Raw genomic sequence first — 72,089 nt, 5'->3', positions numbered from 1 at the left:
GCGGGGGCCAGGAGCGGGAGGCAGCAGAGCCGGAAACAGCATCGCTGGAGAGAGGTAAATATAGAAAATATTTTTATTAAAAAGACCCATGTTTTCCCTGATACTTGTCACACTGATGTCACACGGATCACATCAGTGTGCGATCCATGTGACACCCGTGCTACCGGTGAAAAACAGACATGTCTGCGTGTGTGTATGTGCGGGGCCATAAGGGGTCACACAGTCCTTGTGAAAACATGGACGTGTGAGTAACAGCAAATAACAACATGGGTACGTGTGGCATCCATGTTAAAAACGGATGTCACACATACCTGAAACACGGACGTCTGAAACCGGCCTAAAGTTGACAATTTTCTAAAGTGAACAATCACAAGTTGATTAAAGTTCATCATCTCATTAAACAATGATGTAATTAGGTCCTCCATATTTTCATTGCATCTTTGTATTGTTTAACTTACTGCTTGTTTATGAAGGGATAGTACGTATATACACTGTATACAGTACTGGGTAACACTGAGTTAATTATATAAGTCCAGCCCTCTAAAACCACCCCAATTTCTCATGGAGCCCCATGGGAAATTTAATTGCCCACCCCTGGACTAGAGGCTGCTCACCAACTAAAACAGAGTCCGAGCATCAGCAGCAACGAGGGGGCCCATAAGGAGGATTGAGCCTGGAGCCATATTCATTGGTCCTCGCTGACAGAAAACGGGCCAGAAAGTGGAGAAAAGGCAGTTGCGACTTCCCTGGATGAATCCCACGGTACTTTAAGTCAGGGGTTGTCCAAAACAAGAAGTGCTGGTAAGGCGAGTTAGCGGTTACCCTTAAACCAGCCTGAAGTATACCTGGTTCCATCTGGTCTATCTCAGCATCGCCCGGGTTACCTCACAAAACCAGCTGAACGTGAGTAAACAAGTTGAAAGACTTTCTGGACTGCGACTGAGTTATTCTGCGACCTGTTGTTCCACACACCAAAGCCCCTGGGACCAGCCTCACTCACGGGAGGCCATACCACCAGACTGCAGACACCATCAGCCCCAGACACTCATTAAACCTGCAGTGGTGGTCACCCATAACCCTGACCACAAACCGTGAGTGGCGTCACGACTCCCATGTAAATAAACCTGACATACCTGTTACCAGTGGTAATCAAGTGGAGCCCCTGTTGCGTCCCAGAAGGTGGAGTGAAGTCCCTGAGGCGACCGCTGCAGGTGGGCGACACATATGTACATTATATATACATATTATTCCACGCTTCTGCATGGGCTAATAAGGAGTCCACTCTTTTCACATTTAATCTGTGTGTTGATTATATTCTTTTTATAAATCCGTTGAACCTATGGGTGTGTGTCCATACGGGCTTACACCTGCTGCTTAGGATTTGGGCTACTCAGTTGTGAGATTTTTTTTATATATATATATATATATATATATGTATGTAACAGTTGTAGTACCCGGGCGTTGCCTGGGATAGTAACTGTCTCCCAGTCTCTGTGTGTCTCTGTCTGTCTTGCTGTCTGTCTCTTTCCTTGTCTGTCTGTTTCTATCTCTCTGTGTTTGCATCAGTCTATCTGTCTCAATATCTGTATCTGTCTGTTTCTCTCTGTCTCTGTCTTTTTGCCCGTCTGTCTCTTTGCCCGTCTGTCTCTTTGCCTGTCTGTGTCTTTGCCCGTCTGTCTCTTTTCCGTCTGTCTCTTTGCCCAGCTGTCTTTTTGTCCGGCTGTGTTTTTGCCGGCTGTCTCTTTGCCCGGCTGTCTATTTGCCCGGCTGTCTGTTTCTAGGTCTGTCTCTTTCCCAGTCTGTCTCTTTCCCGGTCTGTCTCTTTCCCGGTCTGTCTCTTTCCCGGTCTGTCTCTAAAATGTTATGTGCCTAAAAATGGTACCAATAGAAATGTCAATTTGTCACGTAAAAAACAAGACCTCACATGGATGTCTCTCGAAATGCAACGTGGCATCCCCTATCTATTCCAGACAATTGTGTGCTCTAAAATTCAATTTGAGCTCCTTCCCTCCCGAGCCCTGCTGTGCACCCAAAACAATTGATTTCCACCACATATGGGGTATCGTGTTAATCAGAAGAAATTGAAAAATACATTTTATGTTGCATTTTTTCCTGATACTCTTGTGAAAAAAAGTTATCTGGTTGAAATAACAGTTTTGCATTTTTCATTTTCACACCTCCAGTGTTATAATATTCTGTGAAGTCCATGGGGGTTCAAGGTGCTCACTAAACTTCTAGATATATTCCTCGACGTGTCTATTTTCCAAAATGGGGTCACTTGTAGAAGGAGCTCCACTGTTTAGGCACCTCACAGGTTCTCCAAATGCAATATGGTGTCCGCTAATGATTGCAGCTAATTTTGCAGTCAAACGGCACCCCTTCACTTCCGAGAGCTGCCATGCGCCCAAACTGTAGATTTCCACTACATTTGACATATCAGAGTACTCAGGAGAAGTTGCAGAAGAAAGTTTATTGTGCATTTTTTCTTGATACCCTTGTGAAAAAGTAAGCTATATGTGTAACGCCTGCCTGGATCAACAGACTCAGACAGACTGTAATGGACAGACTAGGGGCAAGCCCCTCACCAAGCAGGACCCCCAGAACCTTGAAACCCTTTAACCCCTATACAGGGATTTGGAATTACACAGGGTACTGGAGATTTCTACCTGTGGAAGGCTGCAGTCCGACAGAGTAGTCGTCAGACAGGGTCAAACCAGGAATAGTAGAACAGGGACAGAATCAGCAGGCAAAGATGTAAACAGAAAACGTAGCAGTGGTCAGATCCGGGTCGGGCAGCGAGGTACAAAAACAGCAGGCAGAAGGGTAGTCAGGAAACACGCAGAAATCACAGGAATCAAAATACAAACAGCACATAAGCCAGGAGTACGGCACTATCTCTGGCAGTGGTCATGTGACAGGAGGGGGAATAAGAAGGGTGTGGTGTCTTCCCATTGGCTGTAGCTAAATGCTGGCAATTTCAGCTGGAAGACACATGCCACCCACAGTCAGCCAGCAGTACTGCAGATCCCAAGATAACCCAGCCCAGTGGATGATCGGAGCCTGCGCCCACCGGTGCCGCTGGCATTGACTCCTCTCCCATCACCAGCACCATCCATGGCAGGAACACGGCGTCGCCTGGCGATCGGAGCAGAAGTCGCTGGAGCAGACTCCGGCGGTGACGTAACAGTACCCTCCCCTCCACGAGGGGCCTCCGGACCCTCAAAACCCGGCTTCCCAGGAAATTGGAGGTGAAACCGCCGGACCACACCCTTAGCATGAATATCGCTCCCAGGGACCCATGACCTCTCCTCAGGGCCGTATCCCCTCCAATGCACCAAATAGTGTACTACCCCTCTGACAATACGGGAATCAAGTATTCTCTGCACCTCATACTCCAAGTTACCTTCAACCAAAACAGGAGGAGGGGGGGCACTGACTGGGTGAACAGGGACACGATATAACTTGAGGAGGGACTTATGGAACACATTCGATATCTTAAAGGACGGGGGGAGTTGCAGGCGGAAAGCTGTGGGATTAATTACCTCGATTATCTCGTAAGGTCCAATAAATCTCGGACCCAGCTTAGCAGAAGGGACCTTGAGTTTAATATTCCGTGTGGATAACCATACCTTGTTCCCAACTCCAAGACTAGGGCCCTTGGAACGTCTCTTGTTAGCAGAGGAGGCTTGACCAACGTTTGCCTTCTTCAGGTTCTCTTTCACCGCAGACGAGATAGCCTTCAATTTGTCCACAGTTGATTCAGCCTCAGGAGTATCCACCACAGCGGAAGAAAAAGAACCAAAACGTGGATGCAACCCTAAATTGCAGAAAAGGGGGTAGTCTTGATGGATTCCTGATACTGATTATTGATGGCGAACTCAGCTAGCGGCAGATATTCCACCCAGTCAGACTGATGGTCAGACACATAACACCGGAGATATTGTTCAAGGGTTTGATTGGAACGTTCGGTCTGACCATTGGTCTCTGGGTGGTAGGCAGATGAAAAAGATAGCTCTATATTGATCTTTTTACAAAACGCCCTCCAGAATTTCGAGACGAACTGTGTTCCTCGGTCAGAAACAATATTTTTCGGAACCCCGTGTAATCGCACAATATGCCTAATAAACAACTTGCTAAGAGTTTCAGAATTGGGTAATCCGGACAGAGGAACAAAATGACACTGTTTGCTGAATCTATCCACTACTACCCAGATACAGGTCTTCCCTTCTGAGGGTGGAAGGTCAGTGATGAAGTCCATGGAGAGATGCGTCCAAGGGCTTACTGGAGTAGGTAGGGACTGGAGAAATCCGTCAGGGCGGGTACGGGGTGCCTTGGCTCGAGCACAAGTTTCACAAGCCAGTACATATTCCTTACAATCTTTCGCTACGGTTGGCCACCAAAAATTCCTGGTTACTAATCGGAGAGTATTGCCAATACCAGGGTGACCTGCCAGCACAGAATTGGGGGATTCCTGGAGTACCCATAGGTGAAGTGAGGGGGCAACAAACAGTTTATGGACAGGAGTGGTTTCAGGAGCTTGGTCTTGGGTATTATGGACCTCTTCTATCAAATCTATAGAAACAGATGACATAATAATGCCTTTAGCTAAAATATGCACTGGTTCAGAGTTTTCAGACTGAGAGGGACAGAAGCTATGGGAAAGTGCATCAGCTTTTGTGTTCTTGGTGCCGGGCCGGAATGTTACCACAAAATCAAATCTAGAGAAGAACAATGCCCACCTAGCCTGCCTAGGATTGAGTCTCTTAGCAGATTCCAGATTAGTGAGGTTCTTATGGTCTGTGATGACTGTGACCTTATGTTTGGCGCCTTCGAGGAAGTGGCGGCATTCCTCAAAGGCCCATTTAATTGCCAACAGCTTACGATTACCAATGTCATAATTTCTCTCTGTGGGAGAAAACTTGCTGGAAAAGAAGGCACAAGGACGAAGCTGAGGGAGAGACGGAGTACCTTGTCATAGCACCGCTCCCTCTCCAACCTCGGATGCATCGACTGCCACAATAAACAGACGCATAAGGTCAGGCTGAACCAGAATTGGGTCTGAGGAGAAACATTCTTTTAATTTTGAGAAGGCATGGATTGCCTCTGGCTTCCAATTAACCACATCAGCCCCCTTTTTAGTCAAATCGGTGAGGGGTTTGGCAATTTTGGAAAAATCTCTAATGAATTTGCGGTAATAATTAGCAAACCCAAGGAAACGCTGCAAGGCTTTCAAAGACTTGGGTTGCACCCAATCCTTAATCGGTTGAAGCTTAGAGGGATCCATGCGGAAGCCTTCTGCAGACAATATATAACCCAGGAAATTAACCTCTGCCTAAAAAAAAACATATTTTTAATATTTAGCAAATAGGGAGTTCTCCCTGAGTCGCTGGAGTACAGTGCGGACATGTTGGACATGTGACATAAAATCAGGAGAATAAATCAGGATGTCATCCAGATAAACCACCACATATTGACCACAAATATCTCTGAAAATGTCATTAACAAAATTCTGAAACACAGCCGGTGCATTACTTAATCCAAAAGGCATTAACAGGTACTCATAATGTCCCTCTCGAGTATTAAATGCTGTTTTCCACTCATCCCCTTCTCTGATGCGGATTAAGTTATATGCTCCCCTCAGATCCAGCTTGGTGAACCACCGGGCTCCTATGAGCTGGTTAAACAGATCAGGAATGAGTGGCAGGGGGTACTGATTCTTTACAGTAATAGCATTAAGCTCACGCTGGTCAATACAAGGTCTGAGGCCACCATCTTTCTTATCAACGAAAAAGAATCCAGCGCCGACTGGTGACCTGGATGGTCTGATAAACCCTCTCTGCAGACTGTCTGCTATATAATCTTTCATGGCCTGATGCTCCGGACTAGAAAGATTATACATTTTACCCTTGGGGAGTCGGGAATTGGGGACCAAATCTATGGGACAGTCATAATCTCTGTGCGGAGGTAATTTTTCAGATTCAGATATAGAAAAGACATCAGCAAAATCCCTGAATGCAGGAGGTATGAAGATAGGTTCAGCTCTAGTCAGGTTAACAGATAACGACAAACACGTCTCCTGACACTCAGGGCTCCAGCGCACTATCTCACCCTCGTCTATGACCGGATTATGTTTGCGCAGCCATGGCATGCCCAATACGACTGCTGACATCAGATTCTCAAGAACAAAAAATGACACTGTTTCTACATGCAGAGCCCCCACAAGCATGGAGATCTCTGGAGTTACAAAAGTAACCACACCCTGTGTGAGAGGTGTACTATCAATAGCAGAGATTTTAATAGGAGCATTCAATCTTAGCAAAGGCAAACCCAGCTCTTCTGCTACAATAGTGTCTATGAAATTAGCCACAGAGCCACAATCAACAAAGGCCTGCAGCCGTAAAGATTTTCCCTGGTGAGACAATGACACAGGTACCATTAACCTCATAGGGTCTGCAGGAAGTACCTGGTCGCCTGAGTGAGTATCCTGGAGCTCACTCAGATGTGGCTGCTCCTTTGGAAAATTGCCTCAGAGATCCAGGCTCTCCATTATCGGCTCCACCACATGATTTGTTCCCTTGCAGTCGACAAGACTCTGGAAACGATGAAGTAGGTGCTGCAGGGGCTTGGACCTGAGCAGACCTGAGATCCTGTACTTGCTGGGTAAGTCCATGTATAAGGCCAGAAAGGGTGTGCACCTGATTTAGCACAGCATGGAGAGAATCCATTTTTTTCCTCTCCTTGTTAGAAGGCCAGAGATAATGTAACGCCTGCCTGGATCAACAGACTCAGACAGGCTGTAATGGACTGACTAGGGGGAAGCCCTTCAACAATCAGGACCCCCAGAACCCTGAAACCCTTTAACCCCTATACAGGGATTTGGAATTACACAGGGTACTGGAGATTTCTACCTGTGGAAGGCTGCAGTCCGAGAGAGTAGTCGTCAGGCAGGGTCACACCAGGAATAGCAGAACAGGGACAGATTCGGCAGGCAAAGACGTAAACAGAAAACGTAGCAGTGGTCAGATCCGGGTCAAGCAGCGAGGTACAAAAACAGCAGGCAGAAGGGTAGTCAGGAAACACGCAGAAATCACTGGAATCAAAATACTAACAGCACATGAGCCAGGAGTACAGAACTATGTCTGGCAGTGGTCATGTAACAGGAGGGGGAATAAGAATGGTGTGGTGTCTTCCCATTGGCTGTAGCTGATTGCTGGCAACTTCAGCTGGAAGACACATACCACCCACAGTCAGCCAGCAGTACTGCAGATCCCAAGATAACCCAGCCCAGTAGATGATCGGAGCCTGCACCCACCGGTGCCGCTGGCATCGACTCCTCTCCCATCACCAGCACCATCCACGGCAGGAACACGGCGTTGCCTGGCGATTGGAGCAGAAGTCACTGGAGCAGACTCCAGCGGTGACGTAACAATATGGTTGAAGTAATAATTTTGTGTTAAAATTTTTTTTTTATTATTTTCATGCTTCAGCGATCTAAACTTCTGTAAATCCCCTGTGGGTTCAAGGGGCTCACTAAACATCTAGATAAATTCCTTGAGAGGTTTAATTTCCAAAATGGGGTCACTTATAGGGGAGCTCCACTGTTTAAGCACCTCAGGGGTTTTCCAAATGCAATATGGCTTCTGCTAATGATTGCAGCTAATTTTGCAGTCAAATGGCGCCCCTTCGCTTCCAAGTCCTGTAGTGCGCCCAAACTGTAGATTTCCACCACATATGACATATCTTCGTACTCAGGAGAAATTGCAGAATAAATTTTATTGTGCATTTTTTCTTGATACCCTTGTGAAAAAGTAAGCTACATGGTTGAAGTAACAATTTTGTGGTAAATTGTTTTTTTTTATTTTCATGCTTCAATGTTCTAAACATCTGTGAATCCCCTGTGGGTTCAAGGGGCTCACCAAACATCTAGATAAACTTCTTGAGGGGTTTAGTATCCAAACTGGGGTCACTTGTAGGGGAGTTCCACTGTTTAGGCACATTATGGGGTCCCAAAACGTGACATGGCATCCGCTAATGATTCCAGCCAATTTAACTTTCAAAAATAAAAATGTCGCTCCTTCCTTTCCATGCCCTGCCATGCACCCAAGCAGTAGACTTCCACCACACCACATATGGGGTATCTGCATGCTGAGGAGAAATTGCACAATACATTTTATGGTGCATTTTATCTGGTTACCCTTGTGAAAATGCAAAATGTGAGGCTAAAATAACATTTTTGTGGGAAAAAGTAAAATTTTCATTGTTTCCTTCTACATTACTTTGGTTCCTGTGAAGCACCTAAAGGGTTAATAAACTTCTTGGATGTGATTTAGAGCAGTAAAAAAGGGTGAAGTTTTTAGAATGGTGTCACTTGTTTGAAAAATTACACTGATGTAAAGTACCATGTGGGAAATGTTATTTTGTAACTGTTTTTGTAGTATAACTTTCTAGTTTAATGTCATAAAAATTAAAAGTTTCAAATTGCAAAATTTTAAAAATTTTCGCCAAATTTCCAATATTATTACAAATAAACGCAAAAGATATCATCTTAATTTTATGCCTATTCTGAAGTACAATATGTCTCGAAAAAACAATCTCAGAATCACCGGGATCCGTTGAAGCGTTCCAGAGTTATAACTAGAGATGAGCGAACCGGTCCCGGTTCGGCTCGAGGTCGGTTCGCCGAACGGAGGTCCCGTTCGAGTTCGGCTCGTTGAACGTTCGACGAACCGAACTCGAACTGCATAGGAAACAATGGCAGGCAATCAAAAACACAGAAAAACACCTAGAAAACACCCTCAAAGGTGTCCAAAAGGTGACAAACAACTCAAACACATGGGAAAGTGACAAGGACATATACTCATGCGAAAACAAAACAGCTGGACAAGGAAAAAGAGGAGGACACACAGATATAGGCATGGCACGCCCTTCTAAAATCATGTAAAACACCGCAAGGTGACTCCAAGCGTAGTCTCCCTTTTTTCCAAAAATTGCGCCCCACACACACCCACCCCTTCAGTGGCAGCACTTGTGCCCTAGTTGTACACTTCACAGCTAGATTTGCATCAAGCACATTCAAAAATACGCTATTCTTAACCGTACCCAGGATGACACCGGGGTAGGTAGCAAAGTCTTTCCTGATCCCAGCTCTGTTCATCTTGGCTTCTTTTAAAAACACAGCAAGCAAGGGTTACTCCAAGCGTAGTCTCCCTTTTTTCCAAAAATTGTGCCCCACACACACCCACCCCTTCAGTGGCAGCACTTGTGCCCTAGTTGTACACTTCACAGCTAAATTTGCATCAAGCACATTCAAAAATACGCTATTCTTAACCGTACCCAGGATGACACCGGGGTAGGTAGCAACGTCTTTCCTGATCCCAGCTCTGTTCATCTTGGCTTCTTTTAAAAACACAGCAAGCAAGGGTTACTCCAAGCGTAGTCTCCCTTTTTTCCAAAAATTGTGCCCCACACACACCCACCCCTTCAGTGGCAGCACTTGTGCCCTAGTTGTACACTTCACAGCTAGATTTGCATCAAGCACATTCAAAAATACGCTATTCTTAACCGTACCCAGGATGACACCGGGGTAGGTAGCAAAGTCTTTCCTGATCCCAGCTCTGTTCATCTTGGCTTCTTTTAAAAACACAGCAAGCAAGTGTTACTCCAAGCGTAGTCTCCCTTTTTTCCAAAAATTGTGCCCCACACACACCCACCCCTTTCAGTGGCAGCACTTGTGCCCTAGTTGTACACTTCACAGCTAGATTTGCATCAAGCACATTCAAAAATACGCTATTCTTAACCGTACCCAGGATGACACCGGGGTAGGTAGCAAAGTCTTTCCTGATCCCAGCTCTGTTCATCTTGGCTTCTTTTAAAAACACAGCAAGCAAGGGTTACTCCAAGCGTAGTCTCCCTTTTTTCCAAAAATTGTGCCCCACACACACCCACCCCTTCAGTGGCAGCACTTGTGCCCTAGTTGTACACTTCACAGCTAGATTTGCATCAAGCACATTCAAAAATACGCTATTCTTAACCGTACCCAGGATGACACCGGGGTAGGTAGCAAAGTATTTCCTGATCCCAGCTCTGTTCATCTTGGCTTCTTTTAAAAACACAGCAAGCAAGTGTTACTCCAAGCGTAGTCTCCCTTTTTTCCAAAAATTGTGCCCCACACACACCCACCCCTTTCAGTGGCAGCACTTGTGCCCTAGTTGTACACTTCACAGCTAGATTTGCATCAAGCACATTCCAAATCCACAAGCATTTACTCTCCCCAGGATGACACAGGGGTAGTAAATTCCTTCTGGATCCATGACTTGTTCATTTTGATGAACGTCAGTCTGTCCACATTGTCACTGGACAGACGCGTGCGCTTATCTGTCAGCACACACCCAGCAGCACTGAAGACACGTTCAGAGACAACGCTGGCAGCTGGACACGACAAAATCTCCAAGGCGTAACTGGAGAGCTCTGGCCATTTTTCTAGATTTGAAGCCCAAAAGGAGCAAGGCTCCATTTGCAAAGTCATGGCATTGATGTTCATTTGGAGATACTCCTGTATCATCCTCTCCAGCCGTTGACTATGTAAAAACGGGGATGAAAGGAGACGGGTTTTTCAGCCGCGCTATGAACCACACCGTTGAAGATTCCTTAAGATATTTTTATTGAGCCATTCCAACGCGTTTCAAAGGCATGACCGCCTTCTTCCTCAGGGAATAGAAATATACCAATACAGAAAAAAACAGGGTTTAAATAGAAATTTCACAGAGAGGCCATATTGCGGAAAATGACCTCATTGCCCCATGACTCATAGACACGAGGAGTGAATCTACGTCATGATCAGAAAAAAAGGGGGGGAGGAGAAGGGGAGGAGGGATGAAAGAAAAAAAGAGAATTTTTTTTTTTTTATTTAATGCATACAAGTCTTGCATGCTTTAATGAATTGAATAAAAGAAGATTCATGTCAAGCAAGGTGATACAATAAAATAATTATATGGTGTATGGGAAAATATATATATATGGTGGAAACTATAATAGAAAAGATGAAATGAAGAAATAAAATTTGTTTTATCAAAAATTGTGTGTTCATTTATGTGTGCTTTATAATTGTATTTCTTTGGAAAATAAAAATGAAAAATAAATGAGGGGGAGGGTTTTTTTTTGGGGGAGAGAAAAAGGAGGACTTGAACCTACAGGAGAGGCATCAGAACGAACAGAGAGAGGCTGCCTCATTCACCATTACTCTGCCCTAGGAGTATACTGAAAAACAGAGGTTCAAATGGGATGTCATCAGAAAATCCTCATCTACCTGGTTTCACAGTAATATATATATATATATATATATGTATGTGAACGTTCTAAAATTCTATCCCCATTTTATTTGGGGATAATGTGAGGAACGTGAATAAAGTGGTTGGATATCTACAAGGGCAGTGCACCCGAAGTGTAGGCAAAAACAACAGGGAGCGCTTACACAGAGAGCGGATTCTTTGTAGTGAAAGGTGAAATGGGTTCAGACCGTGGGAAAAAAATATAAAGCGCATGCGCGGTGTGAGAGGAGTCAGCGATTTCTCATAATGAAAGGTGATGTGAGCTCAAAAGGGATGTGAAACACGAGAAAAAGCATACTTAAGTGAAACAGTAATGTGAAAACCCCAATATTTCACAGGAGTGAAGTGTAGAGAGGGCATCCCTGCTTTGTTATAGAGAGGAATTTCTTATACTGGAGTCAAACATGCTACGATCTGTGGCTCATGAAAGCTATTAAAAATATAGAAACTATTTATCTATTATATATAATCATTGTATTATTGGAAAAAACGAAAATATCTGATATATGAGAAAAATTATATATATGGTAAGGATATAATAAAAATAAAGAAATGAAATAAAAAAATGTTTTATCAGAAATTGCGTATTCATTTATGTGTGTTTCATGAGTGCATTCCTTTAAATAATGAAAAGAAGGGGGGGGATATTTATTTGGGGGAAAGGAAAAGGATGAGGGCTGGAACCTACAGAAGAGGCATCGGGATAAACAGAGAAAGGGTGCCTCATTCACCTTTACTCTACCCTGGGATTATACTGAAAAAACAGTGGTTCAAATGGGATGTCCTCAGAAAAAACTTCATCTATCTGGTTTAATAGTAACATATATATATATATATATATATATATATATATATATATATATATATATATATATATATATATATATATATATATATATATATATATATATGCATGTGAATGTTCTGAAATTTTACCCCCACTTCATTTGGGGATCATGTGAGGAACGTGAACAGACTGATTAAATCTCTGAAAGGGCAGTGCACACGCAGTGTAGGTTAAAACAACAGGGAGCGCTTGCGTAGAGAGCGGATTCTTTATGGTGAAAGGTGAAATGGGTTCAGACCGTGGGAAAGAGATATGAAGCGCATGCGTGGTGTGAGCTGAGTCAGTGGTTTCTCAAGATGGGAGGTGATGTGACCTCAAAAACATTGTGAGGACATGAAAAAAACGCATGTTTAAGTGGGGCAGTGATGTGAAAACCCCGATATTTCACAGGGGTGAAGTGTAGAGAGGGCACCCCTGCTTTGCTATGGAGGGGAATTTCTTGTGCTGGAGTCAAACATGCTACGATTTGTGACTTATGAAAGCTATATAAAATATTAAAAATTATCTTTTAAATATGATCATTGCATTATTGGAAAAAACTAAATGTCGGGAAAAAAACAAGTGTATTAAAATAAGATGCATTCTATACTGAAAGGGATCCCAAAGGTAAAAACACATAGGCTCGTGTGAGGCCTTGCAATGAATAGTGTGATCGTGATCAAAGAGGAGAAATGTATAAACAGACATATTGATGTGAGAGTGCTGCTTGTGAAGGATATAGACGGGCAGGGAGACCGTCGATCTGGTCGACAATTGGATGATGGAATAGAATATAATATATATATATGAATGAGTAAAAGTATTTAGATATAATGGAATATAATAAATATAATGAAAGCGTTGGAAAGGTACTAAAAACTGAAAAAAAGGGGCCAAATAAAATCCAGATGATATCTGTTGTAAAAACAATGAGCCCCATAAAGTGAAAAATTGGGTATATAAAACAAGGCATATAAAAACATCCACAAGGGTTTAACATAGAAGCACGTACATATAAAATTATACATGCATATACATATACACACATATATATACATATAAAAATATAAAATATTTTAAAACTGAGAATTAATTCCATATTCAGAAAGGAATATCCCCTTTAATGAAAGGAATTTCTTCTTGAGTACCAAGAGTATATCTAATGCAGAAAAGGAACTCTCAGCAATCTAGTAGTCCCTGGAAATACAATAAAAGCTGGCATTTGGAGATAGGTTAGAGGAGGAGGAGTTTATAAAAAGGAATTAATAGAAAAGATCAGTAACTTCATTCAGCCCAAAGGGCTTCAGAGTATTCAGCCTGTGGATCCAAAAGGTCTCCTTCTTACTTAAAACCTCCATCCTGTTGCTGATATTCGGAGGGATCTGCTCGATGGGGGTGATCTTAAAATCAAAAGACTTATTGTGCTGAACCATGCAATGTTTCGAGAGACCATGTAGCATAAAACCTATCCTTATGTTATGGCGGTGTGAATTTAATCTATTATGGAGGGCCTGGCTGGTCCTCCCTACATATTGTTTACCGCACAAGCAATCTAAAAAAATTTCAGAGCCCCCCAGGGAGCCAAAGGTAGTTTTCTTGTGCTGAATACTTCTGCAGCACAAACAATTTTGCAGGGACCCTCAAAAGACGTTTTCTGGAAAAGGAATACCCCAAGACTTTGATCCAGAAGGCCTTTCAGGGGACTCATAGACTCAAACAAAATGATCTCATTATACCCAAGAGAGACCAGCCTACTCCAGAGTCTTCCCACAATAAGAAGTCATCAGAGTTCACTTTGAATTTCATAACCACATACAGTAGGGATAATGGGGTCATAAGGGATACGCTTCTTAAACATTGGGACATCCTGCAGAATGATCCCATCCTCAAGCCTGTTCTGCCCACCAAACCAGGTGTTACCTTCAGGCGGGCACCCACAATTAAAAATATTGTAGCACCAAGTCGCCTGAGGACAAAGCCGGTGGTTTCCAAAGTCACCCTCCCAGATGGATCATACAAATGTGGCACAAAAAATTGTTTGTGCTGCAGAAGTATTCAGCACAAGAAAACTACCTTTGGCTCCCTGGGGGGCTCTGAAATTTTTTATATCAGAAACCATCTAACTTGTCAATCCGATTATGTGATCTATTTAGTAGATTGCATGTGCGGTAAACAATATGTAGGGAGGACCAGCCAGGCCCTCCATAATAGATTAAATTCACACCGCCATAACATAAGGATAGGTTTTATGCTACATGGTCTCTCGAAACATTGCACGGTTCAGCACAATAAGTCTTTTGATTTTAAGATCACCCCCATCGAGCAGATCCCTCCGAATATCAGCAACAGGATGGAGGTTTTAAGTAAGAAGGAGACCTTTTGGATCCACAGGCTGAATACTCTGAAGCCCTTTGGGCTGAATGAAGTTACTGATCTTTTCTATTAATTCCTTTTTATAAACTCCTCCTCCTCTAACCTATCTCCAAATGCCAGCTTTTATTGTATTTCCAGGGACTACTAAATTGCTGAGAGTTCCTTTTCTGCATTAGATATACTCTTGGTACTCAAGAAGAAATTCCTTTCATTAAAGGGGATATTCCTTTCTGAATATGGAATTAATTCTCAGTTTTAAAATATTTTATATTTTTATATGTATATATGTGTGTGTATATGTATATGCATGTATAATTTTATATGTACGTGCTTCTATGTTAAACCCTTGTGGATGTTTTTATATGCCTTGTTTTATATACCCAATTTTTCACTTTATGGGGCTCATTGTTTTTACAACAGATATCATCTGGATTTTATTTGGCCCCTTTTTTTCAGTTTTTAGTACCTTTCCAACGCTTTCATTATATTTATTATATTCAATTATATCTAAATACTTTTACTCATTCATATATATATATATTATATTTTATTCCATCATCCAATTGTCGACCAGATCGACGGTCTCCCTGCCCGTTTATATCCTTCACAAGCAGCACTCTCACATCAATATGTCTGTTTATACATTTCTCCTCTTTGATCACGATCACACTATTCATTGCAAGGCCTCACACGAGCCTATGTGTTTTTACCTTTGGGATCCCTTTCAGTATAGAATGCATCTTATTTTAATACACTTGTTTTTTTCCCGACATTTAGTTTTTTCCAATAATGCAATGATCATATTTAAAAGATAATTTTTAATATCTTATATAGCTTTCATAAGTCACAAATCGTAGCATGTTTGACTCCAGCACAAGAAATTCCCCTCCATAGCAAAGCAGGGGTGCCCTCTCTACACTTCACCCCTGTGAAATATCGGGGTTTTCACATCACTGCCCCACTTAAACATGCGTTTTTTTCGTGTCCTCACAATTTTTTTGAGGTCACATCACCTCCCATCTTGAGAAACCACTGACTCATCTCACACCACGCATGCGCTTCATATCTCTTTCCCACGGTCTGAACCCATTTCACCTTTCACCATAAAGAATCCGCTCTCTACGCAAGCGCTCCCTGTTGTTTTAACCTACACTGCGTGTGCACTGCCCTTTCAGAGATTTAATCAGTCTGTTCACGTTCCTCACATGATCCCCAAATGAAATGGGGGTAAAATTTCAGAACATTCACATGCACATATATATATATATATATATATATATATATATGTTACTATTAAACCAGATAGATGAAGTTTTTTCTGAGGACATCCCATTTGAACCACTGTTTTTCAGTATAATCCCAGGGTAGAGTAAAGGTGAATGAGGCACCCTTTCTCTGTTTATCCCGATGCCTCTTCTGTAGGTTCAAGCCCTCCTCCTTTTCCTTTCCCCCAAATAAATATCCCCCCCCTTCTTTTCATTATTTAAAGGAATGCACTCATGAAACACACATAAATGAATACGCAATTTCTGATAAAACATTTTTTTATTTCATTTCTTTATTTTTATTATATCCTTACCATATATATAATTTTTCTCATATATCAGATATTTTCGTTTTTTCCAATAATACAATGATTATATATAATAGATAAATAGTTTCTATATTTTTAATAGCTTTCATGAGCCACAGATCGTAGCATGTTTGACTCCAGTATAAGAAATTCCTCTCTATAACAAAGCAGGGATGCCCTCTCTACACTTCACTCCTGTGAAATATCGGGGTTTTCACATTACTGTTTCACTTAAGTATGCTTTTTCTCGTGTTTCACATCCCTTTTGAGCTCACATCACCTTCCATTATGAGAAATCGCTGACTCCTCTCACACCGCGCATGCGCTTTATATTTTTTTCCCACGGTCTGAACCCATTTCACCTTTCACTACAAAGAATCCGCTCTCTGTGTAAGCGCTCCCTGTTGTTTTTGCCTATACTGCGGGTGCACTGCCCTTGTAGAGATCCAACCAGTTTATTCACGTTCCTCACATTATCCCCAAATAAAATGGGGATAAAATTTTAGAACGTTCACATACATATATATATATATATATATATATTACTGTGAAACCAGGTAGATGAGGATTTTCTGATGACATCCCATTTGAACCTCTGTTTTTCAGTATACTCCTAGGGCAGAGTAATGGTGAATGAGGCAGCCTCTCTCTGTTCGTTCCGATGCCTCTCCTGTAGGTTCAAGTCCTCCTTTTTCTCTCCCCCAAAAAAAACCCCTCCCCCTCATTTAGTTTTCATTTTTTTTTTCAAAGAAATACAATTATAAAGCACACATAAATGAACACACAATTTTTGATAAAACAAATTTTATTTCTTCATTTCATCTTTTCTATTATAGTTTCCACCATATATATATATTTTCCCATACACCATATAATTATTTTATTGTATCACCTTGCTTGACATGAATCTTCTTTTATTCAATTCATTAAAGCATGCAAGACTTGTATGCATTAAATAAAAAAAAAAAATGTTTTCTCTTTTTTTCTTTCATCCCTCCTCCCCTTCTCCTCCCCTTCTCCTCCCCCCCTTTTTTTCTGATCATGACGTAGATTCACTCCTCGTGTCTATGAGTCATGGGGCAATGAGGTCATTTTCAGCAATATGGCCTCTCTGTGAAATTTCTATTTAAACCCTGTTTTTTTCTGTATTGGTATATTTCTATTCCCTGAGGAAGAAGGCGGTCATGCCTTTGAAACGCGTTGGAATGGCTCAATAAAAATATCTTAAGGAATCTTCAATGGTGTGGTTCATAGCGCGGCTGAAAAACCCGTCTCCTTTCATCCCCGTTTTTACAGTAACCACTTCTGACGGGGTCGCTGCTGAACCAGCTCAGCACTCCCATACGCTGTTATAGGGGTTGTGACTATCACAACCAGACCAGGTGAGTGCATCTCTTCACTTTTTTATACCCAAATATCGGGTAAGACCCTATTGCGCCCTTGTTTTCCCTACCACAGATTCTGCCGTTGACTATGTGTCAGACTTGTTGTCTCTGGTGGACTTGCAAAAGAGGGTCTAAAAAAATTATGAAAAGATTCCATAAAATTGCTGTTACCAGCACCAGATACGGTCCTACTGGTACGTGTAGACTGTTGAAGATGACGAGACCGTCCCATGTTTGTCAAGTTACAACTGGGAGATTCACTCCCTGCACCTGCACGGTTGTTTGGTGGAAAAGCGGATCTAAGATCGAGTAACAGCTTCTGCTGATACTCCTGCATACGTGCGTCCCTTTCTATGGCTGGAATTATGTCACAAAATTTGGACTTGTACCGGGGATCTAATAGTGTGGCAAGCCAGTAGTCATCATCACTTCTAATTTTGACAATACGTGGGTCATGTTGGAGGTAGTGCAACAAGAAGGCACTCATGTGTCTTGCGCAGCCATGCGGACCAAGTCCACGCTGTGTTTGTGGCATAGAGGTGCTAACCGTTCTTTCTTCCTCTGACATCTCCCCCCAACCTCTTTCAACTGAAATTTGACCAAGGTCTCCCTCATCTGCTGAGTCTTCCATGTCCATGGACAGTTCGTCCTCCATTTCTTCATGTCCTCCTGCACCTTCCTCAATATCTCGCCTGCTACCATGCGCCCTTGTTCATTCCTGTCCCCCATGCTCCCATGCCTGGCGCCTTGGTGATGATGAACGTCTGGACCTTGGTGATGTTGTTGTGTCTTGCGCATATGAATCCTCCTGTAGTTCATCCCCTTCCTGTTGTCCCACCCCCTGACTCCGAATAGTGTTTAGCGTGTGCTCCAGCATGTAAATGACTGGAATCGTCATGCTGATAATGGCATTGTCAGCGCTAAACATATTCGTCGCCATGTCGAAACTGTGCAGAAGGGTGCATAGGTCCTTGATCTGAGACCACTCCATCAGGGTGATCTGCCCCACCTCTGCATCTCGTTGGCCCAGGCTATACGTCATGACGTATTGCACCAGGGCACGGCGGTGCTGCCACAGTCGCTGTAACATGTGGAGAGTTGAATTCCAGCGTGTCGCCACATCGCATTTCAGGCGATGAACCGGCAGGCCGAAAGACTTCTGGAGCGATGCAAGTCGCTCAGCTGCGGCGCTTGAACGGCGGAAGTGAGCAGACAGTTTTCGTGCCCTGTTCAGAAGGCCATCTAGGCCGGGATAGTTTGTTAAAAATTGCTGCACGACAAGGTTCAACACGTGAGCCATACAAGGTACGTGTGTCACCTTGCCCAGGCGAAGGGCCGCACCCAGGTTTGCAGCATTGTCGCACACGGCCTTACCAGGCTGCAGGTTGAGTGGAGACAACCATTTATTAAACTCGGACCGCGGAGCTGACCACAACTCCTCAGCTGTGTGACTCTTATTCCCAAGACATGTCAAGCTAAAGACCGCCTGATGCCGTTGCGCTCTGCTGCCAGCATAGTAATGAGGGGTGCGTGATTCCTTCTGCGCAGTGAGAACGCTGGTGGCCTGACCAGGCAGGCTTGGGGCGGAGGTGGAGGACCCAGATGAGGTGGAGGATGCAGAAGCAGTGGCGGAACTTGGACAGACAGAGGATTGACACACAAGTCGTGGGGACGGCAAGACTTGTGCAGCAGACCGTTCACCATCTATCACCATAGTTACCCAGTGCCCAGTGAGCGACATGTAACGTCCCTGTCCATGCTTACTGGTCCAAGAATCGGTGGTGAAATGCACCCGTTCACACACAGAGTTTCTCAAGGAAGCGGTGATGTTGTGTGCGACATGCTGATGTAGCGCGGGCACACCTTTCATAGAGAAGTAGTGGCGACTAGGCATCTGGTACTGGGGCACAGCGACAGACATAAGGTCTCTAAAATCCTGTGTGTCCACTAGGCGGAAAGGCAGCATTTCTGTAGCCAACAGCTTACAGAGGGATAGAGTCAACCTCTTAGCTTTGTCATGGGTCGCAGGAAATGGCCTTTTATTTGTCCACATCTGAGGGACAGAGATCTGGCTGCTGTGTGTAGACGGTGTTGAGTAGGGTGTCCCTGGAAAAATGCAGGTTTGTGAGGAAAGTGCAGGCGGAGACATGATGTTGCCTTCATCCAAAGTTGGTGCTACCGATGTCTGAGAGAGCTGTACACACTCACTTGTTTCCCCTTCCAAAACAACTGACGACCTACCAAGCAAACTGCCTGTTGCGGTTACAGTGGTGGAAGTTGTGGGTGGAAAAACAGGTGTGACAGCTGTCCCCACAGTCCTAGAAAATGACGAGTGCGCAGATGCACTGGAAGGGGCAGGCGGTGGATGGTTCGCTCCGCTAGGCCGCATTGCAGCACGGTGAGCTTCCCACCGGGCCATATGATATTTATTCATGTGACGATTCATGGAAGAAGTTGTCAAACTGCTGAGGTTTTGACCTCTACTAAGAGAACCATGACAAATTTTACAGATCACATAATTTGGGCGATCTTTTTCTATGTCAAAAAAGGACCAGGCTAGGCAAGGCTTAGAGGCCATGCGACCTGTTGATCCACCCCGAATAATGCTCAGAGGCAGATTGGTGGCTGAGGATGCAGTTGTAGACGTGCTACCAGTACTCCGACTCTGTCCAGGAAGGCGCAAGGTAACTTCGTCATCAGTTGCATCCTCCTCCACCACCTCTGTTGACCTCCTCGAGTGCCTGACTGTGGGTTGACAGTAGGTGGGATCTAGAACTTCATCATCAATTGTTGTGTTTGCACTCCCCTCCCCCTCAGACCGAGCCTCTTCTTGCCCTGACCGAATATTTAAGTTGTCATCCCAATCGGGTATCTGAGTCTCATCTTCATCAGTATGTTCCTCATTGTCTATAACCACAGGTGTTACAGTTTGTGACAAAGGGTCAACATTATGCTCCGAAACTTGGTCCTCACGGCCTGAATCAGAGTCACAAAGGTTCTGGGTATCACTGCAGACCATTTCCTGCTCTGTACTCACTGTAGCTTGGGAGCAGACCTCTGATTCCCAGGCTATAGTGTGACTGAACAGCTCTGCAGACTCAGCCATCTCAGTTCCACCATACTGTGCAGGGCTGATGGAGACTTCAGAGCTGGGATAAATCAAGTTTGATTGGGATGACAACTCAGAGGACTGGTGTTTTTTGGATGCGGTACTTGAAGTGGCTGAGAGGGCACTTGTTGGACCACTTGAGATCCATTCAAGCATTTTCCTTTTTTGCCCATCATCTACCTTTGTTCCTGTTGTTTGTGTCCGTAAAAAAGGGAGCACATCGGATTGTCCACGGTAAGTAGTAGACATCTTACTTTTGCTGGTAGATGGTCTATCTTCAGCAGATGATAATGGAGCTTTGCCACCTTCCTCACGGACAAAACCTTTTTTGCCTTTTCCACCACGCCTCTTCCCCTTTCCACCAGCATCTGTCATTTTGCCACTCATGTTGATTGCGACAAGATTGTGGACTGAAAATGTGGTAGTAAAAATTGAGAGGTGGTGTAGATTGCAGTGATGGTCTAGCTTTATTAACAGCAGAATAATAAAGAATAAATATCCCTGACAATGCAACTACGGCCCTTAAACTGGCAGCAAAAATTGCTAGTATAATGGCTTAGTTATCATGAGTTGGAGTGTGCAATGCAGGCAGAGGTGCTGCAAATGTCTTTGCACTAGTGGGACTATAGCAAAGTCCAATAGCCACGTTTAGGATGCCACTAGGTACACTGAGTGTTTGCTAGTATAATGGCTTAGTTATAATGAGTTGGAGGGTGCAATGCAGGCAGAGGTGCTGCAAATGTCTTTGCACTAGTGGGACTATAGCAAAGTCCAATAGCCACGTTTAGGATGCCACTAGGTACACTGAGTGTTTGCTAGTATAATGGCTTAGTTATAATGAATTGGAGTGTGCAATGCAGGCAGAGGTGCTCCAAATGTCATTGCACTAGTGGGACTATAGCAAAGTCCAATAGCCATGTTTAGGATGCCACTAGGTACACTGAGTGTTTGCTAGTATAATGGCTTAGTTATAATGAATTGGAGTGTGCAATGCAGGCAGAGGTGCTCCAAATGTCTTTGCACTAGTGAGACTATAGCAAAGTCCAATAGCCACGTTTAGGATGCCACTAGGTACACTGAGTGTTTGCTAGTATAATGGCTTAGTTATAATGAATTGGAGTGTGCAATGCAGGCAGAGGTGCTCCAAATGTCTTTGCACTAGTGGGACTATAGCAAAGTCCAATAGCCACGTTTAGGATGCCACTAGGTACACTGAGTGTTTGCTAGTATAATGGCTTAGTTATAATGAATTGGAGTGTGCAATGCAGGCAGAGGTGCTCCAAATGTCTTTGCACTAGTGGGACTATAGCAAAGTCCAATAGCCACGTTTAGGATGCCACTAGGTACACTGAGTGTTTGCTAGTATAATGGCTTAGTTATAATGAATTGGAGTGTGCAATGCAGGCAGAGGTGCTCCAAATGTCTTTGCACTAGTGGGACTATAGCAAAGTCCAATAGCCACGTTTAGGATGCCACTAGGTACACTGAGTGTTTGCTAGTATAATGGCTTAGTTATAATGAGTTGGAGTGTGCAGAGGACAGGAGGGTACAGTGCCAGGATTGTGGGGCTCTGGGTAGAGGAAAGGAAGCCTGCCTTTCTATTTCCTCCTAATAGGGAAATGCAGGGAGGAAATCCCTGACCTTTGCTACACAGACGCTGTCGCTGTTTTCAGGACCTGTCACCTATGGCTCTGACCCTACCGGTTTGAGCCCTTAAAAGGACTGATAGAAAGTGCTATCCCTATGCTGTCCAGCGCTGTGTATGGAGCGCATACAGCTGTATCGGCGATAGGACAAAGGACGGAGCTGCGACAGTGATGTCTGACACCAAAGACGCAGAAGAGATAATGGCGTCCTGGAGGAAAATGTCCGTTTTTATAATGCAGGGACATGTGACATGGACATCCTATCACACATGCCGTTGCTTCTCTGGCTTAAAGTCCACTTAGCTGTGTGTGTGTCTGGGATTGGCTGACATGCTGGCCCGCCCCACAAGACGCGCGCGCTTAGGGAAGGAAGACAAGGAAAAAAAAAAAAAATGGCCATTATACAAACAGCAGTGATCTGAAGGCGCTGTTCCCGCACACTATACACTGAAATGTCATAATAGTGTGATTCACAGAGTGAATTCACTTACACTTACTTACAGCGGAAACCAAGCTAGCAATTAGCTGTTTTTTTGCTGCTAGAACCGTTCTCGAACATTTCTAGAACTATCGAGCTTTTGCAAAAAGCTCGAGTTCTAGTTCGATCTAGAACAGGCCCCAAAATCACTCGAGCCTAGAACTGGAGAACCTCGAACCGCGAACCGCGCTCAACTCTAGTTATAACCTGTCAAAGTGACACTGGTCAGAAATAAAAAAATTGGCGAGGTCACGAAGGTAAAAACAGGCACTGGTGCAAAAAGGTTAAATCTATGAACAAATAAAAATGAAGAAAAGTTCAAACCACTCCCTTTTGCCTAAATAAAAATAAAGCAATACAAAAATTAAAAAAATCATATATTTGGTAAGACTACGTTCAATAATGCCCAATCTTTCAAAATATAAAAAAAGAAAACAATCTGATTGGTAAAGGGCGTAAAGAGAAAATAACTCAAAACACCAAACTTTAGGGGTTTTTTTGGGTCACTGCAACATTGCAATAAAATGCAATAAGCGGCAATCAAAACATCACATCTACCCAAAAAATGTATAATTAAAAACTTCTGCTCAGCACACAAAAATTGAGCCAACAAAAAACCTCAGATCCCAAAAAATGAGAATGCTACCATACATGTTTGGTATTTATGAACTCATAGCGACCTGCAGAATCATGCTGCTATTTAAATTTTACCAAATCATGAAGAAGGTAAATAAAAAATAGTGGAATTGAATTGGAATATTTTGTTTCTGTTTTCCAGTACAATATGTGGCAAAATTAATGCTACCATTAAAAGGTACATTTCGTCCCACAAAAAAAGTCTTCATATGGCTATATTGATGGAAAATTTAAAAAGTTATGACTCTTGGAATAAAAAGGGAACCTGACTGCACCTGCATATCGCCGCTCTTCTTGGCACATGGGTGTTTGTTCTGGGAAGATCAGAGCCCACGAGGGATCATATTTGCACATCTATGGACATTGGATACTGGATATTAATAAAATTGGGTTCCACTGAAAAATACTTGGAAGCCTCGTGAGGAACCCAACCATCCCTGGGGGAAACAAATTGAGGCGACTATATTTGAGACAAGCCAGTCTTTTCGGAAGGGCAAACCATAATAAGAGACACCAGCACTCCTGACATCAATACAGGTGGTCTGTCCATTGGGGTGATATCCTTAGATGCCATTTTGCATTTCTGTTTCTATGGAATATTTGGTGGCCTAAGATATAGATTCACTTCTGGATGGCCTTTTGGCCTTTTGTTACCAGACGTTTGGAATGATGGACCACATTCCATCCATGGGACTATTATTAGTGATGAGCGAGTATGCTTGTTACTACTCGGTACTCGCACGAGTATCACTGTACTCGGCCTACTCGGCGGGGACCGAGTAATCTCGCGATACTCGTGCTGTACTCGTGGTCTTCATCCCTGCATGTTGGCGCTCTTTTGAGAGCCAGTCCTCATGCAGGGATTGGCTGGCAGACCACTGCAATGCCACAGCCCTGTTAGTTGTGGAATTGCAGTGATTGGCCAGCCTGCACAGCGTGACCGAGCCTTTATACCGGCGGGCGCGCTGTGCTCTGTACACAGCCATCTCATATTCCCTGCTTTCCACGCCCACAGGCGCCTATGATTGGTTGCAGTGAGACACGCCCCCACGCTGAGAGACAGGTGTCTCACTGCACCCAATCACAGCAGCCGGTGGGCGTGTCTATACTGTGCAATAAAATAAATAAATAAATAATTAAAAAAAAACGGCGTGCGGTCCCCCACTATTTTAATACCTTGAATACCAGCCAGATAAAGCCATACGGCTGAAGGCTGGTATTCTCAGGATGGGGAGCTCCACGTTATAGGGAGCCCCCCAGCCTAACAATATCAGTCAGCAGCAGCCGCCCAGAATTGCCGCATACATTAGATGCGACAGTTCTGGGACTCTACCCGGCTCTTCCCGATTTACCCTAGTGCTTTGGCAAATCGGGGTAATAAGGAGTTAATGGCAGCCCATAGCTGCCACTAAATCCTAGATTAATCATGTCAGGCGTCTCCCCGAGAAACCTTCCATGATTAATCTGTAAATTACAGTTAAAAAACACACACACCTGAAAAAAATCCTTTATTAGAAATAAAAAACAATAACAAAGTCCCTCATCACCAATTTATTAACCCCGACAGTCCTCCAGCGTCGCATCCAGCTCTGCTACATTCAGGTGACAGGAGCTGCAGAATACACCGCCGCTTCTGTCAGCTTCACACAGCAACTGAGGTGAGTAGCGCGATCAGCTGCTGTCAGTCAGGTAACTCACGGCCACCGCTGGATCCAGCGGTGGCCGCGGGTAACCTCAGTGACAGCAGCTGATCGCTATACTCACCTCAGTTGCTGCATGGAGCTGACCGGAGCGGCAGTGAGTAGCGCGATCAGCTGAGCTGTCACTGAGGTTACCCGCGGCCACCGCTGCATCCAGGTAACCTCAGTGACAGCTCAGCTGATCGCTATACTCACCTCAGTTGCTGTGTGAAGCTGACCGGAGCGGCGGTGTATTCTGCAGCTCCTGTCACCTTCATGCAACACAGCTGGACGCGACGCTGGAGGTCCGTGGATTACGCCGGACGTGGAGGGTTTGTCGGGGTTAATAAATTGGTGATGAGGGACTTTGTTAGTGTTTTTTATTTCTAATAAAGGATTTTTCGTGTGTGTGTGTTTTTTAACTGTAATTTACATATTAATCATGGAAGGAATCTCGGGGAGACGCCTGACATGATTAATCTAGGATTTAGTGGCAGCTATGGGCTGCCAATAACTCCTTATTACCCCGATTTGCCAATGCACCAGGGCAAATCGGGAAGAGCCGGGTACAGTCCCAGAACTGTCGCATCTGCTGACTGATATTGTTAGGCTGGGGGGCTCCCCATAACGTGGAGCTCCCCATCCTGAGAATACCAGCCTTCAGCCGTATGGCTTTATCTGGCTGGTATTAAAATTGGGGGGACCGCACGCCATTTTTTTAAATTATTTAATTATTTATTTCACTGCACAGTATACACACACACACCGGCTGCTGTGTTTGGGTGCAGTGAGACACCTGTCACTCAGCGTGGGGGCGTGTCTCACTGCAACCAATCATAGGCGCCGAAAAGCAGGAAAGTAGGGAATACGAGATTGTTTAATGAGCGGCCGGCTTTTTCAAAAGAGGAAAAGCCTCCGGAGTTTAGTGAACAGCCGTGCAGCGCCGCGCCGGTGATCGGGGAACGGTAAGTAAGAGAGAGGGGGGAGAATGACCGACAGACTATGAGAGGGGGACAGACAAGACAGAGAGAGACCGACAGAGCGAGACCGACCGACGGGAGATAGAATGAAAAAAAAAATGACCAACATCGCTAGTAAAAAGCACAAAACGTGCGTTTTGGACATCGGAGTGCCACACAATGTTTTATGTAAAATCTTTCATGTATTAATCTCAAAAAGTAACATACACCAGCTCTTTCTCACTATTAGGTATGTGCCCTTAACATTTCCGCCATGAAAATTCATTTTGGTGTCATTTTGGAAGGTTTTCTGGTGAGTCCGTAAAAATGGCGTAAAACGCGGACAAAATTGTTCACAGCTGTGACTTTTGAGTGATAAATGCTTCAAGGGGTCTTCCCCATGCTGTTGCCATGTCATTTGAGCACTCTTCTGAGACTTTCGTGACATTTTTAGGGTTTCTACATGCTGCCGGGGGTCATTTCATAAAAATACTCGGGTCTCCCATAGGATAACATTGGGCTCGGTGCTCGGGCCGAGTACAGGAGTATCTTGGGATGCTCGGCCCGAGCCTCGAGCACCCGAGCTTTTTAGTACTCGCTCATCACTAACTATTATCCATCTACATGCATTTCTTGCTACAAAAAACTCTCTCTTTGAGACCCGTCTGTTAGCACCTGGATATATCTTTTGAGACATTATATATAGCGCTCTTTACACGCTACGATATATCTAACAATATGTCGTGGGGGTCAAGTCGTAAGTGACGCACATCCGCCATCGCTTGATATATCGTAGCGTGTGACAGCTATGTGCGACTGTGAACGAGCAAAAAAACTCACCTTATCGTTGCTCGTTGACATGTCACTCATTTTCTAAAAATCGAACGTCCGGTTGTTCATTGTTCCCGAGACAGCACACCTCGCTCCATGTGACACCCCGGGAACGATGAATTGCAGCTTACCTGCGTCCCGCCGGCAATACGGAAGGAAGGAGGTGGGCGGGATGTTTACGTTCCACTCATCTCTGCCCCTCCGCTTCTATTGGGCGGCCACTGAGTGACGTCCCTGTGATGCCGAACGTCCCTCCCCCTTCAGTAAGTGGATGTTCACCACCCACAGCGAAGTCGTTTGGAAGGTAAGTACGTGTGATGGGGTTACAACATTGTGCGACACAGGCAACAAATTGCCCATGCCGCACAAATGATGGGGCGGGTGGAATCGCAAATGAAATCGCACAATAAATTGTAACGTGGAAAACAGCCTTAACTCTAAGGACTACAAAGTCATAAATACAATGTCTTGGTAGTAGTTAATCTATCTACAATTTAACTTAGTGATGCTTAGGTTTCCACAGATGGGCTATATGGGAGTAGAATAATATTTCATACCATTTCATTCATAAGTAGAGTTGAGTGATGTTCGATGTTCAAGGTTCGCCAATTTCATGTTCGAGTATTTTGGGGGTGTTCGAGCTCGAACTCGAGCTTTTTGCTAAAGCTCGACAGTTCGAGTTAGGTTTGAGAACGGTTCGATAAACAAAAACGTGGCTTTTCACAGTAAGGCTATGTGCACACGTTGCTATCTGCATGCGTCCTGCATACCCACCACAATCCCTCTCTCTTTCCTACTCACCGATCACGGGCATCTTGCTGCACGGTTGTCACAAATCTGTGGCGTCTTTTCCTCTTTAGAAAATGGCTGCCGCTTCATTATTCAATCAGGTATTCCGTGCTTTCCCTGCCGACCGGCGCCCATGATTGGTTGCAGTCAAACACGCCCCCACAATGAGTGACAGCTGTCTCACTGCAACCAATCACAGCCGCCGGTGGGCGGGTCTATATCGTGATGTAAAAAAATAAATAAATAATAAAAAAAGAAAAAAAAATGCAGTTTCACCCATATTTGATACCAGCCAGGATAAAACCACACGGCTGGAGGCTGGTATTGTCAGGATGGAGAGCACCACATTATGGGGAGCCCACCACCCTAACAATATCACCCAGCAGCTGCCCAGAATTGCCGCATCCATTAGATGCGACAGTCCCGGGACTCCACCCAGCTCATCCCGAATTGCCCAGGTGCAGTGGCAATCGGGGTAATAATGAGTTTAATCATGCCAGGCGTCTCCCCGAGATACCTTCCATGATTAAACTGTAAGTGAAAGTAAAGAAACACACACGAAAAATCCTTTATTTGGAATAAAAGACAAAAAAAATCCTCTTTCACCATTTTATTAATCCCAAAACAACAATCCAGGTCCGGAGTAATCCACACGACACTGTCAGCTCTGCTAGCTCTGCTACATGAAGCTGACAGGGAGCGTTCTGTGTCCTCATGAAATAATTAAAAAAAAAGGGCTTCCCTATATTTTTGGTTCCCAGCCAGGTACAAATAGGCAGCTGGGGGTTGGGGGCAGCCCGTAGCTACCTCCTGTACCTGGCTAGCATACAAAACATGGTGAAGCCCACGTAATGTTTTTGGTGGGCAAAAAACTCCTGAATACAGTCTTGGATGGAGTATGATGAGCCTTGTAGTTCTGCAGCTGCTGTCTGTCTGTATGGAGGAGAGCAGACAGCAGCTGCAGAACTACAAGGCTCAGCATGCTCAATTCACTAGTGTATGCAGGAAAGCAAACAGCAGCTGCAGAATGACAAGTCTCAGCATGCTCCATTCATTAGTATATGCAGGAGAGCAGACAGCAGCTGCAGAACTACAAGACTCAGCATACTCCATCCAGGACTGTATGCAGGAGTTTTTTGCCCACCCAAAAAAATGACGTGGGCTTCGCCATATTTTTGTATGCTAGCCAGGCACAGCAGGCAGGTACGGCTGCCCCCAACCCCCAGCTGCCTATTTGTACCCGTCTCGGAAAAAAAAAATTAGGAAAGCCCTTTTTTTAATTACTTCATAAATTTCATGAAATAATTAAAAAAAAAATCGACATAAGCTTCGCCACATTTTTGTGTCCAGCCAAGTACAACTAGGCAGCTGGGGATTGGAATCTGCAGCACAGGTTGGCCTGAGCTTTCTGGGCCCTCTGCTGCGAATTGCAGTGCGCAGCCGCCCCAGAAAATGGCGCTTTCATAGAAGCGCCATCATCTGGCGCTGTATCCAACTCTTCCAGCTGCCCTGAAGCCGGGTGGCTTGCTGGGTAATAAAGAGTTAATACTAGCTTTGTTTTACTAGCTAGTATTAAGTCAGAGATTCTTAATGTCAGGCAAGTTTGACCCGGCCATTAAGAATCTCCAATAAAGGGTTAAAAAAAAAAGACACCACACAGAGAAAAAATACTTTAACATAAATAAATACAGACACATTAGAGACTCCATGTTTATTAATCCCTCTCATCCCTCCACGATCCATGGTCTTCTGTCTTCTTTCTCCTTCAACCCATGCAGCTCTGCTACATCAGACAGCACTGCATGGGAGGAAGGACACGGCTGCTCCCTGTGCACTGCATTCTATTCACTCAGTGAGTAGCAGAGGCTGCAGGCTGTAGGCGGTGACGTCACCGCTGACAGGCGGGTTGCTATAGCAACGGTGATCTCCGTTATTAATCAGCTGTGGCAGCTGGTGAATAATGGAATGGGAAAGCAGAATGCTGTGTCGACCATGTGCCAGAGCATTTCGCTGGTATACAGAGATGCTGGAACGATCACCGCGTACCGGAGAGTGCAATGACAGGACCCAGCATGACGTCATAGCCATGTGACCAGTTTGTAGGCAATGAGATAATAGACACGTGACTGGTTACATGCTAAAAAAAAATCGACATAAGCTTCGCCACATTTTTGTGTCCAGCCAAGTACAACTAGGCAGCTGGGGATTGGAATCCGCAGCACAGGTTGGCCTGAGCTTTCTGGGCCCTCTGCTGCGAATTGCAGTGCGCAGCCGCCCCAGAAAATGGCGCTTTCATAGAAGCGCCATCATCTGGCGCTGTATCCAACTCTTCCAGCTGCCCTGAAGCCGGGTGGCTTGCTGGGTAATAAAGAGTTAATACTAGCTTTGTTTTACTAGCTAGTATTAAGTCAGAGATTCTTAATGTCAGGCAAGTTTGACCCGGCCATTAAGAATCTCCAATAAAGGGTTAAAAAAAAAAGACACCACACAGAGAAAAAATACTTTAACAGAAATAAATACAGACACATTAGAGACTCCATGTTTATTAATCCCTCTCATCCCTCCACGATCCATGGTCTTCTGTCTTCTTTCTCCTTCAACCCATGCAGCTCTGCTACATCAGACAGCGCTGCATGGGAGGAAGGACACGGCTGCTCCCTGTGCACTGCATTCTATTCACTCAGTGAGTAGCAGAGGCTGCAGGCTGTAGGCGGTGACATCACCGCTGACAGGCGGGTTGCTATAGCAACGGTGATCTCCGTTATTGATCAGCTGTGGCAGCTGGTGAATAATGGAATGGGAAAGCAGAATGCTGTGTCGACCATGTGCCAGAGCATTTCGCTGGTATACAGAGATGCTGGAACGATCACCGCGTACCGGAGAGTGCAATGACAGGACCCAGCATGACGTCATAGCCATGTGACCAGTTTGTAGGCAATGAGATAATAGACACGTGACTGGTTACATGCTAAAAAAAAATCGACATAAGCTTCGCCACATTTTTGTGTCCAGCCAAGTACAACTAGGCAGCTGGGGATTGGAATCCGCAGCACAGGTTGGCCTGAGCTTTCTGGGCCCTCTGCTGCAAATTGCAGTGCGCAGCCGCCCCAGAAAATGGCGCTTTCATAGAAGCGCCATCATCTGGCGCTGTATCCAACTCTTCCAGCTGCCCTGAAGCCGGGTGGCTTGCTGGGTAATAAAGAGTTAATACTAGCTTTGTTTTACTAGCTAGTATTAAGTCAGAGATTCTTAATGTCAGGCAAGTTTGACCCGGCCATTAAGAATCTCCAATAAAGGGTTAAAAAAAAAAGACACCACACAGAGAAAAAATACTTTAACAGAAATAAATACAGACACATTAGAGACTCCATGTTTATTAATCCCTCTCATCCCTCCACGATCCATGGTCTTCTGTCTTCTTTCTCCTTCAACCCATGCAGCTCTGCTACATCAGACAGCGCTGCATGGGAGGAAGGACACGGCTGCTCCCTGTGCACTGCATTCTATTCACTCAGTGAGTAGCAGAGGCTGCAGGCTGTAGGCGGTGACGTCACCGCTGACAGGCGGGTTGCTATAGCAACGGTGATCTCCGTTATTGATCAGCTGTGGCAGCTGGTGAATAATGGAATGGGAAAGCAGAATGCTGTGTCGACCATGTGCCAGAGCATTTCGCTGGTATACAGAGATGCTGGAACGATCACCGCGTACCGGAGAGTGCAATGACAGGACCCAGCATGACGTCATAGCCATGTGACCAGTTTGTAGGCAATGAGATAATAGACACGTGACTGGTTACATGCTTTTTTTGACGTCACGGAAGGTCCTATCATCAGTGCTAGTTACCGGGAGGACGCAGCGATTATCGGAAGGAAAAGCAGCAGGAGACAGAGTGCAGGACGCATTGCGGGGACCTGTAAGTGTTATGGCAATGTTTATTAACTGTATGTGTACATTTATAATGTGTTTTTATATGTTTGTGTTTGCCTCCCATTGTTTTTAATGGGTTCAAGAGGTTCGTCGAACGGTTCGCTGAACCGAACTCGAACACGACCTCCTTTCGACGAACCGAACTCGAACCTTTAGAGGCTGGCTCATCTCTATTCATAAGGACCATTATTGGTCATATGATATTTTTATTCACTTTCTGTAGGGGTGGATAGGCATACATCTTTCTCCCACCCAATTTCTCCCCCCCTCCAACCTCCCCTTTTTTCACCTATTGTATTTATAGCTTGGTTCATCTAGACCCCTCTATTTGGGTACGTTAGATGAATAGGATCTTTAACACTAGAAGTCCCAGTGAGGGGTCATTCAACATTTCTACCTTTGGAACCCAGAGACGGGTCGAATGACCTGAAGGATTTTAGCTAACATCCTTTATTGAGGTGGATCAACACAATGGTCCCCTGCAGATTCCTCAGGCAATGACCACATTTACAAATGAAAGGATGCTAACTGGAGCCATCAGAGTTGTCAGTTGTCAGTATGGACTAAGGGTCATTTGACCCTTTTTCAGGACTTCAGGGGGGAGCTCGAAATTTCTGGGACTTCTAGTGTTAAAGGGTAAGAATAGGGAAAGTCGTCGTGGAGCGGGGAGGCGAAAATAACATCAGTGCCATTTCCGCTGGTAGGCAGGAGCTACTAGAAAGGAGATATTAAGGAGAGAAAAATTGATTTTTTTCTGTTTCTATGTCTACTAACATTATCTAAGGATTGTTAAATAGATATATTCTATGAGCACTTTGTGAATTTCACTTGGATGTATGTGTTTACAATTTTAAAATCTATAATTAAAAAATATATTTTAGATTTGGAGTAAATACCCCTTCTTTATGTTTGATGACGTTTTGATAAGATATTTATCATATTGATAATAGTTGGAATAAAGAAAAGAAAAAAAAAAGAAAATCACCAGGTGATGAAGGGGCTTAATCTATAAATAGTTTAGGGTTTGCAAAGATTTATTTACTTTAGTTTTGTGCCTGAAATGAGAAGCATATGTCACTGAAATGTGCATCATACACCTGTACTAATATATTTAGTGAAGAGAAGAATGCATAATTTTTACCGTTAGACCCTGCACTTTGGATCACTTCTCAAACCAAAAGTGGGTTATTTTTCTACCTATTATGCCATTTCAAAACCAATTCCACAGTTTTTTAGAGAAAGCGGGTCTGAAGCATAAACAGGTGTTGGCTCCAAGCAGCACTTTGCAAGTTCATCATAAACATCAACATTAGTGATGAGCGAGTACTAAAAAGCTCGGGTGCTCGAAGCTCGGGCCGAGCCTCCCAAGATACTCGTGTACTCGGCCCGAGCACCGAGCCCAATGTTATCCTATGGGAGACCCGAGTATTTTTGTGAAATGACCCCCCGGCAGCATGTAGAAACCCTAAAAATGTCACAAAAGTCTCAGAAGAGTGCTCAAATGACATGGCATCAGCATGGGGAAGACCCCTTGAAGCATTTATCACTCAAAAGTCACAGCTGTGAACAATTTTGTCCAAGTTTTACGCCATTTTTACGGACTCACCAGAAAACCTTCCAAAATGACACCAAAATGAATTTTCATGGCGGAAATGTTAAGGGCACATACCCAATAGTGAGATAGAGCTGGTGTATGTTACTTTTTGAGATTAATACATGAAAGATTTTACATGAAAACATTGTGTGGCACTCCGATGTCCAAAACGCACGTTTTGTGCTTTTTACTAGCGATGTCGGTCATTTTTTTTTTTTTATTCTATCTCCCTCAGTCCGTCGGTCTGTCTCTCTCTGTCTTGTCTGTCCCCCTCTCACAGTCTGTCGGTCAGTTCCCCCCCTCTCTCTTACTTACCGTTCCCCGATCACTGCCGCGGCGCTGCACAGCTGTTCAAACTCCGGTGGCTTTTCCTCTTTTGAAAAAGCCGGCCGCTCATTAATCAATCTCCTATTCCCTGCTTTCCTGCTTTTCGGCGCCTATGATTGGTTGCAGTGAGACACGCTCCCACACTGAGTGACAGCTGTCTCACTGCACCCAATCACAGCAGCCGGTGTGTGTATACTGTGCAGTGAAATAAATAATTAAATAATTAAAAAAAACGGCGTGCGGTCCCCCCAATTTTAATACCAGCCAGATAAAGCCATACGGCTGAAGGCTGGTATTCTCAGGATGGGGAGCTCCACGTTATGGGGAGCCCCCCACCCTAACAATATCAGTCAGCAGCCGCCCAGAATTGCCGCATACATTAGATGCGACAGTTCTGGGGCTGTACCCGGCTCTTCCCGATTTACCCTAGTGCGTTGGCAAATCGGGGTAATAAGGAGTTAATGGCAGCCCATAGCTGCCACTAAATCCTAGATTAATCATGTCAGGTGTCTCCCCGAGATTCCTTCCATGATTAATCTGTAAATTACAGTTAAAAAACACACACACCCGAAAAATCCTTTATTAGAAATAAAAAACACTAACAAAGTCCCTCATTACCAATTTATTAACCCCGACAAACCCTCCATGTCCGGCGTACTCCACAGTCCTCCAGCGTCGCGTCCAGCTCTGCTGCATGGAAGTGACAGGAGCTGCAGAATACACCGCCGCTCCGGTCACCTCCACGCAGCTAATGAGATGAGTATAGCGATCAGCTGAGCTGTCACTGAGGTTACCTGGATCCAGCGGTGGATGCAGCGGTGGCCGCGGGTAACCTCAGTGACAGCTCAGCTGATCGCGCTACTCACCGCCGCTCCAGTCAGCTCCATGCACCAACTGAGGTGAGTATAGCGATCAGCTGCTGTCACTGAGGTTAATCGCGGCCACCGCTGGATCCAGCGGTGGTCGGGAGTTACCTGACTGACAGCAGCTGATCGCGCTACTCCCTTCATTAGCTGCGTGGAGGTGACCGGAGCGGCGGTGTCTTCTGCAGCTCCTGTCACTTCCATGCAGCAGAGCTGGACGCGACGCCGGAGTCCGTGGAGTACGCCGGACATGGAGGGTTTGTCGGGGTTAATAAATTGGTAATGAGGGACTTTGTTAGTGTTTTTTATTTCTAATAAAGGATTTTTCGGGTGTGTGTGTTTTTTAACTGTAATTTACAGATTAATCATGGAAGGAATCTCGGGGAGACGCCTGACATGATTAATCTAGGATTTAGTGGCAGCTATGGGCTGCCATTAACTCCTTATTACCCCGATTTGCCAACGCACTAGGGTAAATCGGGAAGAGCCGGGTACAGCCCCAGAACTGTCGCATATAATGTATGCGGCAATTCTGGGCAGCTGCTGACTGATATTGTTAGGGTGGGGGGCTCCCCATAACGTGGAGCTCCCCATCCTGAGAATACCAGCCTTCAGCTGTATGGCTTTATCTGGCTGGTATTAAAATTGGGGGGACCGCACGCCGTTTTTTTAAATTATTTATTTATTTATTTTACTGCACAGTATAGACCCGCCCACCGGCTGCTGTGATTGGGTGCAGTGTGACACCTGTCACTCAGCGTGGGGGCGTGTCTCACTGCAACCAATCATAGGCGCCTGTGGGCGTGGAAAGCAGGGAATATGAGATGGCTGTGTACAGAGCACAGCGCGCCGGCCGGTATAAAGGCTCGGTCACGCTGTGCAGGCCGGCCAATCACTGCAATTCCACAACTAACAGGGCTGTGGCATTGCAGTGGTCTGCCAGCCAATCCCTGCATGAGGGCTGGCTCTCAAAAGAGCGCCAACATGCAGGGATGAAGACCACGAGTAAAGCACGAGTATTGCAAAATTACTCGGTATCCGCCGAGTAGCCCGAGTACAGTGATACTCGTGCGAGTACCGAGTAGTAACAAGCATACTCGCTCATCACTAATCAACATGTGAAAGAATTGCCCTCTCCTGTTTTTTCCACTTTGTGCATGAATATTAATTTGGGGAGAGTATTGTTTTGCTTTTAAGAATCAAATTACCTGTTTTGTACAAGAATAGCGTTGTTTTTATTTCATTTTGTAATAATCTTTTGCACATTTCATAGTATTAAGGGGTGAATCTCTGGGAAATTATTAAGAGTGAGCACATTCCTCAGTTATGATATTTTGTTTTTGAAAAATTGGTGACGAAAGACAGTTTGAGTTTAAATTGATGATCAAGTCAATATGGTTATCATCAGCCTGTGTAATCTGTCCAAATTCTGACTCATTCTGTTAAGGATCTATTTTTAAAATGAAAAATAAATTTTATTGTTTTTCAAAATTATCTGCTTTACATTGTTATTATATACTGTAATACTTAACAAAAAACCTGTTGCAAAGTTTTTGCCACCCTGTTTCCAGTGATATATCATTTACTCGTCTATTTACTGTTTTTGTAATATAACTGTTTAATCAGCAGGTGTTTATTATCGGATGCCTAGTAAACCTGCTGCCATGTACTCAATCATATTCATGAGCTCTGTATAACCATGCCTCATCACTGATTGCTAGCTTTTCACAGAAAGATTTCAATCCCTGTGGTGGGCATGATTTTACAGAGCTCAACATTAAGAAAACTGATAGATCTACAGCAGATAAAACAGTAATTATAATAAAAAATGACAGTTTACAGCTCAGTAAGTGACACATCACTGGATTCAAGGTTACTCTTTGTACAATATGCTGCTTTCAGATGGTGTCGCAAAAATATGGTGACAGATTCCCTTTAAGAGTGTAACATCACAAATTTTTGAGGCATGAAAACCATATGCAAATTTAAAAAAACAAGGAAAGAAGAAAGGAGCATATCCAGGACTAAAATCCAAACTCTTTAATTTAATCATATAAAAAATCCATTTGCTGCAGGTATTCAGAAATCTGATCCGTTTTGCACATTTTACAAGATCAAAACGTGTCAGTCTCTGAATGTCTGCAGCAGTCCTGGATACGCCCCTTTCTTCGTTTCTTGTTTTTCATATACATTCGTCAGCCAGACAGGTGGGGCATTGGACGAAGGTGAGCAGAATTGGATTTGCTGCACTGCAAGTCATAGTATGCTGTTTTTCATATATGGAAATTTAAAATTGTCCTAATTTCCGTTAAAGTAGTTAGAAAACAATTGTAAGTTGGTTGTGTCATACTGCTATACTGTTAAACTGTCCCCTATATAAAGATACAGGTAAAATATATCTTTGTACCATGTTAGCCAGTAGAGATAAAAAGTGATTAAAAGAACTGAGAGCCCTCAGTCTTCCCTATATAAAGAACATTCCTCCCAGTGCTAAAAGGTTTGAATTAGTTTTCCTATATAGATAACACATTTCTCAATATACCCTGTACAGCTTATCTAGTGAGGGGGAAAATTCTTCCTCTAATGAGCAGCATTATAATTGGTGGTAATTGAAACCTCCTATAAAGCACCCCTCCAGCGTCTTTTTTTTTTACAGTGCTAGAGTGGCACTTTAAATTGAAGTCCCCAGCCCCGGCAATATACTTTCTGTGATGGGGTCCTTCTCCCATATCACACGATCAACAGAGCAAGAGATGGCTGCACAATCCAAAGAGCATTTATTCCAAGCAAGTCAAATGGTCCATAACATAATCCACAAAACAGAGGGTAATATTAGTCCAGTAACACAAATATAGTCCAGTAAGCGATAAATGTCCAGGTCTCTCTGAGAAGTCCCAGCTTCTCCTAGAGGTTCAATCCTTCTCACTTCAAGTTCTCCAAACTGACTGCCTGACTCTCCCAGGTAAGCAGAGAGTTTACAGTAGGAGGACTCTAGGCCCACCTCCTCCCACACCCAGGGATGGAAGCGCCTTAAGAGGCTATAACCTTGCACTATAGGGGGTGATTACTTACAAACAATACAATGTACACAGAAGAAGTAGAAATAATGGACAGTGAACCAAGCTTAAAATAGGAATCTGTACAGCAAGATACACCTCCCCTATATCCCACCATCACACTTCCCAAATGTTTTTTTCACCCTTTTTCAGCGCCACTCCCTTTCTGTGGTGTCATCTTGTACCTATAACTTCTGACTGGACGGAAGTTAGAATTTACATCACAAGCACTCTGTTTCATTCTATGAGAGCCAGAAGAATGCTGTCAAAGAGTTGTATTGAGTTATGACCTCCGGCATGCTTCGTGAAATGCTGGAGCAGCCGAGCAGGTCACATATCGCTGGAGACTGATGGGAGCGACCCTGGAAAAAAATGAAAACAGAGGCAGGTAACTATAAGACAGGGGCTGGAGAGACTTAGATTTATATCACTCCAGCAGGGAAATAAAAAAAACGCTGAAGTTGTGGTAAGTCAAACTGGGCAAAAATTATTTGAAAATTATGTCATGTTCAAAACATGTCTTACCTTGAATCTGAATAAATAAATGTTTATATTATATGACAATGGAAGAAACCAAACTAAACCTGCTTATGCTATGCAGATTAAAAAGTACAATTACAACACACCAAGTATAGTTTTTAACCCAGGTGAGATTTTCCATACCGTTCAACATTTGTACATAATCTTTAACTTTTTCACAGCCAGGGGTTTTGCACTCAGCAAAAATCTACATTTTAACGTGAAACTATATGATTTATTTTCTGAATATAGACACTTGGCACATTGTCAAAATGCCACTCAATTCTTAACATAAGCACACTCCTTCGAGCAACTTTGCATCAAAATGAAATTTGTGTAAAAAGAATGCATTAAAATTTTATATTAATGTCAAAGTGTGAGGCAAACAAAAAGCTATATATACCAAATCTGCTTAAAATAAAATAGGATTAACATCTACACAGTCTCTACATACCATGTATGCCTATATCTACATTTTAGATATCGGTATAAAGCCATCAGAACCTGGAAAATTAAAATCTTGTATGTACGTAACCTTAGATGACTTAATGTATTGCAGTTGCTTTACAACTGTTCTTTTTGTTTTGGATTGCATTGCACTTTATTATGATAATAAATTATAAACGTGTTTAAATTAATAAAAAAAAATGCACTTTTTAAACTTTTAATGTGTCTGCATGCCCTGAAAGGGAATCTGTCAGCAAGTTTTTATAGCATATGTCATGTGTTCACTTAAAAAAAAAAGCAAATAGAAACATATAATCGACAAATGACATATATATCCATATGTGGGCATACTAAACTATATATAAATGCAGGAGTTATACAGGAGGCTGAAAATTCTGCTATTATAAGCGACACACTAGGAAAAATGTAATCAGTATCAGCTGAAGAAATTCCAAACTATGCGCAATAAATAATATAATTCAAGAAGGCAATAAGCCACTGGAGAACTCAAAATAGGAAGCTCCTTGTGAAACGCGCGTTGGGGTCGGTGACTCACTGACCAGTACAGGGAATACTATGGGTAAGCATAAAAAATGTTTTGATACTATGCACTACTATTTACTGGCTGGTTCACTCTATCCCTAAGGCCTAAAACACACTTCCGCAAAAAAAAAGTCCGTGTGACACGCTTCGTTTTTCGGGTCTATGTTCCGTTTTTTTGGGGCGTTTCTCCAGTACGTATGGCTTCCGTGTGATGGCGTATGCGAGCTGTATGTACGTGTAAAATGTCCTTGTTTGTGTGTAAAATACCCGTGTATGTGTACGTGGAATGTCCGTGTGGAATGTCCGTTTGTGTGTTGCACAATGTCGTTGATACATGTCGGCTGACAGCAGGCAGAGTTGTGCGATGAGAATGAACTCGGGTGAACTTCACCCGACTTCATTGTCATGCCGCGGCTCTGTCTGTGTGCCGCGTACTGATTAGCGGTCACCTGTGAAGGATTCACCAGTGACCGCTAATCCCCCGAGTGACTGAAGTGAGCAGCCCTCTCTCATACTTACCGCTCCCCGATCACAAGCGCGGCGAGGAACAGCTGTGCAGAGAATACGCGGCAACAATTACTTTGAATATGGGGGCCGCTCATTAATCAATCTCGTATTCCCTGCTTTCCCCACCCACAGACGCCTGTGATTGGTTGAAGTCAGACACGCCCTCCACGCTGAGTGACAGCTGTCTCACTGCACCCAATCACAGCAGCCGGTGGGCGTGTCTATACTGTGCAGTAAAATAAATAAATAATTAAAAAAAACGGCGTGCGGTCCCCCCCAATTTTAATACCAGCCAGATAAAGCCATACGGCTGAAGGCTGGTATTCTCAGGATGGGGAGCCCCGCTTTATGGGGAGCCCCCAGCCTAACAATATCAGTCAGCAGCCGCCCAGAATTGCCACATAGATTATATGCGACAGTTCTGGGACTGTACCCGGCTCTTCCTGATTTGCCCTGGTGCATTGGCAAATCGGGGTAATAAAGAATTTTTGGAAGCCCATAGCTGCCAATATGTCCTAGATTAATCATGTCAGGCTTCTACCCGAGATACCTTCCATGATTAATCTGTAAATTACAGTAAATAAACACACACACCCGAACAATCCTTTATTAGAAAAAAAAAACACTAACAAATTGCCTTGTTCACCAATTTAATAAGCCCGAAAAAGCCCTCCATGTCCGGCGTACTCCAGGATGGCCCAGCGTCGCTTCCAGCTCTGCTGTATGAAGGTAACCGGAGCTGCAGAAGACACCGCCACTCCTGTCACCTCCACACAGCTAATAAAGGTTATAGCGCGATCAACTGAGCTGTCACTGAGGTTACTCGCGGCCAACGCTGAATACAGCTGATCGCGCTATTCCCTTTATTAGCTGTGTGGAGCTGACAGGAGCGGCGGTGTCTTCTGCAGCTCCGGTCACCTTCATGCAGCAGAGCTGGAAGCGACGCTGGGCCATCCTGGAGTACGCCGGACATGGAGGGCTTTTTCGGGCTTATTAAATTGGTGAACAAGGCAATTTGTTAGTGTTTTTTTTTTCTAATAAAGGATTGTTTGGGTGTATATGTTTATTTACTGTAATTTACAGATTAATCATGGAAGGTATCTTGGGGAGACGCCTGACATGATTAATCTAGGACTTATTGGCAGCTATGGGCTGCCAAAAACTCCTTATTACCCCGATTTGCCAATGCACCAGGGCAAATCGGGAAGAGCCGGGTACAGTCCCAGAACTGTCGCATATAATGTATGCAGCAATTCTGGGCGGCTGCTGACTGATATTGTTAGGCTGGGGGGCTCCCCATAACGTGGGGCTCCCCATCCTGAGAATACCAGCCTTCAGCCGTATGTCTTTATCTGGCTGATATTAAAATTGGGGGGGACCGCACGCTGGTTTTTTAAATTATTTATTTATTTTACTGCACAGTATAGACACGCCAACCGGCTGCTGTGATTGGGTGCAGTGAGACAGCTGTCACTCAATTAGCGTGGGGGGCGTGTCTGATTGCAACCAATCACAGGCGTCTGTAGGTGGGGAAAGCAGGGAATACGAGATTGATTAATGAGCGGCCGGCATATTCAAAGTAATTGTTGCCGCGTATTCTCTGCACAGGTGTTCCTCGCCGTGCTGGTGACCGGGGAGCGGTATGAGTCGGGAGAAGAAAAAAACCAAGCGCCAATGTAAGTATTATCGAGAACAGCAGAAAAAAAGGTATGTATACTGACTTTAATTTAAAAAAAACAAAAAATAAGATCGCTAGTGTAAAAACGCACACGCACGAAACGTGCTGAACACGGACATACTCCGTGTGCGGTATGTGCAGGCACGGACCTATAGACTAAAGCGGGTCCGTGCCTGCGTGCTGCCGGCCAAAAATGGACATGCCGTCCGTGTAGAAAGGCGCACACACGTACTTACCACACGGTCACACGTTCCGTGTGATTTTATGTGTGTGTGCCATCTACTATTGAATAACATGGGTCTCAATGTGTACGTGTCTCCAGTACGTGCAAATACGTACCTCACACGTACAAATTAAACGGATGTGTGTTGCGGGTCTAAGAAATAGGAGATCCATTGAGCTTTTGTGGCCATATTAGGATCAGTTGCATTGATAGTAGAATTGGTATTATACTGCACACGTATTGACCAGCTGTGTGTAGCTTACTACTTCCCATGAGATATATATATATATATATAAATATATATATATATATATATATATATATATATATATATATTGTGAGACTGTGACCGGGGTTATCTATGACGGCCGGTATGTCTCGCCCAGGTTGTGCTCACTCCATGATAGAAAGTGAATCCACTATAGGGTTAATGCTGTTTCCCTACAGACTGAAGGAAGGGTTAAATAGAATCAGGAACGAGGGCAGGTGTGCCGGGTGTGAGGGAGTGATCACAACTCCCTGAGTCTCTGCTGGAGAGACATGTATATTGCTGTGGATTTTTGTTTGGACATTAAACACCGTGTGCTGTGAACCTTGATGCCTGGATCCCGTGTCTTCTGCTGCGCAGCCGACCGCGCTACCTCACATATGGTGGAGAATGCGGGCATGCTTGTAACTACTCGGTACTCGCACGAGTATCGCTGTACTCGGGCTGCTCGGCGGGGACCGAGTAATCTCGCGATACTCGTGCTGTACTCGTGGTCTTCATTTCTGCATGTTGGCGCTCTTTTGAGAGCCAGCCCTCATGCAGGGATTGGCTGGCAGACCACTGCAATGCCACAGCCCTGTTAGTTGTGGAATTGCAGTGATTGGCCGGCCTGCACAGTGTGACCGAGCCTTTATACCGGCCGGCGCGCTGTGCTCTGCTCACAGCTATCCAGACAGTCAGTGCAGGGAGAGTGTCGCTGATTCAGGGAAAGCTTTGCGGCCCTTTATAGTTAGTTCCGGAGCAGGGCTACAAACAGTGTGACCAGAAGTCCTTCTCAGGACTATTCTAGTTGTATACAGGCAGGCAGGGTATAGCCAGGTCGGAGTACAGTAGCAGAGTCCTTCTCAGGACTATTGTTGCTATATACAGTGTGAGGTGTAGCATCCATCCCTGGTGACCCAGCTGCGCATGTCCTGGATTCGAGCGGCTATACTACAGCCCAAACCCGGCGACGCCATGGAGGACATACTAAAGCATTTGGCTCAGGCTAATGCACAGCAGCAACAGACCAATGCACACCTGCTCCAATCCTTGCAAGTGCAGGAAAAAAAACTCCAAGAACAGTTGGATCAGGCCAATGCACGTCAGCAGCAATCCTTGCAAGTGCAGGTCAAAATGCACCAAGAACAGATGGAGCAGGCCAATGCACGTCAGCAGCAATCCTTGCAAGTGCAGGACAAAAGGCACCAAGAACAGATGGAGCAGGCCAATGCACGTCAGCAGCAAGCCTTACAATTGCAGGAAAAAAGGCACCAAGAACAGATGGTTCTCCTGGCCAAGTCGATCCGTGCCGGACCGGCAGCAACAACCCCGGGACCGGGTGACGACGGCAGCGTCCGGAAAGCGGTGAGACAAGCGTTGCAAAAGATGACCCCGGGTGATGATGTGGAAGCGTTCCTGGCGGTGTTTGAGCGGGTGGCCGAGCGGGAAAAGCTGCCGACCCCGCAGTGGGCTGAGGTATTGTCGCCCTATCTGACGGGGGAACCCCAAAAAGCGTACCTGGACCTCGGTACCGAGGACGCCATTGACTATGTGACCCTGAAAGCCGAAATACTGGCTCGGTTGGGGGTGAATACCTATGTACGGGCTCAGCGGGTAAATCAGTGGTTCTATGAGGAAGCCAAACCCGTACGCTCCCAGGCCTATGACTTATTACATCTTGTAAAAAAGTGGTTGCAGCCTGACACTCTGAGCCCGGCGCAAATGGTGGAAAGGGTAGTAGTGGATCGTTTTGTGCGCACTTTACCCGTCACCGTTCAACGGTGGGTAGGACAGGGTGACCCGAGTACCCTGGACCAATTAGTGTCCCTGGTAGAGCGGCATGTGGCTACGCAGGACTTGATACGGGACACTGAGACTTTGCGTACCGCCCGTCGGTCCGGCCCCTCCAAGCCTAGGGCCAAGGACCCACCGCCGACACCGGTACAGGAGTCCGCTACCATCCTGGCTGAGGCCGCGCCCGCCGTTCCTGAGGTCCGGAAGGCCATGTACCCTAAACGACAACTTGTCAAGGGGGTTTCCTTCCCTATTAGATGTTGGCGGTGCCAGCGGGTGGGACATATGGAAGCCCAGTGTCCCCTGACCACGGAGCCCATGGATTGTGGGGTTACCCGGCGGGGTTCAATGTATGCTCAGGTGGTGTGTACCGCTGACCTGGTCTCCCCAGAGACAGAGCCCCACTTGTGCCAAATACAGGTGAATGGATGTCCGGTTACAGGATTGTTGGATTCCGGAAGCTTAGTGACCCTTGTGCGATCCACCTTGAGAGCTAAAGTAAAGGCCACAGGACGCACCGTGGGGGTGGTTTGCATACATGGGGACTGCCGCGACTATCCCACGGGGATTGTCACCATCACAGCACCTTGCGGTCAGGTGCAACATGAGGTGGGACTTCTTAACACTCTTCCTTATGACGTGATCCTAGGAAGGGATCTGCCCTATTTTTGGACTTTATGGAGGGGACCCCCTAAGTCCCCTCAGATATTGGTCGGTCCGGGACCTGAGCCCTACAATCCTGAATCCGGGACACCTGCCGTAGGGGTCACCATGATAGGGACAGAGTGTGAACCCGATAGGTCGCCCCTAGAGGTATTGGCAGGAGAGGCTGAGACGGTCGAGCCCATCCCGGAGTTGGAGGCGTCCCCGGATACGTTTGGGACAGCCCAACTCCAGGACCCTACGTTAATACATGCCCGGAGTCGGGTGACAGTAGTTGACGGGGTGGCACAGCTGCCCGGTGCCCAGGTAAGGTACCCCCATTTCGCTCTTAAGCAGGATTTACTCTACCGGGTAGATGAAATACGGGGCGTAGGGGTAGAACAGTTGGTGGTGCCCCAGCCGCATCGCCGGCGGGTCCTCGACTTGGCTCATAAACACCTGATGAGTGGTCACCTAGGGGTCAAGAAAACGCAGGAGCGAATATTGCAAAGGTTCTATTGGCCCGGGGTCTTTGGGGAGGTAAAACGGTTCTGCGAAACCTGCCCGGAGTGTCAGCTTACTGCACCCCTGACCCATTTTCGCAGTCCGTTGGTACCGTTACCCATTATAGAAGTCCCTTTTGAACGGATAGGGATGGATCTGGTGGGGCCCCTCGTAAAGTCCGCTCGAGGGCACCAACACATCCTAGTGATCGTTGACTATGCCACCCGGTATCCCGAGGCGATACCTCTCAGACATACTGCAGCAAAGCTTATAGCTCGGGAGTTGTTTGCTGTGTTCTGCCGGGTGGGGTTGCCCAAGGAGATCCTTACGGATCAGGGGACCCCATTCATGTCTAAAGTGACCAAAGAGCTATGCCGGCTACTCCAGATCAAGCAGTTGCGTACGTCTGTGTATCATCCTCAAACGGACGGTTTAGTCGAGCGTTTCAATAAAACCCTGAAAACCATGCTAAGAAGGGTGATTTCAAAAGACGGGAAAGACTGGGATATGATGCTTCCCTATTTGATGTTTGCCATCCGTGAGGTGCCACAGGCGTCCACGGGGTTTTCGCCTTTTGAGTTGTTATACGGGCGACATCCCCGGGGATTGTTGGACCTGGCAAAGGAAACATGGGAACAAGAGCCCACCCCCCATAAAAGTGTGATCGAACACATTTTAGGAATGCAGAACCGCATAAGCGCGGTCATGCCAATTGTGAAGGAGCATTTACAGGAGGCTCAGGCCGCGCAAAGCGGCCGCTACAATAGACAAGCCACCGTGCGGACCTTTAAACCCGGGGATCGGGTGTTGGTATTGATCCCCACGGCGGAGAGCAAATTCCTGGCTCAGTGGCAAGGCCCCTACGAGATAAAGGAAAGAGTAGGGGTGGTTAACTATAAAGTATTGCAGCCCGGTAGGCGGAAACCTGAACAAATATACCATGTCAACCTATTAAAACCTTGGCAGGAACGGGAAAGCCTGATGGCTGTTTTTTCCCCACCTCCCTCCTCTTCGGGTCGTTCACATCCGGCTCCAGCGACCTCCGGAGAGGACGAACCGGAAGTAAGGATTGGAGAAGCCCTCACCAAGCAACAGAGGCGAGAGGCCAGACGGTTGGTTCAGCAGAACCCCGATGTCTTCTCCGAGCTGCCCGGTAGGACCAGTCTGATACGACATGATATTGTCACCGAGCCCCACCTGAAGGTACGCCTGAAGTCATACCGGGTGCCGGAGGCTCGACGACAAGCCATATCGGAGGAAGTAAAGACAATGTTACGCCTGGGGGTCATCGAAAAATCCCGGAGTGAATGGGCTAGTCCGATTGTCCTAATACCAAAACCCGATGGCTCCTTAAGGTTCTGCAATGACTTTAGGAGATTGAACGAAATATCCAAGTTCGATCTCTACCCCATGCCCCGGGTGGATGAGCTGATTGATAGGCTGGGACAGGCGCGATATTTTACCACGCTCGACCTGACCAAAGGGTACTGGCAGGTGCCACTAACGGAGTCCGCCAAGGAGAAAACCGCTTTTGTTACGCCGGAGGGTCTCTTCCACTATGTTGTCTTGCCTTTTGGGTTACATGGCGCTCCGGCCACGTTCCAGAGGTTGATGGACTTAGTGCTGGAACCCCACCAGGCGTATGCATCAGCGTACCTGGATGACATCATTATTTACAGCTCCGATTGGCAGACCCACTTGGAACAGGTACAAGCGGTGGTGGACGCACTTCGAACAGCCGGATTGACAGCCAATCCCAAGAAATGTGCATTGGGACTCACGGAAGCCCGCTACTTGGGCTACGTGATAGGCCAAGGAGTGATTAAGCCCCAAATTAACAAGGTTGAGGCGATCCAGAAGTGGCCTAGACCCCTGACCACGAAGCAGGTTAGGGCCTTCCTGGGTATCGTGGGGTACTACAGGAGGTTTGTAAAGGATTTTGCGGGACTATCAGCCCCCTTGACTGACCTTCTCAAAGGCAAGAAGTCCGTCATGGTGCGCTGGACTCCGCAGGCCGAGGACTCCTTCCGGGCCCTGAAGGGGGTCCTGTGCGGACAGCCCGTTCTTGTCAACCCTGATTTCCGGAAGGAGTTCATAGTACAGACTGATGCCTCGGAGGTCGGCCTGGGGGCAGTGCTGTCTCAGGTGGTTCAGGGGGAGGAACACCCCGTCACCTTCTTAAGTAGGAAGCTCACCCCTCCCGAGCGGAATTATAGCGTAGTGGAGAAGGAGTGCCTGGCGATCAAGTGGGCCTTGGAGTCCCTACGCTATTACCTGCTGGGACGGCAGTTTCGCTTGGTGACGGATCACTCTCCACTGGTCTGGATGAGGTCCGCCAAGGAACGGAATGCCCGGGTTACCCGGTGGTTCCTTTCTCTGCAGAACTTCCGGTTTACGGTTGAACACCGGGCCGGTAGGTTGCAGGGCAACGCCGATGCCTTGTCCCGCGGCCCGTGTTTGATGGCTGGAGTTCAACCCCACACGCTTGAACTGAGGGGGGGGGTATGTGAGACTGTGACCGGGGTTATCTATGACGGCCGGTATGTCTCGCCCAGGTTGTGCTCACTCCATGATAGAAAGTGAATCCACTATAGGGTTAATGCTGTTTCCCTACAGACTGAAGGAAGGGTTAAATAGAATCAGGAACGAGGGCAGGTGTGCCGGGTGTGAGGGAGTGATCACAACTCCCTGAGTCTCTGCTGGAGAGACATGTATATTGCTGTGGATTTTTGTTTGGACATTAAACACCGTGTGCTGTGAACCTTGATGCCTGGATCCCGTGTCTTCTGCTGCGCAGCCGACCGCGCTACCTCACAATATATATATATAATATAGAAAGTTGAGTGTATGTGTGTGTGTGCGTATATATGTGTGTGTGTATGTCCGCTAAAGGAATCTGCACAGTTGCAATTACAATCACGAAATTTTGCACAGACACTCCATGTGACCCAGGGAACGTCATAGACTATGTTTGGACGGCAAAATTTAACTCCGCGCTCTACAATTACTCGCCAAAAATCCTGCTGCCATTAAAGTGAATGGAGGTGGGAGCTATAGCTATTAATAGCAACTGTCAGTGGTTGCTATAGGAACAAAATAAACTGTTAGTATAAAAACCATGTGTGAGAGAGAGACAGAAAAAGACAGAGACAGACGGGGAAAGAGACAGAGAGAGAGACAGAAAGAGACAGCCGGTAGAAGAGACAGCCGAGCAAGGAGACAGACGGGCAAAGTGACAGCCCTGCAAAGAGACAGCCGGGAAAAGAGACAGCCCTGGAAAGACACAGCCGGGCAAAGAGACAGTCCTGGAAAGAGACAGCCGGGCAAAGAGACAGCCGGGCAAAGAGACGGACGGGCAAAGTGACAGACGGGCAAAGTGACAGACGGGCAAAGAGACAGATGGGCAAAGAGACAGACCTAGAAAGAAACAGACCTAAAAAGAGACAGCCGAGCAAAGAGACAGCCCTGGAAAGAGACAGATGGGCAAATAGACAGATGGGCAAAGAGACAGCTGAGCAAAGAGACAGCCCTGGAAAGTGACAGATGGGCAAACAGACAGCCGGGCAAAGAGACAGCCCTGGAAGAGACAGATGGGCAAAGTTACAGATGGGCAAAGAGACAGCCCTGGAAAGAGACAGCCCTGGAAAGTGACAGCCCTGGAAAGAGACAGCCTCAGAAAGAGACAGATGGACAAAGAGACAGACGGGCAAAGAGACAGACGGGCAAAGAGACAGCCCTGGAAAGAGACAGACGGTCAAAGAGACAGACGGTCAAAGAGGCAGACTGTCAAAAAGACAGACCTGGAAAGAGAGAGACCGGGAAAAAGAGAGACCGGGAAAAAGAGATACCGGGGAAAGAGACAGACGGGGAAAGAGATAGACGGGGAAAGAGATAGACGGGGAAAGAGACAGACGGGAAAAGAGGCAGATGGGGAAAGTGACAGCCCTGGAAAGAGACAGACGGGCAAAGAGACAGATGGGGAAAGAGAGAGACAGACAGACACACACATAGAGACAGACACAGAGATGGAGATAGATAGACTGATATAAATACAGAGAGATAGAAACAGACAGACAGAGACATACACACAGACAGACAAGGAAAGAGACAGAGAGAGAGACAGACAGACAGCAACACACATACATAGACTGGGAGAGATACAGTTACAATCCCGGGCAACATCCGGGTCCTACAGCTAGTATATATATATATATATATATATATATATATATATATATCTAAATATAATTGAACCCGTGTCATGTGTTTCACCTTTCTTCTACCACACCTGTACCTCCATATGTATGGTTGTATCACTTTTTTGAATTTTTTTAATGATTTAATAAAGTTAAATATATTTTCATATGTATAATGGAGTTTGAACTCCATTTTTCTATCGGATGCACACTAGGTAAAATGTTGTCCAAGATAATCCAACAGCAACTCTTTTTTAATTAACTACCAAAATTACATACAAATATGGAAATGCCACCTTGACATCCCAATCCCAAATTTTTTATATGTTGATAGTCATTTACAAAAAAATGTTAAATAACTCCTAAACTGCTTGAAAGACACACGTGATTTTCTTTCCACAATAGAGTCACTTGATGCCAATGATGTGGATTTTTTATGGACATTTGACTTTAGAAACTTTAATAATAACCCCTACAACCTTTTATATCAGTTATCAGAGATAAGCTATATTAAGATGCTATTATTACAGATAAAAAGATAACATTTCCAACTATGGTGGAAGTTTTTTGAAGAAGAGTTTGTTTGGTGAGATGGTAATATTTTCATGTCATATTTCCAATGCTTTGTGCCTACTAATATTCAGGCCATCCACTATGGCTGAGGTACATGGACATTGTTTTCATTCTTTGGAAAGATTCAGTTGATTTCTTACATTAATTTGACACATCTAATATATAGAACTGAATGTGTGTGTGTATGTATGTATGTATGTGTGTGTGTGTGTGTGTGTGTGTGTGTGTGTGTGTGTGTGTGTGTGTGTGTGTATGTCCGGGATTGGCATCTGCACCGTCGCAGCTACAGCCACAAAATTTTGCACACTCACACATCTGGACCCCGAAAGCGTCATAGGCTATGTTGTGAGGTGAAATTTTAACCCCGCGCGTTCCAATTTACCAATCAATTTTGCCACTATCTACATAATGGGGAAAAAGTTAAACGAAAAGTGTATCCGCACCGTCGCATTTACAATCACGAAATTTTGCACAGACACCTCATGTGACCCAGGGAACATCGTAGACTATGTTTTGACAGGAGAATTTAACCCCGCACTTTCCAGTTACTCTACAAAAAACATGCCTCCCTTAAAGTAAATGGAGCCTGGAACTACAGGTTATTAGTAGGAGCTGTGATTGGTTGCTATAGGAACAAAAGACATTCATAGTATAAGAAGCTTATATTGAGGTAATAGGATGTTGGTGGGGAGACGGATAGAAAGAGGCAAACAGAAACAGACAGAGAGAGAGACAGAGAGACAGACCTCGAAAGAGACATACAGAGACAGACCTGGAAAGAGACAGATAGGGAAAGAGACAGATGGGAAAAAAAACGTATGGGGAAAGAGACAGACAGGGACAGAGACAGGCAGACAGGGAAGGAGGAGACAGCCAGAGAGACAGACAAAGATAGATGGAGAAAGACACAGACCTTGATAGAGACAGACAAGGAAATAGACAGACAGAGACAGGCAGACAGGGAAATAGACAGACAGGAAAAGACACAGACAAAGAGACAGACGGGGAAAGTGACATACCTGGGAAAGAGACAGACCTAGAAAGAGACAGACAGACGGGGGAAAGAGACAGATGGGGAAAGAGACAGACGGAGCATATTACTTGGCCAATTTAGTTAAATCTGTGTGGAATATCTGTGGTGTTGAAATACATGTTGTGAAATGCTTCTATTAGCTTAGTTTTTGCCTTTTAATAATTACATTTCTATTTGTTTTGTGGTTTTTGTGTGCAGTAGTAGTACAGCTAGTACTCTAATAATTCAATTCATATACCATTTTTAAACCGATTAGGATCCCGCCAAGATTTGAAAGGTGGGCGGTCCTGTGACATCGATGCAGTGTTTAAAAATATCAGCTCATCCTTGTCAAGATCAGATAATTTATGTTTTTGCCTGTTGTCCTGATGAAGGGGGCTGTGACTGCTGAAACGCGTTGACCTGAGCATATAGAATAAAGACATAAAATAACATTACATTCTGTTGAGGTGATAGCGCGGCAAAATACCCGGTTCCTCTTCTGAATCTACATATTGTTCATAAAAATTGAAAAATAATTTCAAGTGTGGTGAAGTTGCAAAAAAAGAGTGTAATTCCATTATTCTTTTTAGATTTTTTATTTACCATGTTCACTGTATTGTAAAACCGATCTGGCAATATGATTATCCACATAAGTACGAGTTTTTAATACTAAAAATGTATAGTTTTACTTATATTTAAGCGGTGAAATAAAATTCAGAAATTTGTAAAAAGAAAAAAAAGAATTTTGGTTTTGTCACCATTTTCCAAGACCCATAGCCTTCTCATTTTTCAGGATCTGGGGCCCAATGATGGCTTATTTTTTGCATTTTGAGCTGTTATTTTTAATTATACCATGTGTGTAGAAAGTGTCAGTAACAAACATGTATTTTTGTAATTGTTGTATTTTCAATGGGGCAAGAGGGGGGGTGTCACTTTTAAGGGGGTTATTTTTTCATATTTTTTTATTGATTTTATTAATCCCCTCAGTGGATTTGAAGCATGCATTATCTGATTGCTTCTTTTGTTCAGAGCGATGCTTCAGCATCCCTCTGAACAGCAGAAATACTGATCTCCTGTAAATGCCGGCACTCTTCCGGCATTCATAGGAACTTAGTCATAACAGTAACAGTGGTCATAAGTTGACTCCAGCTGTCATGACAACCCATCGGCGTCCCTCGATCTTGTCACAGAGACGGCGATGGTGACAGATAATGGCGCGATTCCCGCTTTTACAAGTTAGATTGCACTGTAAGGGTTTTACACGTGAATAGTTGACAGGTGCTGGTGGCTCTCCAGCCACCCGCACTTGTTAATTGCACATGTTGGCTGATCAGATTAGCCACCATATGCAGGGCCTGCATTAAAGGGGCACACACTATCAATGATGTATATACAGTATGAGTCATTGGTCAGGAAGGGGTTTAAAAAACACAATGAAAAATGTTACAAAAAGACACTACATTTTAGGATTCATTTAAAGATAACCCATGTTTTGTCTACAAGAATGAGGTTTTCTTTGGCAATCAACTGATTTGAGAAGACTTCATTGAAACAAAATATCTGACACAGATGTGGCTTACAACTGAAAAAGGGCAACACACCCATGTTTATCCTGTCAGAATTTCTCAGCACTTATAAAAGTTGATTATGTAGAACATTCAACTGAAGGACAGAAAATTCCAATTAAAGGTTTCTATACTCACAATGGTGAGAATTTAATTATTTTTAAAGTACCCTTGTAGTAAAACATATGTTGACCAAATATCACATTCAATTAAAATCCCCTTGACAGAATATACAGTACATTCAATTCAAATGTTTGAGAAAAAAAGAAATTACAAGAATAAGAAAAAAAAGGATGAAAATAATAGTAATAGTTTAAAGTTTGGAGAAACAACATTTTTATGAGGATGATGATTGGGTGCAACGACTTAAGGTAGTCAGTTGTGGAAATAATTTTTGGGGAAAAAAATGCACAACACATAGAAAAGAAACTTCTCCGAAGAGAAATCTTTTGTATTTATACATTGGACACAATAAATCCAAAGGGAATGAATGAAATGTGAAATTTGAGAAGAGAAAAGAAAAAAAAATATTTGAATGTAGAAAGGGGTTAATAGATGTCATTGTTATGGAATGAGCGTACAAGGGTATTCCCATCCACAAGATTCTATCCCAATATGTATTAGGTGTAATAATATTAGCAAATACTTCCAAATAGAAATGTAGTATAGTTCTTCTGATTCCGTATGACCCTTATCTTATGTGCAGGGCATTGCAGAGCCGTAGATATCTATAGTTACGCCCATGTGCAACTAACTGACACTATATGCATGGTCATTGGAGATGGGAGTAGCCCTTAAGTATTTAAATCAATATGTACTTTCAGAAAAAATGCATAACTACTGAATTAGTATGTATTTCAGTACACCTACATGTGGATATTTATGGCATTGTGCATGTATGAAAATTAGGAGGTTACCCCCAAACGCTGCACATCATGCACATCATGTTCCTCCCTGCAGTGTCTTAGCTTATAGGAGTTTCTCCTACAATTATACAGCAACTTAGCCGTTTAATGCCATTGTAGCTAATGATGTACATTTATGTCAAATGTTGTTTTCCTGACTTTGATGCAGGCTCGCACGCTGAGGAAAATCTTTCATGGCAGATGTTAGCTGAATTATTCAGCCATCATCTGCCTCTAACATCATCTGACTGTTAACCTGTTTAATGCTGCTGTCGGGCATGTCATTTCATCACTCATTGGCATGCCCATAACTTGATTTTGGGGTGGAGATGGGTGGCAATGACAGCCAGTGGTCTGCAGAAAACCCCCATGCCTGTCATTACAATACTCCTATGAAAGCCAGCAATTAATTGATTTTCATTGGAGACCATAATTTTTGCAATACATAGCATTGCTGATGCTCTAAGGGACTAACAAATACAGTAAAAAAATTGTCAAAAAATGTTTTAAAAAAATATGAAAGTTCAAATCACCCCCATTTACATCATTACAAATAAAAAATTAAAAAATAAGCAAGCCAATATTTAATATTGCTACATTAACAAAAGTCTGATATATCAAAATATAAAATAAGTTAATGCAATCAGCAAACTGCTTAATGAAAAAAATCAAAATGCCACAGTTATGGTTTTTGCCACCACAACATTGCAGTAAAATGCAATAAGAGGCAATCAAAACATCATAAGTTATAACTACATATTTTTATATATATATATATATATATATATATATATATATATATAAAACCCCGCCATCTCACGCTGCAAGAAATTAGTCCTCCAAAGGCCCCATATCCTGAAAGTTGAAAACGTTAAAGTTCTCGGAAATTTCAAGACAAGCAAAAATACATATTTTTTTAAATTTCAGGATTTTTTTTATCACCTGAATAAATAATAAACTATCCATGTTTTTTATTTGCTTAATCATACTGACATGAAGAATGACATTGTCAGGTCAGACGTATCATTTAGTGAACATGGTAAATAAAAATAAACAAAAACCAGTTGTGAATTTGCACTTTTATTTGGAATTCAATGCTCTTAGAATTTCTTTCCATCTTTTGAGTGCATAACATCACAAAATAAATGATGTATTTCAAAAGTACAAGATGAGCCACAAAAACAAACCCTCATACAATTATGTGGATGGAAAAATAATATAAAGTTATGGCTTTTGGAAGAAAGGGAAGAAAAAACTAAAAACACAAAAGCAACAAAAAAAAGCCTTGTTATGAAGAGATTAAAGTAGCAGTATGCATTAAAAGTATACTACATTTTTGTGTCTATCCTTGCAGATTAGTGTTTTTGCAGTTTATAAGATAAAACTATTTCTAATTAAATAATACATTTGAGTGTTTCATTTTGTATGAGATTTTAAAAAATGTGTGACCACTCTGACACACCAAATTGGACTTTCTTTGCTGGTTGCTGATTTTTCAAAAATTCATAATTAATATTTGTCATGTCTACTTTATGTTTACATTTTTTATATGTAACTTTATTTCTTAATTTTTGGGGATAAAGCGGGTCATTAAGTTTTATAAGTTTACCAGCATTTTTTCAAATTTACAAGAAGCTTTCAGAAACCTATTTTTAGAAATAACTAATTCATTTCTCAAGTGCCTTTGAGGGACCTTTGTCAAAGAAACCTCTCTTAAGTCCCTCACTTTAAAAAAAATGCACTTCTTTACCTATTCAAAATAGTAAGTTTAATACAACTCAAGAAAAAAGTTTAAGACCTAAAAATCTTTTTTTATTTTAGTTTAGTTATAACAAACTCTTAAAATTGTATGCCTAAATTTGCTCAACAGGTGTGGGAGACAGAGGGAGACTGAGCCTTAGTGCAATAGTATATATTAAGTTTTACAAATAAAATGTATCTTTTGCTTTTAATTTAAAAATGTCTGTGCCGTTCAATCTCAAAAAATTGTTTATTTGTCTTTAAGTGCGCAATGGATTCCGGAGCATTATTAACAATGCTATATTTTCTATGCCTTTAAATGCAAAATGTGCATGTATACTTTTAAATCTAAAAAAGTGTGTATGTGCCTTTAGATTTACAATGGATCACTAGATATCATTAATCAATACTATATTGTCCTTCTCACATGGAGAAAAGCCTGCACTAGGTAGTTTGCAAATTATTTTGGTTAGATATGTTAAAAAGCATATACTATAGCATTCATTCAGTGGAAAAGATTATAAGCATAATTAGATTAAGGACTTAGATATGCAGAAGCCAGACACCATCTCCACTTATGCTGCCCCAATGCATGTTTTGTAAGTTACTTCTTCAGGAATTAACTCCACCTGTGATTGCAGCTAACCTGATCTCAGTTGAGATCTTTGACTTTACTGAGGTCACCTGAGGTCAGGTTACCTGCAATTAAAGATGGAGGACCATGGGATCCTCTAGCTGTGGCCGTAACTAACATCACTGACATCACTGCTGATCACATGGCTCACTTAGTTTCTGCCTGCAGCTCGCAGTGGGTGGTCATGTTCTAGGGCCACTCGGTGTGAATGCAGATGTAGCAGAGCTGCAATTGTCGTGGGACCTTGTGTGGATTACTTCGGAACTGCATGGGTGGTTTGGGGGTTAATGACGTGGTGAAAGAGGTTGCTTTTTTGTCTTTTATTTCAAATAAAGGATTTTTTTACTGTTTGTTTTTATTTACTTTCATTTACAGATTAGTAATGGGGGTCTCATAGACACCTTACATTACTAATCTAGGGCTTAATGGCAGCTGTGAGCTGACATTAACCCTATAATACCCAGATTGCGACCGCACCAGGGCACTTGGGAATAACCGGGTTAAGCGTTTTCAGCTGTGTTTTCAGCTGGCACCTGTTCACACCTGTTGGATGTGCAGGTCAGTCATTTTGATATATTTGTAGTGCACTTCTTTGTAACTTAGCACCACACCCTGTAACCAGGCTGTGTCCACCCTCTTTGATAGCAGGCTCCTTTCTGCCCAGACACGTAGGTTTTTAACCCAGATAAAGGCATTTCAAGTTAGGGTTACGGTATATAAGAGATTACCTTGTCAGGGTTACCAGGCTCACATGTATTGGCCAATACGAAACCTAAATATCTTTTTTTTTTAAATATTCCTATAGCAGTAATGCAATGCCAGAGTTCCCTTTTTCAATGTTAGCAATGAGTGAAAGTGAAGCTGAATGCATTTTTGTAGTTATATTGTGTTTTCAGCTGGCACCTTTTGACACCTGTTGGATGTGCAGGTCAGTGTTTTGATATATTTGTAGTGCATTTCTTTGTGACTTAACAGCACGTCCAGTAACCAGGCTGTGCCCACCCTCTTTGATAGCAAGATCCTTTCTGCCTAGACACATATTTTTTTTTAACCCAAATAGAGGCACTTTAAGTTAGGGTCCTGGTATATAAGAGATTACCTTGTCGGGGCCACCATACTCACATGCATTGGCTAATAAATAAGCTAAATATCTCTTTTTTTTTCTTCAAATATTCCTATGGCAGTAATGCAGTGCCAGAGTTCCCTTATTCAAAGTTAGCATTTTAGAGTGCAGCTGAATGCATTTTTGTAGTTATAATGTGTTTCCAGCTGGCACCTTTTCACACCTGTTGGATGTGCAGGTCAGTCTTTTTGATATATTGGTAATTCGTTGGGATTCTCACATCTAATGCATGCAGCAATTCCAGGTGGCTGCAGGCTGCTATTTTTAGGCTGGAGGGGCCAAAAAGCATGGGTCTCCACAGCCTGAGAATACCAGCCCACCGATTGTCGGGCTTTATCATGACTGGGTATCAAAATTAGGGGGTACTGCATCCTGTTTTTTTAAATTATTTATTTAAATTATAGTATAAAAAAGCTGCATGCAATTCCTCTAATTTTGATGTTCAACCAAGAAAAACGTACAGCTGGGGGCTGCAGCCTGTATCCATAGACTTTATCTGTGCTGGGCATCATAATATGGGGATCCCTATGCCAAATGTTTTATTTATTTATTTTTACCCCACGATAGTGACCCGCAGACAGCACCTGTAATTAATTGCTGTCAGATGCTCTCACACAGGTGCGTCTGACTGCAACCAATCACAGATACAGGATAGCAAGGGGTGCAGGGAAAGCAGTGCATATGGGTGAACAATAATGAGCGACAAGGGAAGAAGAATGAATGGCCGTGGGGGCAATTACAACCACGTCGGAACCTCGGTAAGTATGAAGCATTTGCTTTATTCTTATTTTCTTTATATTTCCTTTTTATTTATTTCCCAAGTTCCGTATCTGGATCATTAACTGGAATTCCCTGAGAACTCCAGGCCCTGCTCTCGAGTACATTTGAAACTGCTCAGATCTGGACTTTTACAGTCCATGTTCGCTAATGACAATGACAATGACTGACAGAATATCAACAGAAGAAAAAAGACAGGTATTTTGCCGCGCTTGAAGACCATAGACTATGATGTCAGGCAAATGATTCTTTTTATTTCATCCTACGCGTTTCGGAGACCACATCTGTCTCCTTCTTCAGGGAAAGGAACTATTACAGAGACCAAGGAAGAGTGCTTTTATAAAGCAGTCAAAAAAAAAGGAGGGGAGGGAAAACAAAGGAAGGAAACCCTGCCCATGACATCAGCTCACCATGTGCTGCAGGGCCATGACTCATAGCCACATGGAGCAGAGCCGTGTCAGGATCACATTAGGGATTTCCATAAATTACAAGATAAAACTCGCTGAACATTAATCATCCATCATAAATAAATGTCAAGGGTGCACAGATAACTGTGAAAAAATTTGTTAGACATATTCATATCAAACTATGCACACAGATATACATATGATATAGAAAATATGAAGTGAAAAAACACAAAATATAAAGCATCCATTAAACATAAACCAGACATAAAAATAAAAATAAAACTTAAAACATGAACATTGAAAGCTGCCCCACAGCCAAGGATATGACTGCAAAAACAGTTTCTTACTAATAGCTAATGGTCAGCTGTAATCAGCACCATTAGCATACGGACATAAAAAACATTGCATAAAGTGCAGGTGAGCATACTGAGTTATTAAGTGTCTCTATTTGTTGGTATTGCTGATTTTAGATTTTACTGCTATTACTTTTGAACATTAACCTTTGAAAAAACAAAAAACAAAAAGTGAAAACATGAAAAATTGCAATTGCTAACAAAAAGTGATGGGGTGTGCATTTGGAACACTAAGAAAGCGGACTGATGAAGAAAAACTGAAAAAATTAATATTGTGTACTTGCGTGCAGAAAGAGAAAGAATCTCTTACCAAAGGGGGTGAAATGGGTTCAGGCCATGGGAAAAAATTAAAAGGCGCAGGCGCGCTGCACAGGGACGGTAGCAGGATCCTCACAACAAGGTCAAGTGAGTTCAGGAGCGTGGGAAACCGCTGTAGCACGCGTGCGCGCACATCATACTACAGCAGCTAAAGAGAAAAAGAAGAAAAAAAGAGAGGCATTTAAGCTCTAACCAAAGAGCATTCACAAAAGAATTAGTGCCAAAAAAGAGGATGATCAAGCAAAGGATTCGGCCTTGCTCCGTAAACAAGAGAAAAAATGTTTTTATTTTTACAGGGAAAGATCTGAAACACGCAGTGATGCTTAAAAAGAGATAAAAAAATATACTATAAAAACATGGAGGTATAAGAAAAAACTGCCAAAATATGGAGCTGAAAATATCGTTATTATCCAGCATCCAATATCATTGGTGTCTGCATTTATGACCAGGGGAGGGGGGGGGGAGGGGGGGGGAATTGAAATTAGAAACATACCTATGACGTTTATTTACACTTATTAAAATTATATATAATATTTAAAAAGTTTTTTTGGAACTTTTTACGTATAGAGGATTTTTTGAAAAAATATATATATAAGAATATAAGAATATAGAAATATAAAAAATATATAAGAATGCCACAACAATATATATGTATCTAAAAAGCAGACATTATAAAAACATAATAAAAACATATTATTCGCCTGAAGTTATAAAGTGAATCTACAATTTTCTTGAACATATTCACCCACACTTAATAAAATTTTTTAATAAAATAAATCAGTAATTTCATTGAGGCCAAACGGTTTGAGAGTATTTAGCCTGTGTATCCAGTAAGACTCCTTTCTACTAAGGGTTTCTGCCCTATTAGTGATGTTAGGAGAGACTTGCTCTATGGGTGTAATTTTAAAAACTGGATTTTTGTTGTGTACAAGCGTGCAGTGTTTAGACAACCCATGTTTTAGGAAACCAGTTCTAATATTGTAACGATGGGAGTTTAGTCTATTATGGAGCTCCTGATGAATGTAGGATGAAATAAAAAGAATCATTTGCCTGACATCATAGTCTATGGTCTTCAAGCGCGGCAAAATACCTGTCTTTTTTCTTCTGTTGATATTCTACTTGTGCAACAGGGCTGCTGCTGGACCTTTTTGGCGCTCACGTTATGCTGTTAAAGGAGTTGTGACTGGCACAACTCGATCAGGTGAGTGCATCACTTTTACATGATCTTTCCCACCCAATATATCGGGTAAGACCCTATTGCGCCTTCTCTCTCCTATTTAGAATGACTGACAGAGTCTGTCTTTGAAAAAATTCACAACATGGTGAGATTTTTTTCTGAAATGGAATGAGACTCACCCATTCAAGTCTATAGGTGTGAGAATTTATCGTATATCACAATATGACAACAAATTTTTATGACTGCATTGAAATTTTGTAATATAGGAGATTATAAATTGTCTAGTAAGATTTTGATATCTGCTGCTTTAGAAAACAGACAGCACGTGGACTGCACACAGTTGACAACTGAAAAAAATAAATGCTCCCACTTTTCAAGAAGAAAAATGGACCAATTTTTTAAACTGTCATATGATCCTAACCTTGAAGTGAGAGCCATGACGGTAAAGTTGCCAAACATTTTCTTCTCTCATATTGAAGGGACTCTGTCAGGACAGTTTTGCTATGTACTCTGAATCCAGCAAACTGCTGTAAGAGTTAACAGACAGTTTACAGCCAGCCATCTCTTTTCTCAAAGTCTTTTGTTTACCTGCAATGTTAGATTAACCTCTTCATGACACATGACATACTGGGTTCATCATGGATCGTGTGAGGTTAATTCCCGCAAGCTACTATGGGCAGTCTGTGGCGATCCATGCACAAATCAGCTGATTTCAACAGCTGACATGTGTGCCTTCCAGGCGCAAGTGGAATTGCACTCCACCCGCACCTATTAACCCCTTACATCTCACTGTCAAATTCTGACTGCGTGATGTAACAGCATGCCGCCATAAGGATAACTTACCCACCCCCATCGGAAGTCCCTTGACGTGACCACGTGATTTCTGGTGGTTGCCATGGTATTACAGGGTCATGTGATGACTCCTGTAGCTATCATGAGTCACTTTCTCTCACTGCCGGCAGACGGGCGTGTGTGAAAGTAAAGCAGCTTTTCTCCAGATATCAGCTGTGTAGCAGTGAGCTGGAGAAATAAAAGAGTGATCAGACTGTTCATTGTTATAGTCCCCTAGGGGACCTAGCAAAATAAAAAAAGTTAAAAAAAGTTTTCAAAAATTATTTTTTTTAAAAAAAAAAAGAAAAAACCTAAAAGTTCAAATGCCCCCCCATTCAGCCCATTGAAAATTAAAAGTTAAAAAAATATACACACATTTGGTATCGCCATATACAGAAATGGCCAATCTAGCAAAATATAAAATCAATTAATCTAATCGGTAAACAGCATAGCGGCAAAAAAAGTCCAAACGCCAAAATTACTTTTTTTGGTCGCCACAAATTTTGCGCAAAATGCGATAACAGACGATCAAAATGTAGTATCTGCAGCATAGAAATGGTACCAGTAAAAACGTCAGCTCGAGACGCAAAAAATAAGCCATCACTGAGCCATAGATCCCAAAAATTATAATGCTACAAGTTTCAGAAAATGGCGCAAAAAGTGTGCCACTTTTTTTGGACAAATTTGTGATTTTATTTAACTTTGTCTACAAACTTGTACTGACCTGAGACATCACACCAACACATCAGATTTATCATATAGTGAACATGGTGACTAAAATATCCCAAAAACTATTGTGCACACTTTTTTTGCAGTTTTTCCGGACTTTACATTTTTTTGGTATTTTCCACTACACTATATGGTAAAACTTATGTTTTTTTAAAAAAAAGTACAACTCGTCTCACAGAAAACAAGCCCTTATATTGCAAGATTGACAGAAAAATAAAAAAGGGTACAGCTCTCAGAAGAAGGGGAGTAAAATAAAAAATAACGGAAAAACGGAAAATGACCCAGGGGTGAAGGGGTTAAGCCTTTTAGCTTTATCATTGGATGGTGTACAGTAATCATCCATTAGAACAGATCCAGCAGAAATACGTTAGCAAAAACGTTTTCGTTTGGTTTGAAAAATTTGATTTTTGTAGGATCTGTTTTTTAACATGGGAGTGTATAAAAAACTGATCCGTTAATAGATTACTATTTATCTTTCATTTTAAACTGATCCAGTAAGCAAAAAACAAAACCTTTACAAATAAAAGAAAAAAGAAGGGCTAGATAGCAATCAGTTAACGGATACATTTTCAATAGACTCCTACATTAAATTAATGGATCCTGCCAAAAACAATTTTTATCAAAACTGACAAAAAAAGGTTGTATTTGCACAACTTTTTTGCCAACAGATTGCTTTTGGATCAATTCTAATGGATGATTACTTTACATGAAAACATAGCCATACAGTTCCAGATGTTTTGTCTCACATAATAATTTGTTTTTTCCACTTGCATTTTGCACAGATGCGTGCAATCCGATAAAACATGCAATTACACTAGCACCAGTGCAAAACTATAGGGCAGTGTCCATCTGTGATTGATTTCTCATGCCATATTGGCATGATAAATGAATCACAGCATGCTGCATTTGGCATCAAGTCTCGGCTCACACGAACCTATACAAGTCTACGGGTGCGTGTGAAACATCGCACTGCACCCACATGTCATCAGAGTGCAGTGCGATGTACGCAGCGACAGGCCACGGAGGAGAAGAAGAAAGTGATCCCTCCTTCTTCTCCGCAGCTGTGATCTGATCACAAAAACGGATCACAGTCGCATGACCCTCTGCTCACACCCGCAGCAGAGGGTCATTAGCATATCGCTTCCAATGCTCTTGCATCGGAAGTTATGTGCAACTTGAATCGAGGCCTAAGGTGGATCCACGAAACCCATTGTTCAGGTGATCATTTTGAATGTTACAGATATAGCAGATTTGGAACAATTACAAATGAAGAGATTGCTCTGAAATGCACATTAATGAAGAACAGACACCACTGTGTAGTAAAGTTGAAATAACAATGTGGAATCAAACATATCCAGATGCCAATAAAGTGAGCCCCCAACACTAAAGCCAGGAGAAGAGAGTAACACAAGAATACAGAAGTAATATGTTAAGCTATAGAAAAGGGCAAAAACAATTGAAGACCAAAATTCTGCAAGTTAGGTTACATTAATGGGCACTTTGCACGCTGAAACATCGCAGGCCGATGCTGCGATACCGAGCGCGATAGTCCCCGCCCCCGTCGCAGCTGCGATATCCTTGTGATAACTGCCGTAGCGAACATTATCGCTACGGCAGCTTCACATGGACTCACCTGCCCTGCGACCGTTGCTCTGGCCGGCGACCCGCCTCCTTATTAAGGGGGCGGGTCGTATGGCGTCACTGCGACGTCACACAGCAGGCGGCCAATAAGAGCGGAGGGGCAGAGATGAGCGGGATGTAAACATCCCGCCCACCTCCTTCCTTCCGCATATCCTACGGAAGCCGCAGTGACGCCGGTAGGAGATGTTCCTCGCTCCTGCGGCTTCACACACAGTGATGTGTGCTGCCGCAGGAACGAGGAACAACATCGGACCATCGCGTCAGCGTAATCATGGATTACGCCGACGCTGCACCGATGATACGATTACGACGCTTTTGCGCTCATGAATCGTATCATCGAGCCTTTACACACTACGATGTCGCATGCGATGCCGGAAGTGCGTCATTTTCAATTTGACCCCACCGACATCGCACCTGCGATGTCGTAGTGTGCAAAGCCAGCCTAAGAACACATATCCTGTTTATGCTTTTTAACATAAGCACAACTACATGCTGATTAAAATCCAAGTATAACAAATTATTGCTGCACAGTACATCTATGTTCCAAATAGTAGTATGGAAAATCACTAATAGCATGCTATTCAAAACATTTGAGGTTGACATATCAATATCTCTCAGCAAAGTGTATGATAGAAAGACACTATTTTAGTATACATTAACACATTAATATGAGCACACCATACACGGCAGCAGGTCATTTTACTGTAATATACAGTGACTTGCAAAACTTTTTAAACTCTATGAATTGTTCCATATTTTTCACATTATACCCACAAAAGTAAATGTATTTTGGGGGGATTTTATGTGATATACCTACACAAAATAGCAAGAATTTCTGAAGTGTTAAGTAAAGGATACAATACAAGTCACAAATTTCAGATTTATATTTTTAAAATATTTAGAAAATACATGTATCATTTCCTTTACACTTCACGAATACTTGATACATAAAATCCCAATAAAATACATTTAAGTTTGTAAATGTAACAGGAAAAAAATGTAGAAATGTTCACTTGGTATGCATACATTTTCAGGGCATTGTAAGCTCAAATAACCTACAGATCAGCCAGGGGTTCAGATGTACCCAAATTCCAAATACATAAAAATTCACATCTTTTCTATGCTCAGACATAAAGAGCAGCTCTAAGTTCTATTCCTGTAGGATTTAGTATTTGAGGTAAGCATAACCTGTCTGAATAAGAAAGTAACAAATAGATGCAGAAAATAACCAGCAGCTAATCCAAATGATGCCTGAAAAATATCGATTGAGTTTAGGAATAGTAAATCAAATAGCCAAGATGTATAAATAACCAGTTAGTTGCACACTATATGAATCAATACATATTATGCATAAATATAAATGTTTGTGGAGCTAAACTTAGAAAAAAAGGTACATAAAATATAAACCAGAGAATCATTTGAGTCTACAATATACATATATTCAATCTCCCTATGCAGTTTGCTATATTTAAAAATAATAATTCTCCTGAAATAAATATTGATATTAAACAGAGGTTAGAAAATTCAATATTCATAGCCATGTGGAGTACAGATCTTTAAAGATGTCATTGTCTGAGTACCAGTTATTTAATTATTGACTCATACATTTTGATTATACTGAAATAATTAAAAACATCTATTAATATCCAGCTATGACAATGATAAAATATGTTGACTTTCTTGTTGTTAAATGTTCTCTTGAGGTTTTTTCTTATTAACAAAAAGTTTGCGTTTCGTTTGCACATACCATTATTAATTCTTTTTAACAGTCTTTACCAAACAGTGATTTAGAAGCCAGATCCAGATCGTAGACTTCTTTAGTGTAACTCCCAAGTTATAAAGTACATTGGTAACATTCTAATTTTGGTCATATCTTGAAGTGTGATTGTCATTTAATTTGTATTTCCTAAATCAATAGTGCACATGAAAATAAGCAACTTTGTAATATACAGTACAGACCAAACGTTTGGACACACCTCCTCATTCAAAGAATTTGCTTTATTTTCCTAACTCTAAAAATTATAGAGTCACATTGAGGGCATCAAAACTATGAATTAACATATATGGAATGAAATACTTAAAAAAGTGTGAAACAACTAAAAATATGTCTTATACTCTAGGTTCTTCAAAGTAGCCACCTTTTGCTTTGATTACTGCTTTTCACACTCTTGGCATTCTCTTGAAGAGCTTCAAGAGGTAGTCACCGGAAATGGCTATCCAACAGTCTTAAAGGAGTTCCCAGAGATGCTTAGCACTTGTTGGCCCTTTTGCCTTCACTCTGCAGTCCAGCTCACCCCAAACCATCTTGATTGCGTTCAGGTCTGGTGACTGTGGAGACCAGGTCATCTGGTGTAGCATCCCATCACTTTCCTTCTTAGTCAAATAGGCCTTACACAGCCTGGAGGTATGTTTGGGGTCATTGTCCTGTTGAAAAATAAATGATGGTCCAACTAAACGCAAACCGGATGGAAGAGCAAGCTGCTGCAAGGTGCTGTGGTAGGCATGCTGGTTCTGTAGGCCTTCAATTCTGAATAAATCCCAACAGTGTCACCAGTAAAGCACCCCCACACCATCACACCTCTTCCTCCATGCTTCACGGTGGGAACTAGGCATGTAGAGTCCATCCGTTCACCATTTTTACAAAGACACTGTGGTTGGATCCAAAGATATCAAATTTGGACTCATCAGACCAAAGCACAGATTTCCACTGGTCTAATGTCCATTCCTTGTGTTCTTTAGCCAAAACAAGTCTCTTCTGCTTGTTGCCTGTCCTTAGCAGTGGTTTCCTAGCAGCTATTTTATCATGAAGGCCTGCTGCACAAAGTCTCCTCTTAATAGTTGTTCTAGAGATGAGAAGGTGTGTCCAAACTTTTAGTCTGTACTGTATCTTATCACACAAATTTACTTCTTTCTCTGCCAGAATTGATCAGTCATTATCAAACCTACCAAAGTTGAAACTGTAAGAAATAACTATTCCTTTCCAATCACATCTCTGACCCTTCTCCACTCAAATTCCTAGTCTTCTTTGTGCTAGGTCAGAACATCCAGTTCTAATAAAACCAGAGATGGTTTTGTACGCAGCTTACTTTGTGACATTATAACAATGTAAGATTACGTGTTCATGCGCAGAACCCTCCAAAGCATAATCAGAGATAGAAATTCCACTTTAAAATAAGGAGGTCCAGGAATTCAGTGCTTGAAGTGATGATAAGAACACACGGCTAACTCCAGACAATGACAGTCAGTAACGGAGGAGCCAGAGAGATGAACTTTAAAGTGAATAAGTGAAAAGAATAAATAAATAAAATATAAATAAATATATATATATATATATATATATATATATATATATATATATCTATACATATATATTTTTTTTTTATCTTACATTTGGTATGCAGACACCCCAGGGGATACTCAAAGAAAAAAATCTTTACAAAACAAACTTCCTAAAAAAATCCCCATGAACAGGTGAATTAGACTTTGCTTTATCAGCTCTCCTTGATTGGGTGAATTTAATTTCCAAAACAATACAGCATACCCTGATATTACATACCTCACTGGGCTGTATGTAACAACCCTTATGTGGACTACCTTGTTGAATAATTTCCTGATGCGTTGAGTATGGAATAAAAATAAAAAAGATACATAAAAATGTCATAAATCCTTAAAGAAGGAATAAGGAATAAAGATGTATTGAATAGTATAACACAAATTTGATGTACAATTGCAGTATGTACAGTATTACTATAAAAGAGGACCTTTCACTACATCTTTTTACATTGAACTGGACACATGATACATTAGGCACTGGGGAGAAGAATAAAACTTTAGAACTAACCGTCAGGTTAGTGAGTAAGAGCTCGACAAAGTGCTGCTGTGCGCTAAACCGTCATCCCATAAAGCGGGCATTACATGCTACGATATCGTTAATGAATTATCATCGGGGTCATGTTGTTTGTGACGCACATCTGGCGTCATTAACAATATCGCAGTGTGTAAAACTTAAAAGTGATCTGAAACGATCGCAAAAGAGGGCAAAATCAATTGCCGCGGAGAGGTCATCCTGAAATAAAAAATCGTTTTCTGCTTTTTAGCGATGTTGTTTGTCATTCCTGTGGCACCACACATCGCTATGTGTGACACCACAGGAGCGACAAACATCTCCTTACCTGCCTCTATCGGCAATGCGGATGGAAGGAGGTGGGCGGGATGTTTACGTCCCGCTCATCTCCGCCCCTCCGCTTCTATTGGACGGCTGCCGTGGGACGTTGCTGTGACGCCGCACGACCCGCCCCCTTAGAAAGGAGGCGGATCGCCGGCCAGAGCGACGTCGCAGGGCAGGTATATGCGTGTGACGCTGCCGTAATGATAATGTTTGCTACGGCAGCAAACACCACATATCGGCCGTACAACGAGCACGGGTGTTATCGCGATTGCTAGTGATTTCGCAGCGTGTAAAGCCCGCTAAAGTCTTCCGCATTCCCCTCTGGCCATTTTAATGCTTGTATGAAATAAAGAAGATTTTAAAAACAGGGTGAGTACATCCATTTATTCTATCCTGTTATTGAATTTGGCAAATAATTTACTCACTAATATCTCTGGAATGGAAAAGCAAAATGAAAAAGAAACAAGACCATCTTATTCTGCTCTTCAGCCACTATTATCTCATAGGTACAGTTCAACAGAAAACATTTTTGATTAGATAAAGATCTGTCTGAGATTTTAGGACATTTTTGACAATGAGCATTTTTGCTGTTTAAATAACGCAGGGACTTATACATGTAAACCACACTTCCCTTTGCCATTAACATTTTGTGAAAACCAAATTATCCAAAACAATGGAGCTTTATTCAAAACATGACATACCAAAATATATAAAGAACAGTCAAAAACATGCTAAAACACATTAAAAAACACACTTAAGGCTATGTGTGCACTAGAAAGTGCCTTTTTCTTAAGAAAAAAATGGACCCTCTGAAAGAATCCCGCACCCGCAGTAAAAACCGCAGTAAAACCGCACCTGCTTTTTGCCGCGCGGTTTGCCGTGGTTTGCCACAGATTTACCGTGGATTTTCCGTAAGTTGGTTCCCGCGGATTTTTACCATTATCTATGGCAAAAACCGCAGGTACCTGCCGAAAAGAAGTGACATGCTCATTAATTTCGCAGCGGAAAATCCGCGGGTATAAAAAACGTAGTGTGCGCACAGCATTTTTTAAAACCCATAGGATTTGCTGGGGAATTGACTGCAGCAATGTTAGACACAGTTTCTGCAGCAAATCCGCGGTAAATCCGCAGCATGCGCACAGGGCCTAAAAACGTAATGAAAAAATGCAAGAAACTTAATTTAGCTAATAGTTGCAGAAATCTAAAATATAAACATATACTCATTGTGAAAACATAGCCTAAGTATTTTTTTTACATTATTTTTATTACGTTTTGGACACTATCTTTCTTGTCTCTTGTTTCTGTGTCATGTTTTAAATTTAGCTGCTTTGTTTGTGATACATCCTGGTATTTGGTTTTGATAAAACTTTATTGATATACCTATGTGTGGATAACATGTCTTTTTGATGTGTTTACACTTTGGAAAGGCATTGAAAATGTATGTGCATTTTTAACTGTGTATTTTCTACATGTTTTGCAAATTCACGGGATAATCTTAAGGCCCCGTTACACACAATGACGATTCTAACGATATATCGCTAGGGTCACAGATTCCGTGATGCACATCCGGCATCGTTAGCAACGTCGTTGCATGTGACACCAACGAGCGGCCGTTAATGATGGAAAATACTCACCAAATCGTCCATCGTTGACACGTCGTTCATTTTCAAAAAATCGTTGGTTGTTGAGGACACAGGTTGTTCGTCGTTCCTGCGGCAGCACACATTGCTATGTGTAACACCTCGGGAATGACAGACAACAACTTACCTGCAGCCACCGGCAATGAGGAAGGAAGGAGTTGGGCGGGATGTTACGGCCGCTAATCGCTGCCCCTCCGCTTCTATTGGGCGGCTGCTTAGTGACGCCGCTGTGACGCTGCACGAACCGCCCCCTTAGAAAGGAGGCGGTTTGCCTGCCACAGCGACGTCGCCAGGCAGGTAAGTCCGTGTGATGGGTCCACACGATGTTTTTCACCACAGGCAGCGATTTGCCCATGACGCACAACCGACGGTGGTGGGTGCTTTCACCAGCGACATCGCTAGCGATGTCGCTGCATGTAAAGCCCTTTTTAGGCTATGTTCCTAGAATGAGCTTTTGTTGATCTTTTGATGTTGCAGGGTTTTTTGCACCATTTCTGCATTCCAGGCTACATTTCTAAGATGTGTTTTTAGTGAGTTTTTCACGCTCCATGTTTTCACTGCTTCACAAACACAGCATCTGACAGTTCCAGCAAAGTGGATGGTTCCTTCACAAGCAACCTGAAGACCCACCTCTTCCGATAAGCCTAAAAGCTGCAGTAATTCACAGTCTGCTATAGCGCCGCACAACCATCTCCACTCTTTCCTACTGTGTCATATATTGTTTATGATTATTGTACTTGTTCCAATTTTGTATATCTCATTCACATGTAAAGTGCCATAGAATAAATGGCGCTTTAATAAAAAATAATAATAATAATAATAATAATAATTATAATGATTTAATTGGGAGACTTGTTGGGGTTGTTTGTGACGCACATCCGGCGTTGTTAACAATATTGCAGTGTGTAAAACTTAAAAGCGATCTGAAACGATCGTAAAAGAGGGCAAAATCATTTGCCGCGGAGAGGTCATCCTGAAATAAAAAATCGTTTTCTGCTTTTTAGCGATGTTGTTTGTCATTCCTGTGGCACCACACATCGCTATGTGTGACACCACAGGAGCGACAAGCATCTCCTTACCTGCCTCCATCGGCAATGCGGAAGGAAGGAGGTGGGCGGGATGTTAACGTCTCGCTCATCTCCGCCCTCTGATTCTATTGGACGGCTGCCGTGGGACGATGCTGTGACGCCGCACGACCCGCCCCCTTAGAAAGGAGGCGGATCGCCGGCCAGAGCGACGTCGCAGGGCAGGTATATGCGTGTGACGCTGCCGTAATGATAATGTTTGCTACGGCAGCAAACACCACATATCGGCCGTACAACGAGCACGGGTGTTATCGCGATTGCTAGTGATTTCGCAGCGTGTAAAGCCCGCTAAAGTCTTCCGCATTCCCCTCTGGCCATTTTAATGCTTGTATGAAATAAAGAAGATTTTAAAAACAGGGTGAGTACATCCATTTATTCTATCCTGTTATTGGATTTGGCAAATAATTTACTCACTAATATCTCTGGAATGGAAAAGCAAAATGAAAAAGAAACAAGACCATCTTATTCTGCTCTTCAGCCACTATTATCTCATAGGTACAGTTCAACAGAAAACATTTTTGATTAGATAAAGATCTGTCTGAGATTTTAGGACATTTTTGACAATGAGCATTTTTGCTGTTTAAATAACGCAGGGACTTATACATGTAAACCACACTTCCCTTTGCCATTAACATTTTGTGAAAACCAAATTATCCAAAACAATGGAGCTTTATTCAAAACATGACATACCAAAATATATAAAGAACAGTCAAAAACATGCTAAAGCACATTAAAAAACACACTTAAGGCTATGTGTGCACTAGAAAGTGCCTTTTTCTTAAGAAAAAAATGGACCCTCTGAAAGAATCCCGCACCCGCAGTAAAAACCGCAGTAAAACCGCACCTGCTTTTTGCCACGCGGTTTGCCGCGGTTTGCCACAGATTTACCGTGGATTTTCCGCAAGTTGGCCCCAACGGATTTTTACCATTATCTATGGCAAAAACCGCAGGTACCTTCCGAAAAGAAGTGACATGCTCATTAATTTCGCAGCGGAAAATCTGCGGGTATAAAAAAACGTAGTGTGCGCACAGCATTTTTTAAAACCCATAGGATTTGCTGGGGAATTGACTGCAGCAATGTTAGACAGTTTCTGCAGCAAATCCGTGGTAAATCCGCAGCATGCGCACAGGGCCTAAAAACGTAATGAAAAAATGCAAGAAACTTAATTTAGCTAATAGTTGCAGAAATCTAAAATATAAACATATACTCATTTGTGAAAACATAGCCTAAGTATTTTTTTTACATTATTTTTATTACGTTTTGGACACTATCTTTCTTGTCTCTTGTTTCTGTGTCATGTTTTAAATTTAGCTGCTTTGTTTGTGATACATCCTGGTATTTGGTTTTGACAAAACTTTATTGATATACCTATGTGTGGATAACATGTCTTTTTGATGTGTTTACACTTTGGAAAGGCATTGAAAATGTATGTGCATTTTTTACTGTGTATTTTCTACATGTTTTGCAAATTCACGGGATAATCTTAAGGCCCCGTTGCACACAATGACGATTCTAATGATATATCGCCAGGGTCACAGATTCCATGATGCACATCCGGCATCGTTAGCAACGTCGTTGCATGTGACACCAACGAGCGGCCGTTAATGATGGAAAATACTCACCAAATCGTCCATCGTTGACACATCGTTCATTTTCAAAAAATCGTTGGTTGTTGAGGATGCAGGTTGTTCGTCGTTCCTGCGGCAGCACACATTGCTATGTGTAACACCTCGGGAATGACAGACTACATCTTACCTGCAGCCGCCGGCAATGAGGAAGGAAGGAGTTGGGCGGGATGTTACGGCCGCTAATCGCTGCACCTGCGCTTTTATTGGGCGGCTGCTTAGTGACGCCGCTGTGATGCTGCACGAATCGCCCCCTTAGAAAGGAGGCGGTTTGCCAGCCACAGCGACGTCGCCAGGCAGGTAAGTCCATGTGACGGGTCCACACGATGTTTTTCACCACAGGCAGCGATTTGCCCATGACGCACAACCGACGGTGGTGGGTGCTTTCACCAGCGACATCGCTAGCGATGTTGCTGCATGTAAAGCCCTTTTTAGGCTATGTTCCTAGAATGAGCTTTTGTTGATCTTTTGATGTTGCAGGGTTTTTTGCACCATTTCTGCATTCCAGGCTACATTTTTAAGATGTGTTTTTAGTGAGTTTTTCACGCTGCATGTTTTCACTGCTTCACAAACACAGCATCTGATAGTTCCAGCAAAGTGGATGGTTCCTTCACAAGCAACCTGAAGACCCACCTCTTCCGATAAGCCTAAAAGCTGCAGTAATTCACAGTCTGCTATAGCGCCGCACAACCATCTCCACTCTTACCTACTGTATCATATATTGTTTATGATTATTGTACTTGTTCCTATTTTGTATATCCCATTCACATGTAAAGTGCCATGGAATAAATGGCGCTGTAATAAATAATAATAATAATAATAATGATTTAATTGAGAGACTTGTTGGGGTACATTGCTTTTTATTTTTTTTTTCCAATTACATGAGTTCTTGGTACAGAACATAACTCTTTCATTGATTTTTCCAATAGTGATATATTGTAACCTTTGTGAATAATTTTTTATATATATATATATATATATATATATATATATATATATATATATATATATTCCGCCTCCTTCAGAAAATGTTCAATATATGTGGAGCTTCGTCAGAGGTGCATAAATTGACTTTTTTTGAATATTTAAGAGCCAGGAAGG

The sequence above is a fragment of the Anomaloglossus baeobatrachus genome, chromosome 2 (genome assembly GCF_048569485.1).
Source record: "Anomaloglossus baeobatrachus isolate aAnoBae1 chromosome 2, aAnoBae1.hap1, whole genome shotgun sequence".
Lineage (NCBI taxonomy): Eukaryota > Metazoa > Chordata > Amphibia > Anura > Aromobatidae > Anomaloglossus > Anomaloglossus baeobatrachus.
The sequence above is the reverse complement of the archived record's forward strand: the minus strand, read 5'-3'. Positions refer to the sequence as shown.